The sequence below is a fragment of the Ranitomeya imitator genome, chromosome 6 (assembly GCF_032444005.1).
Source record: "Ranitomeya imitator isolate aRanImi1 chromosome 6, aRanImi1.pri, whole genome shotgun sequence".
Lineage (NCBI taxonomy): Eukaryota > Metazoa > Chordata > Amphibia > Anura > Dendrobatidae > Ranitomeya > Ranitomeya imitator.
The window spans coordinates 46,197,856-46,269,944 of NC_091287.1; the positions used below are offsets into that span (position 1 = coordinate 46,197,856).

The 72,089-nt window shown below is 43.1% G+C and overlaps 1 protein-coding gene across 3 annotated transcripts; it reads right to left on the reverse strand.

Annotated features, from left to right (window-relative positions):
* Positions 1-22,765: 22,765 nt before the first annotated feature.
* On the reverse strand, positions 22,766-55,853 carry LOC138641856 (uncharacterized). Of its 3 annotated transcripts, none has more exons than XM_069729595.1 (6): positions 55,576-55,853; positions 55,354-55,443; positions 54,497-55,046; positions 33,246-33,784; positions 31,338-31,404; positions 22,766-30,537 (listed from the first exon to the last, which is right to left on the reverse strand). In XM_069729595.1, exons 3-6 carry the CDS (start codon positions 55,038-55,040, stop codon positions 29,018-29,020), a joined length of 2,670 nt encoding a protein of 889 aa, XP_069585696.1. In that variant the 5' UTR covers positions 55,041-55,046; positions 55,354-55,443; positions 55,576-55,853; the 3' UTR covers positions 22,766-29,017. The 3 variants fall into 3 exon arrangements, with proteins under 3 accessions (XP_069585696.1, XP_069585695.1, XP_069585697.1); XM_069729594.1 differs by having other exon boundaries at positions 55,149-55,443; XM_069729596.1 differs by lacking the exon at positions 55,354-55,443.
* Between the last annotated feature and the right edge of the window lie 16,236 nt (positions 55,854-72,089).

Genomic DNA, 72,089 nt, shown 5'->3' on the forward strand with positions numbered 1-72,089 from the left:
CTACCTGAAAAAATCACTACATCAATCAGTGGGAGATAAATATTGGCCTCTGGGCTTGTGTGCCACTCCTGACTCCTGTGTGCGTCATCTCTCACTCAGTGGGCCATAGAAAGCCTTTTTTTTGTTTTATTTGTTTTCTAAATTCTCCCTGAAAAAATCATTTTATTTTATTTGGTTTCTAAATTCTTCCTGAAAAAATCATTTTATTCTATTTTTTTTTTTTTTCCTAAAGTCTCCCTGAAAAAAAAAAAAAATCAAATCAGTGGGAGATTAATATTTACATTTGTGCTTCAGTGACAGTCCTGCGTGTGTGGCATCTCTCTCATTTGTTGCCACCAACAACAGAGTGTGTAACATTGTGCCTGATTTTTGTTGTGGTCTCACTCACCTGTAAAGGGGTAGCTAAATCATACTGAAGTTATAGCTCACCGTGTAATTTGTGTGACAGCAACAAATACCGTTAGTTTGTTTACGTTTTTAAAACAATGAGGAAGTATGGTGGAAGAGGTTGTGGCCGGGGGCGTTCATTGTCAGCTGGTAATGAGGGTAGTGGTAGTGGTGGAGCATCAGCTGGTCGTGGGAAAAAAAATATTGCACCTAAGTCTGGAGCTGTGGAGCCAGGTTCGTCGTCTGGCTACACAAGGCCTCGAACGCTCCCTTTTCTGGGAGTAGGAAAACCGCTTTTAAAGCCGGAGCAGCAAGAGCAAGTTTTGGCTTATCTTGCTGACTCAGCCTCTAGCTCTTTTGCCTCCTCTCGTGAAACTGGTAAATGTCAAAGCAGCGCGTCGTTAGTGGATGTTCACGGTCAGGGACAAGTCGCTTCCTTGTCCTCTTCAGCAAAAACAACAACAGAGAAGAATGCAGCAGGCGACACAACGGGTTACTCCATGGAGCTCTTTACACATACCGTCCCTGGCTTAGAAAGTGAAGCAGTTAACAGTCCATGCCCATTACAAGTTGAATCTGACATGGAGTGCACTGATGCACAGCCACAGCCAGACTACTATGCTGGTCCTTTGACTCAGACCACAACATTGCCCTCGCAGGGTGCTGATCAAGAATCAGACCCTGATGAGACTATGTTGCCCCATCACGAACGCTATACCACCGACCGACACGGTGACACAGACGAAGTTGCACACGAGCTACAAGAAGAGGTAATAGATGACCCAGTTCTTGACCCCGATTGGCAGCCATTGGGGGAACAGGGTGCAGGCGGCAGCAGTTCTGAAGCGGAGGAGGAGGGGCCGCAGCAGGCATCAACATCGCAACAGGTTCCATCTGCCGGGCCCGTATCTTGCCCAAAACGCGTGGCAAAGCCAAAACCTGTTGGAGGACAGCGTGGCCATCCGGTTAAAGCTCAGTCTGCAATGCCTGAAAAAGTATCCGATGCTAGAAAGAGTGCAGTCTGGCATTTTTTTAAACAACATCCAATTGATCAGCTCAAAGTCATCTGTCAAAAATGTTCAACTACCTTAAGCAGAGGACAGAATCTGAAAAGTCTCAATACAAGTTGCATGCATAGACATTTAACCACCATGCATTTGCAAGCCTGGACTAACTACCAAACGTCCCTTAAGGTTGTAGCACCCTCGGCCAATGAAGCTAGTCAGCAACGCAACATCCCTTCCGGCAGTGTAGGGCCACCATTTTCCGCACCACCTGCAGTATTTGTGCAGGTTTCTTTGCCAGGCCAAAGCCGTCAGGGTCAGGGAATCACCAGTTTCGTAGTAGGAAACACTGCATCTAGGGCACCGGTTGCAAGAATACCATCTCCCACCGTCTCTCAGTCTGCCATGTCCACCGGCACCCCCGCTAGTTCCACGATCTCCAGCTCTCCAGTCCAGCTCACCCTACATGAGACTATGGTTAGAAAAAGGAAGTACTTAGCCTCGCATCCGCGTACACAGGGTTTGAACGCACACATAGCTAAACTAATCTCGTTAGAGATGATGCCCTACCGGTTAGTTGAAAGCGAAGCTTTCAAAGCCCTGATGGACTACGCTGTACCACGCTACGAGCTACCCAGTCGACACTTTTTTTCCAGAAAAGCCATCCCAGCCCTCCACCAGCATGTTAAAGAGCGCATCGTCCATGCACTCAGGCAATCTGTGAGCACAAAGGTGCATCTGACAACAGATGCATGGACCAGTAGGCATGGCCAGGGACGTTACGTGTCCATCACGGCACACTGGGTAAATGTGGTGGATGCAGGGTCCACAGGGGACAGCAAGTTTGGGACAGTTCTGCCTAGCCCACGGTCTAGGAAACAATTGGCTGTAGCCGTTCGCACCCCCTCCTCCTCCTCTTCGTCCTCCTGCAGAAGCGAGAGCTCGTCCACAGACCGCAGTCGCACAACCACTCCATCCTACTACTGGCAAACGTCAGCAGGCTGTATTGGCTATGAAGTGTTTGGGCGACAACAGACACACCGCGGAAGTTCTGTCCGAGTTCTTGCAGAAAGAAACGCAGTCGTGGCTGGGCACTGTAGATCTTGAGGCAGGCAAGGTAGTGAGTGATAACGGAAGGAATTTCATGGCTGCCATCTCCCTTTCCCAACTGAAACACATTCCTTGCCTGGCTCACACCTTAAACCTGGTGGTGCAGTGCTTCCTGAAAAGTTATCCGGGGTTATCCGACCTGCTCCTCAAAGTGCGTGGACTTTGCTCACATATCCGCCGTTCGCCCGTACACTCCAGCCGTATGCAGACCTATCAGCGTTCTTTGAACCTTCCCCAGCATCGCCTAATCATAGACGTTGCAACAAGGTGGAACTCAACACTGCACATGCTTCAGAGACTGTGTGAACAGAGGCGGGCTGTTATGTTTTTGTGGGAGGATACACATACACGGGCAGGCAGTAGGATGGCAGACATGGAGTTGTCAGGTGTGCAGTGGTCGAAGATTCAAGACATGTGTCAAGTCCTTCAGTGTTTTGAGGAATGCACACGGCTGGTTAGTGCAGACAACGCCATAATAAGCATGAGCATCCCCCTAATGCGTCTGCTGATGCAAAGTTTGACGCACATAAAGGATCAGGCGTCTGCAGCTGAGGAAGAGGAAAGCCTTGATGACAGTCAGCCATTGTCTGGCCAGGGCAGTGTACAGGACGAGGTAGCGGGCAAAGAGGAGGAGGAGGACGAGGAGGATGATGGGGATGATTATATTTTTAATGAAGAAGCTTTTCCGGGGCCACTGGAAATTGGTGGCGCGGCAAGGCCGGGTTCTGGTTTTTTGAGGGACACAAGTGACGTGGATTTGCCTGAAACTGCCCCTCAACCAAGCACAACCGCAGATTTGAGAACTGGAACTTTGGCCCACATGGCGGATTATGCCTTACGTATCCTCAAAAGGGACACACGCATAACTAAAATGATGAATGATGACGATTACTGGTTGGCCTGCCTCCTTGATCCTCGCTATAAAGGCAAATTGCAAAATATAATGCCACATGAGAACTTGGAACTAATATTAGCAACCAAACAATCAACTCTTGTTGACCGTTTGCTTCTGGCATTCCCTGCACACAGTGCCCGTGATCGTTCTCACACGAGCTGCAGGGGCCAGCAGACCAGAGGAGTTAGAGGGGCAGAAATCAGAAGTGGCGTTGGCCAGAGGGGTTTTCTGACCAGGTTGTGGAGTGATTTTGCTATGACCGCAGACAGGACAGGTACTGCAGCATCAATTCAAAGTGACAGGAGACAACATTTGTCCAGTATGGTTACAAACTATTTTTCATCCCTTATCGATGTTCTCCCTCAACCGTCATTCCCATTTGATTACTGGGCATCAAAATTAGACACCTGGCCAGAATTGGCAGAATATGCATTGCAGGAGCTTGCTTGCCCGGCAGCTAGTGTCCTATCAGAAAGAGTATTCAGTGCTGCAGGTTCAATACTAACAGAAAAAAGGACTCGTCTGGCTACCCAAAATGTAGATGATCTAACCTTCATTAAAATGAACCACAACTGGATTTCGAAATCTTTTGCCCCACCTTGCCCGGCTGACACCTAGCTTTCCTATGAAAAGGTCTTGCCTGTGTGGACTATTCTGAATGCCTTTTCCAATCTCGTAATTTTCTGCATCTGATTGTCCAGCATACGACATGTTTACACCTCACTAAATGGCCAAACTCCCCACACGGGGCCGTGGTATCGACACTTGGCGACAGCACCCGTGAGAGTGCAGTTTGTCTGAAGAGGTGGGTGAGCCCGCTTTTGGTCGACGGCACTGCCACTGGGTCCCTCCTAGTACAATAAAGTGTCTCTGGCGGTGGTGGTGCGCACCCAACGTCAGACACACCATTGTAATATGAGGGGCCCTGGGCCTGTACCGCCGGCCACAAGACAGTTTTCCCCCACCCCACCTCAAACAGTGCTCTACCACTTGCAAAATTATCTCACAGCTCCACCAATGTTTAGTCTATGCGCTGACATCCTTCAATGCCTGCCACTGACAATACCATTGTATTGACATTTTTGTTATGTTAGGCCTTCGATGCCTGTCTGTGGTCACTCCTTCCACTAGGCCTCCACTGACCACACCACTGCTGCCCGTGTACCCCTGGAACCAATTTAAAATTGCCTACAGCCATGTGTTATTATTTTAGGCCTTCGATGCCTGTCTGCGGTCCATTTTTTCAACTACTACTACACTGACCAGGGCACTGCTGCCCGTGTACCCCTGGAACCAATTTAAAATTGCCTACAGCCATGTGTTATTATTTTAGGCCTTCGATGCCTGTCTGTGGTCACTCCTTCCACTAGGCCTCCACTGACCACACCACTGCTGCCCGTGTACCCCTGGAACCAATTTAAAATTGCCTACAGCCATGTGTTATTATTTTAGGCCTTCGATGCAGGTCTGCGGTCACTCCTTCCACTAGGCCTCCACTGACCACACCACTGCTGCCCGTGTACCCCTGGAACCAATTTAAAATTGCCTACAGCCATGTGTTATTATTTTAGGCCTTCGATGCCTGTCTGTGGTCACTCCTTCCACTAGGCCTCCACTGACCACACCACTGCTGCCCGTGTACCCCTGGAACCAATTTAAAATTGCCTACAGCCATGTGTTATTATTTTAGGCCTTCGATGCCTGTCTGCGGTCACTCCTTCCACTAGGCCTCCACTGACCACACCACTGCTGCCCGTGTACCCCTGGAACCAATTTAAAATTGCCTACAGCCAGCCCAATTTTTTTATTTTAGGCCTTCGATGCCTGTCTGCGGTCCATTCTTTCAACTACTACTACACTGACCAGGGCACTGCTGCCCGTGTACCCCTGGAACCAATTTAAAATTGCCTACAGCCAGCCCAATTTTTTTATTTTAGGCCTTCGATGCCTGTCTGCGGTCCATTTTTTCAACTACTACTACACTGACCAGGGCACTGCTGCCCGTGTACCCCTGGAACCAATTTAAAATTGCCTACAGCCATGTGTTATTATTTTAGGCCTTCGATGCCTGTCTGTGGTCACTCCTTCCACTAGGCCTCCACTGACCACACCACTGCTGCCCGTGTACCCCTGTAACCAATTTAAAATTGCCTACAGCCATGTGTTATTATTTTAGGCCTTCGATGCCTGTCTGTGGTCACTCCTTCCACTAGGCCTCCACTGACCACACCACTGCTGCCCGTGTACCCCTGGAACCAATTTAAAATTGCCTACAGCCATGTGTTATTATTTTAGGCCTTCGATGCCTGTCTGCGGTCACTCCTTCCACTAGGCCTCCACTGACCACACCACTGCTGCCCGTGTACCCCTGGAACCAATTTAAAATTGCCTACAGCCAGCCCAATTTTTTTATTTTAGGCCTTCGATGCCTGTCTGCGGTCCATTCTTTCAACTACTACTACACTGACCAGGGCACTGCTGCCCGTGTACCCCTGGAACCAATTTAAAATTGCCTACAGCCAGCCCAATTTTTTTATTTTAGGCCTTCGATGCCTGTCTGCGGTCCATTCTTTCAACTACTACTACACTGACCAGGGCACTGCTGCCCGTGTACCCCTGGAACCAATTTAAAATTGCCTACAGCCATGTGTTATTATTTTAGGCCTTCGATGCCTGTCTGTGGTCACTCCTTCCACTAGGCCTCCACTGACCACACCACTGCTGCCCGTGTACCCCTGTAACCAATTTAAAATTGCCTACAGCCATGTGTTATTATTTTAGGCCTTCGATGCCTGTCTGCGGTCACTCCTTCCACTAGGCCTCCACTGACCACACCACTGCTGCCCGTGTACCCCTGGAACCAATTTAAAATTGCCTACAGCCATGTGTTATTATTTTAGGCCTTCGATGCCTGTCTGCGGTCCATTCTTTCAACTACTACTACACTGACCAGGGCACTGCTGCCCGTGTACCCCTGGAACCAATTTAAAATTGCCTACAGCCAGCCCAATTTTTTTATTTTAGGCCTTCGATGCCTGTCTGCGGTCCATTCTTTCAACTACTACTACACTGACCAGGGCACTGCTGCCCGTGTACCCCTGGAACCAATTTAAAATTGCCTACAGCCATGTGTTATTATTTTAGGCCTCCGATGCCTGTCTGTGGTCACTCCTTCCACTAGGCCTCCACTGACCACACCACTGCTGCCCGTGTACCCCTGTAACCAATTTAAAATTGCCTACAGCCATGTGTTATTATTTTAGGCCTTCGATGCCTGTCTGCGGTCACTCCTTCCACTAGGCCTCCACTGACCACACCACTGCTGCCCGTGTACCCCTGGAACCAACATCAGAAAATATAAAAATAAGTATTTTGCTTATCTGGAGAGATATCAAATGCAGACATTTTAACATTAAAAACAAACACATACAACAAAAATCTGGTACAGTACTAAAAATGGCCACCAGCTACAATAACTTTCTCCTGCAAGTACCGTATATACTCGAGTATAAGCCGAGATTTTCAGCCCAAATTTTTGGGCTGAAAGTGCCCCCCTCGGCTTATACTCGAGTCACGGTAGCGGTGGGATCGGCGGGTGAGGGGGTGAGGGCGCTGAGGCATACTTACCTAGTCCCAGCGATCCTCGCGCTGTCCCTGCCGTCCCACGGGCTTCGGCGCTGCAGTTTCTTCCTCTCTTCAGCGGTCACGTGGGACCGCTCATTACAGAAATGAATAAGCGGCTCCACCTCCCATAGGGGCGGAGCCGCTTATTCATTTCTCTAATCAGCGGTGCCGGTGACCGCTGATAGAGAAAGAAGCTGCGGCACCGAAGACAGGAGGGGACAGCGCGAGGATCGCCAGGACTAGGTGAGTATAGCATATTCACCTGTCCTCGTTCCAGCCGCCGGGCGCCGATCCATCTTCCCGGCCGGCGCCTCCATCTTCCCGGCGTCTGCGCTCTCTGACTGTTCAGGCAGAGGGCGCGATGACGCATACAGTGTGCGCGGCACCCTCTGCCTGATCAGTCAGAGCAGAGACGCCGGGAAGATGGAGGCGCCGGAACGAGACGCCGGGAGCTGCAATCAAGGGAGGTGAGTATGTGTTTTTTTTTCTTTATTGCGGCAGCGGCGGCACAAATTTATGTGGAACATCTATGGGGCACAGTGAACGGTGCAGAGCACCGTATATGGCACAGCACAGCTATGGGGCACAGTGAACGGTGCAGAGCACCGTATATGGCACAGCACAGCTATGGGGCACAGTGAACGGTGCAGAGCACCGTATATGGCACAGCACAGCTATGGGGCACAGTGAACGGTGCAGAGCACCGTATATGGCACAGCTATGGGGCACAGTGAACGGTGCAGAGCACCGTATATGGCACAGCACAGCTATGTATGGGGCACAGTGAACGGTGCAGAGCACCGTATATGGCACAGCACAGCTATGTATGGGGCACAGTGAACGGTGCAGAGCACTGTATATGGCACAGCACAGCTATGGGGCACAGTGAACGGTGCAGAGCACCGTATATGGCACAGCACAGCTATGGGGCACAGTGAACGGTGCAGAGCACCGTATATGGCACAGCTATGGGGCACAGTGAACGGTGCAGAGCACCGTATATGGCACAGCACAGCTATGGGGCACAGTGAACGGTGCAGAGCACCGTATATGGCACAGCACAGCTATGGGGCACAGTGAACGGTGCAGAGCACCGTATATGGCACAGCACAGCTATGGGGCACAGTGAACGGTGCAGAGCACCGTATATGGCACAGCTATGGGGCACAGTGAACGGTGCAGAGCACCGTATATGGCACATCTATGGGGCACAATGAACGGTGCAGAGCACTATATGGTTCACACCTATGGGGAAATATGAACGGTGCAGAGCACTATATGGCACAGCTATGGGGAAATAATGATCTATTTTTATTTTTGAAATTCACCGATAAATGCTGCATTTCCACCCTAGGCTTATACTCGAGTCAATAAGTTTTCCCAGTTTTTTGTGGCAAAATTAGGGGGGTCGGCTTATACTCGGGTCGGCTTATACTCGAGTATATACGGTAGTTAACTGAAAGGTTTTTTCAATTTTAAACACAGATATGGCATCCACCGAGTGTTGTCCTGTCGCGTCTTCTTTATATTATTGCCAAGAAGATGCAAAACAATGAAAATAATAAAATCATTATTTACCAAAAAAATAGAGTAAGTCAAAACCACATTGCAAATAAACATTCATTACAAATAAAGAAGCAGGGCGCGTCCGAGGGTGAGTATATACCTAATAAGAATATAATCACCCTCGGACGCGCCCTGCTTCTTTCCGACAGCCTTCCTTCCTAAGAATCAGCCCTTCCGTGGTGTAGAGAGAGGGTGTGTTACACTCCAAGGTGTTCTCCAGGTTGCCTTTCCTGAGCTTCGATCTTCCGGCTCTCGTTTCGTAGTTGTTGGAAACTACACTGCATTAGGCCTACAAATTGGGTATAGGGTGTAGAGAGATGGTGTGTTCCACTCCAAGGTGTTCCCCAGGTTTCCTCGCCAATGCTTCGATCTTCATGCTCTCGTTTAGTAGTTGTTGGAAACTACACTGCATTAGGCCTACAAATTGGGTATGGGGTGTAGAGAGATGGTGTGTTCCACTCCAAGGTGTTCTCCAGGTTGCCTTTCCTGAACTTCTATCTTCAGGCTCTCATTAAATTGTGGTTAAACGGAACAACTGCATTTGGCGTACTAGTTGGTTTGGGGCCTACTATCGGTGTCTGCCACTCCTTGCTGTTCTCCTGGTTTCCTGTCCTGAAATTCCGTTTTCAGGCGCTCGTTAAGTAGTTGTTAATGTTAGACTGCATTTGGCCTACTAGTTGGGTTGGGGCCTACTATCGGTGTCTGCCACTCCTTGCTGTTCTCCTCCACTGAACAAAGCTGTGCCGCCTGTTTACTACGGTTGCCAATTTTGAACTGCATTTCGACTACTTACTGATTTGGGCCTACTCTCTGTGTCAGCCTCTCATTCCAGTTGTCCTCCACTGCAATGCCCCCTGGTTATTCCTGTGTTACCAATTTTGAACTGCATTTAGCCAACTTTATTCCTTGGGCCTATATCTGTGTTTCCTCCTCATCCTGCCCATTGCCCAGCCAGTGATAGATGAGTCTGCTGGTACATTGACCCATAACGCAACATTCCCCGTGCACGCTACACAACAACATTGTGATCCTGCTGAAAGTCAGGTTGCTCTTCCCGCATACCATACCACCTTACACGGGGACAAAGAGGAAGGTGCAGATGAAAGTGCAGGTTCCTTCATCAGGTGGGGGGAGGAATACTAGTTGGCGACGTCACTGGCACAGGGCCTCTCATAGTACGCAAAAGTGTTGCTGCCGGTGGGAGGCGCCCCCGCCGTGCAAACACACCGCTGTACTTTGAGGGGCCCTGTGCCAGTGCCAATGCCAACGAGTGGGCCCCCCCTGCTTGCTCAGGTTCACAGCACTTGCAAAGTTGAAATACTTACCTTTCCCTGCTCCACTGCCGTGACGTGGTCCAGATTTCCTGGGCCCACTAATTACTTGAACCAGCCCTACCCACCACAACTTTAGCCAAATGACCCCCAATTTCAAATGCCTTCCAATTATTATAAGGTAAATTACGCTTGACAAGCTTCATTAAGAAGAATGGATGGTTTTGACATTAAAATGGGCACTCTAGGTGTTTTCCTGGCCCCCACTCACTGCCGACTATGCTCCCCCATTGACTTGCATTGGGTTTCGTGTTTCGGTCGATCCCGACTTTACGTCATAATCGGCCGATTTCACTCGACCCGACTTTTGAGATAGTCGGGTTTCGCGAAACCCGGCTCGACTCTAAAAAGGTCAAGGTCGCTCAACTCTACTCATCAGCATGATTTACAGCTATTAGCCAGCTTGATTACATGTGGGGATTCCCTAGCAACCTGGCAACCCCCACATGTACTCAGGCTGGCTAATAGCTGTAAATCATTCAGCTGCCGCGATGAAAACTAAATCTCCGAGCACTAACAAATACTCGGAGGTCACACGAGCGTGCTCAGGAAAACCCGAGCAATGAGTATACTCGCTCATCACTAAAGGCTACCAGATGTCCTAGGAGACAATACAGGTAGTTGTTTTGTTCAAAAATTTCTTGTCCCTTACAACTTCTGAATGTATCACAAATCGTGCTGTTTTCTATTTGGGTGATTTATAATTGCATTTATGATATGGAAATATACAATTCTTCAAAAAGAATTTGTTGATTTGCTTTATTGAAAAAATAACAAACACAACGCGTTTCGGCTGAGAACAGCTTTCTTCAGGTGATATATGTCTTCTCTTCGGTGTGCACAATGTGTTCAGAGGACCAGAGTGAAGATATTTTTAAATGAAATCTCCAAATAAAGATTATACAAAAGCCACAAATCGAATTTCTTCACTGCAGGTATCATTTTAAATATACCTGAGAAAAACACACGGAGTATACGTCCAAAAGTCGATCATTACATACAAGGTAAACACAGCAAGGCGAAACGCGCGTTGGAGCTTTGGTGGCGACCCCTGGGAATCTGCAGAATGGGTAAGGCCTGTGGAACCGGGATGGGCATCTAGTGTGCTATACTTTGATCCTAACCCCATTGTGGGATTGATGTTACATAGTAATGGAATACCCGGTCCATAAAATCTTTGCCATGACATGCACTACTGGCACTTTATGATGTAATATATGCAGATATCTACAAGGGCTGTCACCGTTTATTTTCAGTGTTTTCTTCAGTTTCCCTTGCTGTGTTTACCTTGTATGTAATGATCGACTTTTTCAATATTGTGTTTATGACTTTTCTATGAATAAAAACGTGTATTTATACTTTTTCAAGTTGGACGTATACTCCGTGTGTTTTTCTCAGGTATATCTAACTGTATTGCGGAGTGTCCTAATCAGTGGTATGTGAGCTCTCTAAATGGCAACTTCTCAACACATGACTAAAGGTACCTTCACACTGAACAACTTAACAACGATATCGCTAGCGATCCGTGACGTTGCAACGTCCTGGATAGCGATATCGTTGTGTTTGACACGCAGCAGCGATCTGGATCCTGCTGTGACATCGTTGGTCGGAGCAGAAAGGCCAGAACTTTAGTTCGTCGCTGGATCTACCGCAGACATCGCTGAATCGGCGTGTGTGACGCTGATTCAGCGATGTCTTCACTGGTAACAAGGGTAAACATCGGGTTACTTAGCGCAGGGCCGTAAATGTAAAAAAAATCAAACACTACATACTTACATTCCGGTGTCTGTCGCGTCCCCCGGCGTTCTGCTTCCCTGCACTGTGTCAGCGCTGGCTGGCCGTAAAGCAGAGCACAGCGGTGACGTCACCGCTCTGCTTTACGGCCGGCGCTTACACAGTGCAGGAAAGCAGAACGCCGGGGGACGCGACAGACACCGGAATGTAAGTATGTAGTGTTTGTTTTTTTTTACATTTACACTGGTAACCAGGGTAAACATCGGGTTACTAAGCGCGGCCCTGCGCTTAGTAACCCGATGTTTACCCTGGTTACCCAGGGACTTCGGCATCGTTGGTCGCTGGAGAGCTGTCTGTGTGACAGCTCTCCAGCGACCACACAGCGACGCTGCAGCGATCGGCATCGTTGTCTAGATCGCTGCAGCATCGCTAAATGTGACGGTACCTTAAGAGTATGTGTGAGAGATCGATGTTATTTTTGTCCATTGTGGGCTGTTTTTACTATAGGTATCATTTTAATCAGTATCACAGCACCAATGTGGCTATTTGTGCACTTTACTTTGCAAAATCTTTCTGACAGGTTCTCTTTAAACTGTTGATGATAAACTTTTTGGGCAGTACTAACCACATCCTCCCAGACACTGCTCAGAGAGGTGACTGTTTTCCTTCACTGTAAATCTCACATTTTAGAAGGGCCCTCAAGTTTTTAATAGGGTTTAGGTCAGGTGAGGAAGGGGCCGTGTCATTATTCTTTGAACTTTAAGGTCTTTACTGGCAGCCTTGGCTTTTTTTTAAAAACTCATGGTTTTCTTGAAAGACGCAAATGTCTTCCTGTACCGCTGTTTGAAGAAAATGTCTTCTAAAAACTAGCAGTAGGTTTGGGAGTTGATTTTGAGTCCAACTTCAGCCCAAAAAGATCCAACTAGCTTATCTTTAATAACTCTAGCACATAGCAGTGCCCAACTCCACCTTGCTGGCATCTAAGTGGAAATGGAGGTTTATGCCCATTACTGATCCAGCCACGGACCCGTCCATCTGGTCCATCAAGAGCCAATCTCATCTCCTCAGTCCATAAAACCTTTTAAAAAATCTGTCTTCAGATATTTCTTGACTCGGTCTTGATGTTTTCCCTTCTGTGCCTTGTTCAGTGGTGGTTGGGTTTCAGCCTCCTCGCCTTGGCCATGTGTCTGCGCACTGAACACCTTGTACTTCTGGCATGGAGGATAATTGTTTCCTGATCACTTCACATTTGATTCTTCTCTGATCTTTGGTAGATAATGTGCGGCATTTTTTTCTCAACATGGTTTTTGCATCCTTTGCAACAAAATTTTTGATGGTTCTGTGATCTCGCCTAAAATCTTAGCAATGCTGCGTCCCTCTGTAAGACTTGTAATCTCTTTTTTCCCATTTTGCCTGAGGAAAACAAGCTGCTAATTCTACACACCGTGATAAAGGGCGTTGCATTTTTAGGTCACACCCTCCTTACATAAATACACATCACATGATCTGCTCTATCCAATGAGCATTCACGTTTATACAGCACAGGGATGGGAAATTCCATAAAATCATGATCTGGTCAAAATACTCACTGCCTATCAGTGTATATAAGTAAGAAGTATAATCACCATGCGGTTATGGAACTGAATCCAGTAAGACCACTATTACTAATAATAACACTATACAAGAGGCACATACTACCAGTGCATCATGATCATATAATGCCACCATACTGATCAAAACAACACAAATACTGTAATATTAGGCTACTTTCACACTAGCGTTTTTTGCCAGACGTCGCAATGCGTCGTTTATGGCAAAAAACGCATCCTGCAAAGTTGTCTGCAGGATGCATTTTTGCCCCATAGATTAACATTAGCGACTCATTGCGACGCTTTGCCACACGTCGCAACCGTCGTGCGACGGTTGCGCCGTGTTGTGGCGGACCGCCGGGAGCAAAAAACGTTACATGTAACGTTTTTTGCTCCTGACGGACCGCTTTTTCCGACTGCGCATGCGCAGCCGGAACTCCACCCCCACCTCCCCGCACCTCACAATGGGGCAGCGGATGCGCCGGAGAAATGCATCCGCTGCACCCATTGTGCAGTACGTCAAATGCTAGCGTCAGAATCTCTGCCCGACGCATTGCGACGGGCCGAGGTTCAGACGCTAGTGTGAAAGTAGCCTTTCAGCCACCATATAGTGGTACCTTTTCTACATAAGAGCTCTGCAGGCCATATACGTACATCATTTATATACAGTACATATAAATCTCACAGTTGACGCTTCAGCTCAGAAGGTCCTGACAATTTCTCTCAGCCACGATTCTGCAGAATGTAAAGCACAGACATCTTTGGCTCATATCTTTTCACGCACCATCCTGACTTTTCACCATCTCTTCACTACACAAACCAAATTGTGCTATAACCATCCATACTTCTCTCAGCCAATTATAATTTCCACTCATTGCCCCCACACAATAATAATGCTCTCACTATAACTTTACAGTAATAATGAGCCCTCCTCAAAGTAAGAAATGCCGCCCCCATTATTCCTCCAGATGGTAATAATGCCAACTCTGAGCCTCCTCATAGTAATAGTGCCCTCTCAAAGTTATGATGCCCCCCGTGTGCCTCCACATTGGCATTCTGGAATTTTACTCCTCTGGTTATGCAGTTTGGTGTTACAGACCAGGCTTTCTTAGCACCAGTCACATCACCAAAAAGCACCAAAATCTCAGCTATCAAACACCACCACCATGGACATTGCGCCCTTCTTCAGATCTTCTGGGAACCGGTATTCAGGCTCAGGTGTCTGAATGCTTGTTGTATTCACCAGATCTGCAATAAACTGGCTGAACCGCAAACTGTACACTGGATCACAGGACAGGAAATATAGCCTGCAACTTAAGGGGAACCTGTCAGAAATTGTAAACCCCACCAAATCATTTATGGGACTATTTAGCCCTCGAAAAAATAAGCCAGTCATCCCCTCTACGAGCCCAAAGCACTGCTCCAACAGCTCGAAATTGTGTTTTGTAGATGTGTCTGAAAGTGCAATAAGGCATGATACTACTCTTCTATCTTCTCAGCCTAAGGCGTCCGTACAAATCGGTCCGAATGCACGGACTGATTGTGGGTTTCCCGACCTGAGCCTGACGGCCTAATAGAGATACACAAAGCTGCCATGCTCTATTCGGAGCTGCAGTCAGTCCGTGCATTAGCAGTCAGTGTTCTGACCAATTTGCATGGACATTCGAATGAGTCTTAGCCCTGTATTTCCCAGCACCCTCCCCTGGCTGATTGACAGGTCAGTTTTCAAGTACCAGAGAAAACTACCTGTCAATCATCCTGGGGAGGGTGCTGCTACATAGGGAATGCATTATGAGGCTGAAAAGCTGTAAGTGCATTGTCATACCTCAATGCTCTACAAGACACAACTTCAATAAGGGGTTTCTCACTGCTGGAGAAGAGCTTTGGGGTCATAAAATGATCGACTAGCTTATCTTTTAAAGGCCTACAGAGTCATAATAGTGGTTTGGGTAGGTAAAAGGCACATTATTGGCCACGTTCTGCATATACTATAATACTGCAGTCACTTTTGGAAATAACAGCGATACATTAACATCTTGTGTTAAAGAAGGAAACAAAGGCTCCCATCTTCTGCAGGAACATATGGTGAGTGTGGTTTTTTTTGGAGTCTGTGACTTCAGTTAATTAATCCAAATATACACATGAATTATAAACAAATCCGCTGCCATAAGCGGACGGTACACACTAAACAGCACTGGAATGCCGAGTAACACTGCTCCACTGTTGCTTTGAGTGACCAATATTCGGGGAAAGAGCTTAATATTTGTCCTAAATACGCGCGCCCTTTATTTCTATTTGTTTGGATTGTAAAGTGAACCCTTCACATCTACAAAAGCAATGTTTAGCTTTTGGATTCCTTCCCACCTTGCAGGAAGGAGGATACCATAATGTCATTACATTTGTTTATATTACAAGTTTGCATTCCAGTAACCAGCTCCACAGCGCCAGTAAATCCATGCAACTCACAATGGGGATTTCAGATCCATTTCCTTTCCTGCTTTTGGGTTTCTCAATGGAAATGTGTTCTTCTGCATATTGGGGCTGTAAAGAGTGTTTGCAATGGCAAGGTCTAGCATAATCAATTTTATTCTAATATTATAGGTGACAAATGCATCAGGGGCGCAGCTATGGGAAATTGACCGGACGTGTTAAAAGGAGGGACAACAAGCAAATATTTAGATACAAGGCTAGGGCAGTAAACTGAATCGTTGCCCTGGGTGTTGAAAACCTTGCGCCCAAGGACTTAACTTTTATGCAAAAAAATAATAATGTCATAGTAAACAAAAAAAATCATATTCAACCATGTAAAGAAAAGTCATAAATATATTTCAAAGTCTACAAACAATATGTGTTCTAACTAGAAATGAGCGGAACGATTTGATTACTGTGCAATAATTCCTACTTCTGGATGTGGTTTGCTTCTACACTTCCATTTTGCGGCCCGTTTTGCAGGTCAGTTCGGGCAAAATATATTACATTATAACTACAGATGAGAGGATATTCTGGACTCCGGTTCAGCATCCAGGTTACCTTTAGTTAAGTCCAAGTGGGTGTCATCAGGTGGCAACTTATAGAGGGAGAAGAAGTACAAGCCCCTAGCGAAAACACCCATTTGGACTTATCTAAAGTCAACTCAAGAGATGCAAAATACTTTGATTTGCTAATATTTCTGCAACAAAGAGGAGACATTTAAAAAAATATATCTATATACAGTATATTATTACACACTGCAGCCACTATTAAATTATGTGTCCACCTCAAGGAACTCACAGTACAAGTATTATTAGAATAATTTATTTCGCCATAAAGACTCTGTGTTTTATAAAATGTCATTTAGCTTTTATTAGTTTAAAAATACAATAAATAACAGGACTAGAACTACCACCACCAAACCAGAAACACAACAAAGGGGCAGTGCCTCACCCTATTAAGCCACTATCATATCCCTGCCTTGTTGCAGAGGTTGGCACCCTATAATTGTGCAAATGGCAGCCCTGCTCAATGACGGCTGGCCCTTCTGGCCCTAGTAGGCTCTGTTCTTTGGAAAGAAAAATCCAAAGAATAACAAATTGTCAGTATGCCTGAAAAGTAACACTTCTGTCTCAACATGAAAAAAGTGCCAAGTGCATTTCAATATGCCAATCCCATGTACCCTATGAGTACTGGGACAGAAATCAAATGAAGAGAACCAGTGTTCACATCCAACCAACATCCGTCCTTCCAAGACAAGGAATATTTGCCAGTAAAAAGTTGTAGTCAACACATAATAGGTCTATGAACATTTACTTTTGTAACACCTATTATCAAAACCATTCTAATTCATTTGATAGTTAAAGCTTATTACCAAAACACTCTACGCGTTTACCCTTTTTTTAAAAGGTTTATCAGGAGTAATGAAAATGGTAATGACCATAGACAAGATAGTAGAGACTACTTAACTGATAGTTGTCCCCATTATATGATTTGTATTAATAACTTATAATAAGGTCCAGAAACTGTGGTCTCAAGAGTGCCCTACACTCGCAGCTTAGGCAGAGCCGGACTGGCCATCTGGCAATTCTGGCAAATGCCAGAAGGGCCTGTCTGGATGTGGGCTGCCTTTTCTGCTACGTTTGGTAACAGAATTGGTGTTCTCAAGACACCCATACTGTTAACAATTGTGACGGAGCAGAAAGTCATTTACCCCAGCAGGTCACAAGTATCATTAGAACTAATGGTCTTGTAGTAAATCTTGCTTTCATCCATCCAGGGAAATATTAGTACTATATCCTCATCTGGTGCTTGGAGACGAAGACAACATGGGCCTGTGTGATTGCAAATGCCAGGGCTGAATTTCAGTCACTGTCTGTACCTGAGCTTAGGTATGTAATCAGCATACACTCCTAGCAAGGGTCGTGATGCCCAAACCGGCCACTGGTCTCCTGACCTGAACTCAACAGCCTCGTAGGCAAGTAGGTATTCAGACCTTTTTCTGAATTCCGCCTAAAGACACAGTTACTTCACTTTTTCTCAGTTTCTATAGCGATGGAACAAGTTCACTAATTCCTTTCTGATCAATCAGCACAATCCCTTTGTGGAGCTTTTCCTGTTCATAGTTAAGCAATGTACTTTGTGTTTAAGCGCAAGTCCTAAAGACTGGCTGAAGATTATTTCCTGCTGAGGAACTTTTATCTAGTGCTGAAATATAATAATCGGCTTTTCTCTATCACAATGTAAGAAAAAAAAAACAACTTTTATCACCAACTCAAAGCTTTTTCTCATCCTTAACCAAAAGATTACCAATTGCGTGTTTGTTCCTTATAATTGAGGCCCATTATTACAGAGAACCTCTAATTGCAGATACTATCGGAGGTGGCATCTGACAGTGTGTTATCCTTTACCGTGACTCACCCGAATGTCATTCTAGCATGGATTAGGAAAATCTTTGGTATGTTGCTAGACTCTGAGTTTGCGCAGTAATAATGGCTTTTAGATAAATATCTCTAATTTAAGCTTTATTGGAAAATTAAACTTTTATAGGTACCAAGGTAGCACATGCCATTGGGTCAGAGACCAATTGCCAAACTAACCGCCACATTGCGTTACAGAAGTAGCGTGTCATCCCCACAGCCCTCAAGCATCACCAGAGCAAGAAGCGGCATTTGGTAATGCCCATTCACTATACAGGGGGGTCTGGATTGGCATCCCGCTTCTTCCCGAGTTGTCAGAAACAATTGTTCATCAGGTGAAATGATCTTTGGTGCAGCACAAAAAATCATCCTGTGACAGCTACGGCAGCCTATGCACACTGAGCGGTCTAGTATAGATCACTCAGAGTAAATCGTTTGCTTTGATCTGCCTGTGTAAACAGCTATGTAAAAGACTGGACTGCAGATCGGTAAAAGTTTACCTATCGGTTTTCGGATAATTTAGCCAGTCGGTCTACCTAAATGGAGCTAAACTGACCTTTGAACATGTTTTTTTCATGTTTGGCAGGCACTTTAATTGGTGGGGATCCAGATTCTGAGGCCACCAATAAACTATCATTATACCCCCTGAAACTGTGTACAGTTCACAAGACAAAAGAACGCAGCATAGTATGGATTCAATAGAAAGCATATGCTATCTAGCCAATGCTTTCTATACAATGTGTACCCAGACCTCAGACAGGAGCTGTGTCGCTCCTATCTGATGATAACTAAAGTGCCTAAAAAAAATGTTCAAAGTTCAGTTACTCTTTAATATGGGTAATACATCCATGTACGTCTGTATATGTTTCGCTTATACTATAAAAAGGATCTATTGTTTTTCCAACTATGTTTTGCGTAATTTAGAGAGTGGAGACCCCTCTGTGACATTCATAAGTCTTACTAGAGATTGTCGTCGTTAGGTAGCCATTTTATTATTAAATTAATGTTTCACTTACATCAAGAAATCATCTAGTAGGAAAAACAAACCAGTGTAGACACATCGACAGCTACATTTCGTAATACAAAGTCCTATTTCATCTCCCCATTAGACTTTGTCTGTGAAACATCAAGAAAAATATTCTCCTGGCAACAAATATTTAGAGCAAAACAGACGAGTTTATTGTATTTGGCAGCGAATACGTAACAGATTTGCATCAAGCAAACAGTCTGTTCAGCATATGCCGCAGTCTGAAGCCTGAGTTATGTCTTCAATTATGTCCTAAAAAGCTGTTGGACCTATTATAAAGACAAAAAGGCAGCAGGAAAATGATCCTGACACGTCGATGATCTCAGTGCTTATAAATAATCATTACAGACAATCATTGTGAATGTGACAGTGATTCCCATAACTTCACCTTCCTATCATATGTATTCGATTACAAAACTGCTAGCAGACACGAAAGTCTGCAGCATTTTCGAGGCACGTGTGTAATATACTATATACATATATATACTGTGTTATATACTATATAATATATAAATGGCCCTGGCTGCACATATTACTGACACATGGTAACCACCTTATGATCGATGGGGAAGGGTCTAAGACTCTACAAATTCTGAGAATAAAGCATCATCTCTGTGTTTTTCCTGCACAACAGCAGTGGCCACTTAAGGTTATGTGCACATGTCATCTTTCTCAGGTGGATCCGCTCCGTAACGCACCTAAAAAAGTGCTGAATAAACACTAAAAAGAATGATACAAAAATATTTGGATACTGACACAAATTGTGGCATTTTAGAGGTTTATTAAAACAATTAAAAGGTATATGTTCAATATTAGCATAAAGTGTCGACTCTTAGCTTTAATTTGAAGGTACTCACATCCTCATTGGATTAAGGGTTTGGGAATTACAGCTCTAATACATAGCTGCCTCTTTTTAAAGGGACCTTAAGTAATTGGACAATTATCTCCAAAACGATTTAAAGAGCTGTGAGGGCTATTCCCTCATTAATCCATCATCAGTTAATCAGGTAAAAGGCTGATTCCAGGTGTGACATTTGCATTTGGAAGATCTTGCTGTCAATCCACAACATGTTCTCAAGAGCTTTGCAGATAATTAGACATTTATCTCCAAAGCTCTTTAATAAGCTGCATGAACTATTATCTCATTAATCCATCATCAGTTAAGCAGGTAAAAGGTCTGGAGTAGTGATGAGCAAGTGTACTCATTGCTCGGGTTTTCCCGAGCACGCTCGGGTGGTCTCCGAGTATTTGTAACTGCTCAGAGATTTAGTTTTCATCGCGGCAGCTGAATAATTTACAGCTACTAGCGAGCTTGATTACATGTGGGGATTCCCAAGCAACCAGGCAACCCGCACATGTACTCAGGCTGGGTAGTAGCTTTAAATCATTCATCTGCCGCGATGAAAACTAAATCTCCGAGCACTAACAAATACTTAGAGATCACCAGAGCGTGCTCGGGAAAACCCAAGCAACAAGTACACTCGCTCATCACTAGTCTGGAGCTGATTCCAGGTGTGGTATTTGCATTTGGAAGCTATTGCTGTGAATCCACAATATGTGCTCAAGAAGGGAGCTCTTTAAATGTTGGGAGGTAAGCCCCAAAGTTGGATACTACCAGTATTACCCCAGCATTAGAAAATAGTTCTCCTAAGTCTTTTTAGCAGAAACTCTCTAAAAATCAAGTTCAACAACCATTATTTTTAAATGGATAGTTTCGGCTCTAAAAACAGCTGAAAAAACTCTTAAGTGTATGTGCGCGCACCATCTTTTTCAGGTGGGTGAACTCGCTGGGTCTTCCAAGAATTATACACGTTGAGGAACATTGGACTTTTTTGCCCTGAAGTGTCTTTTTTATGTTAGTGTTTCCTGAGCCCTTGTTTGTCATTTTGACCTTTTTTTTAAAAAAAATATTTTTCAATTGTTTTTGGGTTGTCTTTTGTACTTGTGTATTTTATTGTTTTTGGGTTGTCTTTTGTACTTGCGTATTTTACAACCTTTCTTTCTCCCCATTCAATAATGAAGAAACCAAAGCAGTTTCTGAAGCAAAAACTTGGGTAAAAGCTCAAGAAGAAGCCTGAGCTCCTTCCGGGTATCTTTCGATCCTTGCCTTGTAAAGCATGGTGCATTTTCAAAGCGGAAATGCTGAAGAATGGTCTGCTCGTTTATTTTAGCCACTTAGTGTCTTTTAAAATCTAAAGTGGTTGAAATACACTAAAAAGACTGATTGTATGAGCAAGTCGTTTTTTACATAGAAATGCATATGTTTCAGAGTGGACCCGGTCGAAAAAACACATGAAATGAAAGAAAAGCTGTTTAATGAATGATCGCTGCATCTTATGGTATTTTTCATTCTTGGACTTTACATATGGTTTAAATGGTTTTGTGTTTTTTGACTCTAAACATTTGTTATGCTTCACTGCACTTACCTGGTTTGAATCTGTAAATTCTCTCTGGAGAGTCTGGTATTCTGGATAAGTACGTGCGGAAACAATGAATATCAGATGTGATTACCCGTCCTTTTCACTCAACAGGTTGCATTTGTTTTGACGCAATGTGATTTTCCCCTTTAATAAATTACTGAGAGCCGGCATCATGCTGGGATCGCTATTTAATAAAGAATATAAGCAATATGACAAAGTCATTTATGATAGGACAGCCTGAAGCGCAGGAACAGCAGCCAGATGGTAACTACCAATATCAATTATCAACTTCATGTTTTCCTATTACGGTCGATTGCAAAAAAATAAACCCAAAAATGAAATCCTGCTAAATTACAACATAATTGTTGACAAATCTGAAGGAAATGAGATTACTAAGAAAATAACTTTCAACGTGTTGCTATGTGTTCAGTATGCATCTGAGCTAACTACCGTAGAATTTTCCAAAATAATGATGTAACATATGATGACAACTCGTCGCCTTAAATTATTATATAGACCGATTAGACCTAATGAAGCTGGTGTACTTTAAAATCCTTATCAGAACGACTGCATAATCCTTTGTGAAAGTTTAACTCAACCATTCGCCTAGCTAGTTTGATTGACAGCTCCTCAGTGTCCCTCCTCCCTGCTGCTGTTGAGATCTCACACTGCTCAGTACAAGCTGTCACTCAGGCAGGGTGGACGGAAACAGAATACCCTTGGACTCAAGAGCCCTCTCAGTCTATAGCTGGCCTTATTCTAATATTAGGGTTGTACAGCCATTCTGACATGGATTTTCACAGTAAGTACATCAGCTTCGTCAGGTCTAAGATCTATCTAATTATTATTATCATTTATTTATATAGGTCCATTAATTCCTTGGTGCAGCACATGAGAAAGGGGTTACGTACAGAGTAATACTACATCGAATAATGTATGGCGATTGTACTTTGGAATCTTGTGACAGATCCGCTCTATAGGTTACAACCTTCATTTCCACTTTGCTGGTTCCAGTACTAGGTGTTATTGGCGCCGTAACTGGGAGCTTATGTGAGAAGCGCAGCAATAAAGAAGCACAGTGTGAACAGATGTCAAAAAGGCATGTCGGGAACTATAGTCTGCTGCTCACATGGGCTGCTGCTGACTCTTGCTGTATGAGACGGAACAACGATGTTGCAGAAAAAAGTAATACAAAAATAATTGTACACTTTATTTTGGTTTTAAAAGTAAATGATTACATTACAAATATTAATTAATTAGAAAATATGAATCATGTTATATCCCCTTTAAATAAAGAACAGAGGCATCTTTTAGAAAGTAATAACTGGAAACAGAAGTAGTCCGTAGAGGGCCAGAGAACTTTTTGTTGTTTCTGTCATTTCGCTGTTTTTGTCTAACCTTATTCTTTTATATGAAAAAAAAAACGAAAAGGAAAAGCCTAACTAGAAATAAAAATGAATAAGTGAACAAAAGAGTATTATTGATCATCTTTAATTCTTTAAATTGAAACACTCCAGCCTTCTGTGTCCATCACTTTTTTTCCTTGGGTTTGGGAGTGATGGACAGTTGAGATTTTAGAGAAAGATAAGGATCCAGATGCTTTAGATTTGTCATGGGTTACATTACTAGGTTCTCCCTATCTACAGGTGCATCTCACAAAATTAGAATATCATCAAAACGTTAATTTATTTCAGTTCTTCAATACAAAAAGTGAAACTCATATATTATATAGAGTCGTTACAAACAAAGGGATCTATTTCTTGTGTTTATTTCTGTTAATGTTGACGATTATGGCTTACAGCCAATGAAAACTTAAAAGTCATTATCTTAGTAAATTAGAATACTTTATAACACCAGCTTGAAAAAATGATTTTAACATCCAAAATGCTGGCCTATACTGAAATGTATGTTCAGTAAATGCACTCAATACTTGGTCGGGGCTCCTTTTGCATCAATTACTGCATCAATGCGGGGTGGCATGGAGGCGATCAGCCTGTGGCACTGCTGAGGGGTTATGGAAGCCCAGGTTGCTTTGATAGCAGCCTTCAGCTCGTCCGCATTGTTGGGTCTGGTCTCTCATCTTCCTCTTGACAGATTTTCTATGGGGTTAAGGTCAGGCCAGTTTGCTGCCAATCAAGCCCAGTGATACTGTTGTTTTTACACCAGGTTTTGGTATTTTTGGCCCTGTGGACAGGTGCCAAGTCCTGCTGGAGAATGAAATTTCCATCTCCAAAAAGCTTGTCGGCAGAGGGAAGCATGAAGTGCTCTAATATTTCATGGTAGACGGCTGCGCTGACTTCGGTCTTGATAAAACACAGTGGACCTACACCAGCAGATGACATGGCTCCCCAAAGCATCACTGATTGTTTTTTCTAAACTAAAACCTCAGTATTCAGGTTAAATTGCCATTTTGGCACTTTACAATAAATCAGTGAGTTTTGGGTTGAAGTTTGGGCACTCCATTTCTAAAAGGTTCGCCATCACTGTTCTAGCCCATTATTTCAATAAAATGGCTCTGGAGTCAGCACGTGTGCATGTCACAATATCTGGCACCATTTTATTGAAGAGACTGAATATGTGAATACGCAGACACAGTGTCTTAAAAAAATGGCGTTAAATTAAAAATGTAATAACAAAAATGCTTGCCACTTGGGGAAAAAACGGGTTCAAAAGCTAGTTATACTATACTGAGGACTATCTGGTGCATTATGCTATATGGAGGCTATTTAGAGGGCCATGATAAAGTGTGGGGATTACAGTGAGGGGGCCATCATACAGTGTTGGAGATAATGTGGGGTCTTTGTACATTATGGGGGCCATCATACAGTGTTGGAGCAATTAAACAGTTTGGGGGCTACTAAGGGGTCAGTATACTATGTAGGTGGTCCTATACAGTGAGGGGGCATTATACTGTGTATAAGAGAGCATCATACTGTGCATAGGGGAGCTGTACTGGGGCGAGACTCGGGACATTATTGAATGTAAAGTGGGCACTTATTGCTATAGGGGAACTCAGGTTATTGTGACTGTCAAAGGGGCACACAGGGCATTATTACATTCTAGGAGGCAAAATGTGGGCACTGTTTTTAGGCACTTTTCACATGGCATTACTATACAGTATTATACTGTAGAGGGTTGTTTTACCATTTAGAGGGTACATAGAAGGTGCAGTAATAAGGAGACATTCGGCAACAGCGGCTCAGTATGGGATATCAGTAGGATGAGGAGTTTGTGCAGGTTGGCAATGGATGAGGACTGTGCAGGAAATGTGATAAATCAAATGTGGTGGATTGTCGCTGTGACAGTGGTTTGCGCACTATGCCGCTCCTTTAAAGCAATAAAAGTTAGGACTCACTGAGAGGTTTGCCGTGATGTGGCAGTGGGCTTTAAACAGTCTGATCAGAATGTTAAACTTAGAACCTCATGTTCAGTTATATATATCTTTGCCTGGCAGCATTAGATCGATGTATGATTTTTTGGAGGTGCGGTTCATGCTCGTTTTTCAGAGAAGTGAAATGTGTCTTTGTTGTATTCTCTGCAGACGAATCCTGGCTGGAGAAGTTGTTGTGTTGGTCTGGGCCAGATGGAAAAGACAGGAAAAGTGAACGACTGCACCAGAAAGAATATCAGCTGTAAGTCATTTTCTGTAACTGTATTGTAATCTATTACATGTTCTGCAGGACTGGTATCTACCACTATATGGTCAGCATATGGCAGTAATATTGAACGTTGGTCTTTGTATAGAGATTATTTTCAGTACCGTATTTTTCAGACTATAAGACGCACCGGACCATGAGTCGCACCCCAAATTTTCAGAAGGAAAATAGGGAAAGAAAATTAATGTGTCAAATGGGGGTCTGTCTTACAGCTGGAATTCAGCTTACTGAGGGGGATCGGCAGCGCTGGTGGAGCGTGGTCACAGGGGGTGTTCGGTGGTCTGGCGATATGACTTCCATCCCAGGCTGGTGTAGCTGGTGCAGCTGGTGCGGCAGGTGCGCAGGTTCGGTGGTGGAGCTCTGTGGTGCGGGGGGCTCTGCCGGTATTTGGTGAAAGCTCGGAGACCCCTGTATATCAATTGCTGTGATGCGGTGGCCTTTGGGAAAATGTCCGCCGGGGGAGGCGCATGCTCAGATTGAGATCTTGACAACTCGGGCCTCCAGGCTTTTACAAAATGCCAGCAGAGCCCCCCGCACCACAGAGCACCTCTGCCGAAGTTGCCGCACCAGACTGGGAAGGGAGTGTGATCATTGCCCTGCAGCGTCGGACCGGGAACGCCACAGAATTGCCACACTCCTGCTGCCGCCACAGTATTTGTAAGTATATTCCAACTATAAGACGCACCCCCATTTTCCTTCAAAAATTTTTGAGGGAAAAGAGCGTCTTATAGTCTGAAAAATATGTTAATTGCCCGGTCATCTATTGATGTTCTTCTACATCCACTATTAGGGTGCACCACCATAGTTGTAATCAGGGTTACCTGCTTAGGGGCCCACTCGGAAGTTTTGCCCTCCCTGAACCAAAACCCTAGCTACGCCTCTGCTCTAACTCATCTGATTTTGCTGACTAATCCTGACCATGACCTGTCTGTCTGTCCTAAGAAAAAACTTTTTAGACTAAAAACAAAGGAGGCTCCCTGAGGTCCCGGCATCCCCACCTAAAAAAATAATAAAAGACACAAAATACTTTGTACTTTGTAGAAATAAGATTTAATTACGAATCTGTACGGTAAACTGAGCAATTTATTAAAATAATTTTAAATATATAATTCCTGATATAAAAAAAGATGTCATTGTAAATGATACAAGTATTATACATTCTAGGCACCAGTATTATTCACTGCACAACTAGAGCTATTAAACTACTTTTTAATCTGTCTAAAATTCTTTTAAAAAAATCATACAAAAGACTCGATTTAAAGTGATCGTCTCATCTTGTACAATCTGAAACCCTTGCAAGCCCTCACGCAACGACCATACAATAAATCATATCATAGGGCATTCTGCAGGGGTGTGCAAACCGCGTCAAGTTCCACATTGCACTGGTTGTGCCCTTAGGTTTCCACTACGCATGAGTAGCACGTACTTTCATTAGTTCTATGTGGCGCACCATAATAAGTATCCTACATGATTTCCTATGTCATCCCTGCTAGAAGTATAGGAGAAAATCCCATATGCACCTGTTTATAGGTTCATACACATGGGTGTCATTTTTCCATCACCATTGACTTCCATGGGGAAAATCAGCATACAGTACCTGCGCTATCCACTGGAGCATTGCATAATTATGTTTTAGGCATATTTTGTCTCCGTACAACTTGGACTTGGCACCAAGCAATAATATGAGTGCACATGAGTCCTAAATCTATAGACTCCTCCAATGAAAATAATGCATTAAAACAGTTCTTTTTTTATAAAATATAAATATATGTAAGAATTAACAAAAATAGACACATGAATGGTGGAACCATTTGGTGCCAGCAAAACAGGCCTGATTCCCCGTAATATACTTCTCTTACAAAAGTTCTTTGTCATTTCTTATGTTTTCGATGCATATTTTAAACATATAATACATTATTGCCTACTAATGTTGTGTCATTCTTCTAACACTTAATATTTACAAAAAACACATTTTATAATAGTTTGCTTCATTTTTAGCATAAAACATGTATTCTATTACTCAAAAAATCTATATTGAATTTTTACAGAGATTTCCCATGATGTGCTGTTTAATTATATTAATTTAGGCAATACATGAACCATATGATATTTACTTCTGGACTGGGCCTTTAATGAAATAGGTGGAAAAAGTATTGTAGAACTTGTTCACTTTTATGGTATTTATAGGGTTCCTGCATCATTGTTAGGGCCTGTCAGTCAAAGTGCTCTACATGGGAATACTCAGCTTCATTCATCCAAAGTGGTTGACAATGGTTACAGCTTTCTACAAAAGTAAGTAGTTCTCTTGAAGGGAGTCTGTTAGCACAAAATGCAAAAGTACAGGTTCTGGGTGTTCCTTTGGGCGGCCAAAAAGTTCATTGCACCTTCCCATCTACTTTTCACCTCCTCTTCCTTGATTGACATTTCTGGCTTTACAGGAGAGAAAAAAAAGGGCAGATATAGAAGAGAATCAAGTGAATGAGATGGCCAAGCCAAGGATTTATCTACCACCTGTGCTTTGTTCGAACAGTTATTTTCTGCTGATTCCTTTTAAAAGAAACCTGTCACCAGGTTTGGCCGATATGAGATACGGCCACCATTTTTCAGGCCTGATCTATAGCATTCTATAACTCTGTATATCTGCCCCCAACCTGACCTGAAAGAGAAGAAAAATAACGTTTATTATACTCACCTGGGGAGCAATCCGGTTCAAGTGGTGTCGATGTTCTTGGTCCGGCCCCTCCCTTCTTTTTGCAATGCAGTGCTCCTTCTTGCTTCTTATGAATCACGTGTCCCTATGTCATCCGCACAGTCTCCACGACATCGAGCTCCTGCACAGGCATACTTCTTTGCCCTGACTAGGCCAGAGTAAAGTACTGCAGTGCGCATGCGCCAGGGATCTTTGACATTTCCCGGCACCTGCGCAGTGCAGTACTTTGCTCTGCCATCAACAGGGCAGAGAAGTATGCCTGAACAGGAGAGTGATGCCAAGGAAACTGTGTGGATGACATAGGGACGCATTATCCACACGAAGCAAGGAGTACGGCATCGCAAGTAGATGGGAGGTGCCGGACAAGAAGCAGCGACACCCCTCAGACCGGACTGCCCTGCATGTGAGTATAATAAAAGCTTTTTTTCTTCTCTTTCAGGTCGGGTTGGGCATATATATACAGAGTTACGAAATGCTGTATATCAGGTCCGAAAGGTGGTGGTGACCTTAACTTATATCGGCCAAACCTGGTGACAGGTTCACTTTAAGGCCCTTTTACAAAGGTCATAACCTGTCAACTAAATATTCACAAGAACATTCTTTGCTAATCATTGCTACTTGTGAAAATGGCAGGAATCAGCCAATAAATGAGTGAACACACTTTTGTCAACCAGCCACATCTTTTATATGGGCTTAAGAATTATTGGTCTTGGGCGGTACTTCTCATAAATACAGGGGATACCCTGCCGAGAATATACAAACTGTATGGGAACAGTAATAGCAATAATCGTTCTTCCTCATGCAGTTGCAAATGTAGATGATTTCCAAGTGAAAATTGAAGTAGCAATGATCAACAATCTATATGATAAATTGGCGCTCGGTATGAACAGACTATAATCCTCAATGTCAACTTCCTACCCAGTTTTCAAAATGTCAAGTCACCTCCACTCCATCTGCTTAGGTTGCAAATAGTAAGTACAAACTGTGGAAACTGAAGCTCAAGACGCATGGCCTGACTTTTTGGCTTTATCCAATGATATAGAGTCAGCCTAATGTGTACCATCCGATGGCTGCTCTATGATGAAACCCATAGGATAGACAAATTAGTCCCTTTGTCATGAGCGATCTGATTGATTCGACCACGAACACAGTCAAGTGAAACTGATAACATTGTACCATTTTCAACATGAAATGAAGACCGTAGAGTCACGCTAGTCCATTGACTTCCTTCTGGCATCTGCCCACCAATTTGCTGGGCGACCACAGTTGGTTGCACTTGGTCATTCACCCATGTACTAATTGTCACTTTTACAACGTTGCAGGAATGGATCAATTTCAGGTTGAAAGACACACTGACACCTCCCCTTTGGGTAAACTTGAAATATTTGTAGGCAAACTGACCAGTTGAAATAAGCTGAATTATCTTGTCATTGGCCATATCCAGGCTAAAACTCAAGACCTTATTTCTCACTGCTCCTGTTGGTAATCCAGAACTAGATACTGAGGCTGTGATAGCAGTGGAAATTGCAGTCGGAATCCAGAGAAGACTTAACATGCTAATTCCAGAGTTTTCACCAAAATATCTAACATTGCATTGAGCCGGTGATAGAACCTCAAAGTTTATTACGTCTCCGGAGTTAACTTTGGCCACTCCAGATCCCGAAATGGACGTGTCTCGGTAGTTGACTCCAGACTTAAAAACTTGAATTAATTCAGAGTTTGTGCCATTTCTATTGATGTAAAAAATCAGATTAAACCCTTCACGCACACAAGTCGGACCCATGGAATATAAGGCTTGTTGAAAGACAAATTTGACTACGCCAGACTCCGTTAACTTAATACTTCTTCCATCGTGAGATAGACTGACCATGTATGGATCAGATACAGAAATAATCTTGAAGGTGGGCCGATAGTTTGTTTGGTAATGCATTGCGGTGGACATCTGAGCACTCATGGCCACCGCTCCAGTATCATGAGACAGCCAAATCAAACTAAGTGGAGTGTTCAGGTCATAAACATGTAAGTCTTTACTCTGGTTACAGAACTGGTTGGGGCTTTTTAGAACCACAGACATAGTTTGGCTTGGCTCAACTTCTGCTGCACAACTTACACTCGTGCTCTGGAAGTATTTTCCTTCTGGCTGTTCTATTCTTGAACCACTTATCTCATAACCTTCTTCGCTGTTGTTAAGCTTTAATGACAGCTGAAGGAAATTCCTGCAGTTATGTTTCACTGCAAAATTCAGATCCACCCATAACAAGCCGTGTTGTTTGAAGACCACTTGATTTTCTTCAGGAGATAAGATTTCGCAATGCATCTTCTCTTTGATCTTTAAGGGGAGTCCTGGGTAGATCTGTGAGACAGGTGGTTTAGGCGTCGGCAGAGAAAGGCTAGCCGACCATGATTCCGATAATTTGCTTTCACTGATAACTGTGCAAACTGTATCACTATCCGCAGTACATGAAAAGGTAACAACGCCTTCTTCACACTCAGAGCAGGCTTGACACTCTTGAAGCTCCTTATTAAAGAAGTATTGGTCTCCACAAATCCCTAAAGCTGCATCTTTTTCAGCAACCCCAAGACACCGGAAGCCACCTAGTAAAATAATAGCAACAAAACATGTTTAATAGTGACAAGCTACTAAGACTTGTCCTAGTATAAAGCAACTTACAGGGGTTGTCCAGTCTTGGACTACAAGTCTGTAGTCACTCTATGTAACTGCAGACTTGTGAATCCTCACATCACATGCAATGCACGCTGTGAGGATTCTCCAGTGCCGGTACTGGGGGGTCGTGTGACTGCAATTATGCAATTTGCATATTTCTGGCTAAGTTCTGACTACACTGTGTCTATGACTGCAGTCTTGTTACCTAATACTGGACAACCCCTTTATATAGGTTCCCTTTTAGGATACTTAATGTACGCTGATAGTATCATTTGATTATAAATAATTCAGTAGTAAATTTGAAGACACAGAAAATACCATCCAAGTCACCATTTTTCACCGTTCACAACCTCTTCTGTCACCATAAAATAGAATCAAGGGGTGTGAAGCTGCAGGAACGCTAGCACAGTGTGTCTGTGAGGCTGCAGGAGAGGGGGAGGATCTACAGGGGGAGAAACCTGATTTGCTCAGTACACACAATACTTCCCAGAAAGGACCCACCTACTCAGCAAGCATGACAATCAATAATGTAAATGGATAGAGAAATGCATAGGGACAAACAGAAAAAACTAAATTATTTCTGCTATACTTAGGGAGGGGACATTCCTGGCTAAATATAATATACATTAATAGATGCATGAATCATTAAATTAATACATTACATATATATTTTTAACCTAAAATGATTTTGCATATCCCACCCTCCATTAGGATTGAGTAAAAGCAGTACCTGGAGTGTTTAAACACTTAATCCTCTCACCACAGATACTTGGTGAATCCATGCACTCATCTCTGTCCTAAACAAAAATGCAATAAAATAAAGTTATTGCCATGTAATATGATGTTAGGTACATTGTGCTCTGGTTTTGTTTTTTGGTTATACAATGGTGAAGATTAACACAGAGCTACCAAGTTCATGACAAGTAATACTCCAATAATCCTTTAAGGGGCTTTCTTTAGAGCATTGCCTCTACTTTTAATTGTCAATGAGCCTATATTCATCTCCAGTACTGGTGTTGCTCATCTACATTCACTAATGTGTCACACAACGATCTAAGGGCATCAGCATCCTAGAAGTCATCATATGACAGCTGCAGCCAATCAGCGGACACTGACCGGTTACATTCCATCCATGGCAGCTTCTTACATTCAGACGGAATGTGAAGGCTTCAGTCGATTAGTGGTGGCATGATGTGCCTTAAGATGCTGATCCTTCAAAACAGCTGGCACACTAGCATTTACAAAGGAATAGCTCCAGTCCAGGACCTAAGTATAGAATTATTTTCTTTTCTCATTGCTTGTCATGAATTTGATGAGCGGGCATCACTTTGTCGGCACTGAGCAAAAACGTCATGAAAAGTCACAAAACTCCCAAATATTTTGCGACGCCTTGTGTTGCCTAAAAGGTTTGCAAATTGTCAAAGCTTTTCATGCCAGTTCCACGTCACCATCCTGTGATTACCCAGAAGTCAGTAGTAACGGTCACAAGCTCTCAGTATAAGTCTATAAGAGCCAGAACGAGGCTCTCATAGATTCACATTGAAAAATGACTTCTGGCTAGCTCCTGCAAACCCTGGAGTGATCCGGCAGGTCTCAAACTGCTGGAGAACGACTGGAGCAGTGATGATAGACAGCTGCTGGAAAGGGTGAGAGTTGGTACAGGGATCTTACATTAGTAGCACCACTCTAGTACTGCAATAAACAATTATCTATGAGCATGCATATATGTCTGGGCTAGATAAACATGTTATATCCATAGAATAAATCATTTTATGGACTATTCATATACTGTTGGCCAAGTCATTAGAAACTTACTAGTGACCATCAACTCTACATATTGAACGCCATAATCTCACAATCCTTGCCCCAGAAAAATTAGCATAACGGGACCAAAATAAGACATTTTCATTAGTTTTTCAACACTCGGGGTGTTAACAATCTGTAAAATATTGGACAGCGCATAAAAATAGGGCACTTTTTGGAGAGTCCAAAAAAAATCTCATGCCCTTGACTTTTTCTAAGGTAAAAACTTTTATGATTGCAATTATAATCATTTTTCTTACATCAAAGTACATGATAGCATATGAGCTACGAAACATACACTCCTCTACATTGAGTTTGTAACATCAATTTGGAAAAGTCATGGATTTATGAAAACCCCAGGCTCAATAGCTATGCTAATTGTATACAAATGATGAACAACATTTGAAAATGAACATGAAACATTTTTAAAATATCTCAACTCATTCAGTATGGAGTACGAGCACTACGCACAAAAATTCCCGCACTTACAGCTTTGGCTGCTATCAATGAGTTTAATAATGATTGTCTGAGGGATGTTCTCCCACACCGAATGGACTTGGTAAAATCATCAAAAGCCACTGCTGGCAGATCCCTTTTCTATTCCCGACCAATGACTTTCCAAATGTGCTCAAGGGAAGACAAGTCCAGAGATGAAACCCAATTTTGGAACCATGAGTGTCACTCTCCATCAACAAATACCAGTTAACACCACTGACTCTCGAATCACAGACTCTTGGACCTCTGATTATGCCCTGGTGGATGCTACAGTTAATGCTGAAATGCAAGGTTTTTAATTTAATGATTGTTCTTGTAACATAATAACATTTTTACTTACTTGACAAATGCGATCAATATTTTCAGAACACTCAGATAGTTGGAAAAATCCTGCAGGACACAAGGTACATTTTTCACATAGAGGAGGTGTTTTTTGAAAGTTGCAAAACTCATCACTCTCGCAGATGCCACATTCGGGTAGAGGCTCCTCGACATCAATCACTTTAGCATCCACATCCATCTTATGTACAGAGTATGTTTTCTGAAGATGATTCTGAACCTGGTTTTGCAACCCTTGGAGATGTGCTTCAAAATACTGCTGTATGTCCTCCTGGAGACTCTGGAAGGACATCTGCTTTACGGTGTCAAACAGGATACTGTACTGGATTTTGACCATGTCCATTTGCTCATACATTCTCCTCTGTTGCTCTATAATTTCTCGTTGCTGGTTAACCAGTAAGTTCTGCTGTTCAGATAGTTTCTGCTGTAAATCCGTTATGGTCTTTTGTTGGATTTTCAACGACTCCACAAACTTTTCCTGGCCTTTGGCCAATTGCAACTGAAGAATAAGAGCATCTTCTGATGGAACTTCATTTTCTCCTAAAATATGAAATTTTGTCAGAATTTTGAAGTAATAACTTTAGTCCTACACGTTACAAGTACAAAACGTGATTCGCAATCGTGCAAGATTTTTTTCGAATTTATACCAGCTTTAAAGGCAATCAAAAACCACGATTAAAGGTGTTCAACAAACAACGATTCTGACATTTTGTTTTCATTTTTTTATCTTACCGTTTACTGTAAGGGAATAAATAAGATATTAGATCCATACAGTTAAGCATCTCGCAATTGTGTTGCTGGTTGGTTATGGAAATCCGAAGGGATGCCTCTCCACTAGTGATGAGCGAGCGCGTTCACCACTGCTCAACACTTAATTGAACATTGAGGTGCTCGGGCATGCTTGTTACTTGATCGAGTATCGCGGATGTTTGAGTGGCATGCTCAAGACAGCCAATAAACATGCAAGGATTGCCCGCGATACATGGTAATACTCTAGCCATGTGGGCAACTGGCATTACTGTGATTGGCCGGTCGCATCGTGTCATCGATTCTTATAGCAGACTCGGGGATGCAATGCTCAACACATTCTCCTCTGGAAGCAGTTCAGGGAGAGTTGTTATAGACGGGAGAGCTTAGATTAATGTCCACCCCCGTAATTAATATAAAGTTGTGTCCTTTAGTGCTTTTTCGGTGGCACTAAAGGGTGTTTTTAACCTTTTAAACCTATTAAATAACCTATTTGATAACAAGCCATTGTAAGGCAGACAGCTGGGGGCTGTGTGACCTGGTAAGAGCGGTGATGTCAGTAACATTGCTGACGCCATCACCACTCTCGCCAGGTCTCGATGAGCGCAGCCTGACTAGGAGTGGCCTTTGAAGCTTCATTCTCAGAAGGAGGCTTTATAGGTTGTACTACAGATTCGGTGGATGTCAAGGGAACGACAAACTACGTCAGAGTTGCAGGGTTAATAAATTGGCAAACGAGGGACTGTCTCTTGTCTATATTGATTTAATTCTCCCTTGTTATGTCTTTCAGCTTGCCTGTTGCCAGTCGTGCAACCAGTATCTCTCTCGGAATACTGGAGTGACGTACCGCAGTTTTATCGGGCATTGATATCATGCTGATGTAGTGCAATTAGTTTGGCCAGAATCATAGCCTATGATCGTATAGATGTATTGCGATGCCATAATATAAACAAATCAGATAAATTATAGTCTCTGGCTGTACTGCTCTGTTATCTCCTTTATACTCCTCGTGCCTTCACAGTCCAAGGTTAGCAATGTTATTCGATTCCAGATAAATAAAACTCGAAACGATAACAGATTAATTAGAGTTAGATAGAATCAAACCGAACGTAATTGCACATTTAATAGGGTTTATATTTAAAAATGAGCATAAACCCTGACGCAGTTTTGGCATATAATTAGATGTATAGTTGGATGAATAGCAAGGAAAGCTATATGAGGTTCAATTTTAACCCTAGTAGGAGTTATATGGCAAATTATCCAATAATTATATAGAGTATTTTTCAGTCACTCTAAAAATTGTATTATATCATAGTTGGAGTTGACACAAAATCAGGTGGTGAAAATTCTAGAATACTAAAGGTGTTTAACATCAGTACTCAGATCATAGTATAGATTGGTAATTTATAGGAATCGGGACATATCATTATAAACATGGCATAATGTACAGTATGGCAATAGATTAAAGGTGGATTTGTCAAAAAAATAAATATTACTAACAGGATATTACTTTAAGATTATTAAAAAGCAGGCTATAATTGGGTATAGATAAAATAAATTCATACCTTAAACCCAAATTATATACAAATTATATACTTATTTAATATATATTAATATACTATATATAAGCATTTTTCCAAGGAAAGAATGACCTAAGATAAAAATCTAATAAATACTATGAATAGAAAAAGAAATACCCAAATACTAAACTGTTACATAGCGAGCGACCTAAAAAAAAAAGCACCATACGAGAAACCCTGGTTCAGACCATCTGGACTCATGGTACCTAAACGATATATCCATTTAGCTTCTCCTCTCAAAAGGAGTTTATGGGTGCTTCTTTGGATGCCCCAGAATTGTATTTCCAGAGGGTCTGAACTGTGATGGAATCTCATACGTCATGAAATTGGGGCATCATACTGATTCCGAATTGACCCAATATGCTGTAACACTCGTCTCCTGAAGTGTCGACTAGTTTTACCCACATAAATACGACCACGTGGACATTTTCCTGCATACATAACACCGGAGGTAGTACAATTTTGTAAATTCTTTGATAGCATATAACCAAAAAATGTCTTCATAAATAGGTATGGTGATCCCTTCTACTTAGAGACATGAAACCAGTAGCGATAGGAACAAATGATCAAAATATAAAGAAAAAAATAACACATTTTTATTATTGTATTAAAAATATGATACAAAAATAAATATATAGATATACAAACAAACAATAAGAGATATGGTGACAAAAAGCTAGTGGGCAAGAGCACTAGACATGATCAATTTGAATATAGCCTGTTACAGTGATAAATATTACGTGACATTGCTAGTTAAGAGTGGACAGTGTCACTCTCTATAGCAGGAAGATCATTGTATGGAAACCCTAAGTGCAACGATGTCCAAGTAAAGGCCCCGTCACACATAGCGAGATCGCTAGCGAGATCGCTGCTGAGTCACAAGTTTTGTTACGCAACAGCGATCTGAGTAGCGATCTCGCTATGTGTGACACGTAGCAGCGAGCAGGCCCCTGCTGTGAGATCGCTGGTCGTGTCGGAATGGCCTGGGCCATTTTTTGATCGTTGAGGTCCCGCTGACATCGCTGAATCGGCGTGTGTGACGCCGATTCAGCGATGTCTTCGCTGGTAACCAGGGTAAACATCGGGTTACTAAGCGCAGGGCCGCGCTTAGTAACCCGATGTTTACCCTGGTTACCATCGTTAAAGTAAAAAAAACAAACGCTACATACTTACCTACCGCTGTCTGTCCCCGGCGCTCTGCTTCTCTGCTCTGGCTGTGAGCGGCGGGCAGCCGGAAAGCAGAGCACAGCGGTGACGTCACCGCTCTGCTTTCCGGCCGCTGTGCTTACAGCCAGAGCAGAGAAGCAGAGCGCCGGGGACAGACAGCGGTAGGTAAGTATGTAGCGTTTGTTTTTTTCACTTTAACGATGGTAACCAGGGTAAACATCGGGTTACTAAGCGCGGCCCTGCGCTTAGTAACCCGATGTTTACCCTGGTTACCCGGGGACTTCGGCATCGTTGAAGACAGTTTCAACGATGCCGAAGTCTTTCCCCTGATCGTTGGTCGCTGGAGAGCTGTCTGTGTGACAGCTCTCCAGCGACCAAACAGCGACGCTGCAGCGATCCGGATCGTTGTCGGTATCGCTGTAGCGTCGCGAAAGTGTGACGGTACCTTAAGGAGTGGATACAGAGAATAGTAGATCAGATCAATACCAGTGGTGACACCATATAAAAATGCACCATGTGGAAATGCAGCAATGTAGGCATATACCATTAAGTTACAATGAGTAGATACTACCGTACCTATAGCCATGTTGCAGGGTATGAGTGTGCTCCAGCCCGCACCTCTGCGCGCGTTTCAATGCCTCTGCAACTTCGGCGATAGTATATGTTTTCTTGCTCCTTAACCCATGAAATTTTTTAATAGTTGAAATGAAATCATATGCTTTACAATATCCACATTTAAATGAACTTATTGTTTTATTTTGAAGCCAAGTGGTATTAGGTCTACTATCTTGTGCATAGTGAATTGAAACTCACATATTTCTAAGATTGGGTTCCCTTCTAAATGAAATTGTTGGGTACTGAGGAAATACTTCTCAGGTATTTATCTACTTGTAGGAAATACCAATTCTTGGCCATGATTTTCTTGGTCTCAAAGGCTCCTTTATCAAAAGTCCCAATACATTAAATAAGATGTTCATTTTTTCTCTGTTGATATGGTCTTTGGTCTTGCAGCAAATTATTTCTTTGTGTATGCATCACTCGATGGAAAGCTTTTTTCAGGGTTTTACGAACATTCTGTCAAAAAAAACTCGTCTCTAAAGCAATTCCGTCTTGCTCATAGATACTGCCCAGTTGGAATCCCATTTTTCAAGGGGGCTGGAGGGTAACTGTCCCAACGTAGGAGATGTTACAGAACCCCCCAGCACCAAGAATGTTATGCAGTATATGTATGTATAATAGTTTCCATGTGAAATGCATCAGTCCACAGGCTGCGTCCCTGGACAAGATATTCTCTTTCTGACCTCCCCCCACCTTTGTAATTCCCACAGTAAATAGCGGCAGGCTCCGGCCCCCTGCGGCTATTGTAACGTATGTCTGGCCAGCTGTTTTCCTATTGGCCTGTCCTGTGTATCTGTGTTATATATTCTGTGTGCTGAAAATAAAGTGGGTTCTTTTAGACTGGAAATACCTGGAGTAGCAGTCAGCTTTTATATGCTCCCATGTAATCAAGAAATCCTAGCCAGCGTCCTTCATTCAGAATCCAGCAAAAGCAGAATGGACCTCCTGAAACACGGGGGGTGCTGAAAGAGGTACTACAGCACAGTAGACCCCGCTACAGGAGACAATTAGTCGAGGTATCTTTTTCGAATGTTTTGGTATGGATGTTTTCTGAATCGTGCATCTAAATTGTCAAATGAAGGAAATTAAATTGTTTGGTGTTTATCTCATGATTAAATTTGAGACCGATTTTGTAGATATTAAGAATGTAGACAAAATCCAAAATGTGGATTCACACCCTTCCCAAAAAATTAAAACATCATCTATATAACGTGCCCAAAATAAAATGTGATGGGTGAAAAATGATAAGTCTTTGTTAAACACAGACTGGTCCTGCCACCAGCCCAGGAATAAATTTGCATATGATGGGGCACCGACCGTCCCCATAGCAGTACCCCACAGCTGGTGGAAGAGGTTACCATTAAATAGAAAAAAAATTGTGCTCCAAAATAAACATAAGAAAGGTTAGTACAAATTGATTATGCTTACGGCGATGTGAACCGCGTGCTTGCAGAGCATGCTCTACAGCCTGTACTCCTAAATCGTGTTAAATGCTGCTGTAAAACATTTCAGGGGGACTATATGTTTTCAATTAAGTGCCCTTCTCTGCCTAATAATGATGGCACCCAGGGGTTCCATCTCATGACAAATAGAAGCAATTGCTTATTCAACATACAAAATGCAAGCAGATTAGGGGTTTATTCTATTTTAATCATTCACCTCTTATACACTTATTAATGAGAAATGCCACACACTGCTGCAGCACATGCTGCTGATCCTGAGCATTCATTATTGCCTGTAACATTGTGCACACTGCAATCTGTTAGGCTGCCAATTTTGATGGGTTGGGACAACAGTCTAATGTGCATGGGGGTGCAAGCCAAATAATGGTTGGGTAAGATGTTGATCACGCATGTCCAATTTCAGACTTCCAGTTGTATAGTTCTCTTGGAGATAAGCTGTCTCGCAACATGTTAGTTGACGGCTTTCTCATAGAGAACACAGGAGCGATTGGCCAAACAAGTGGTTCTGTGTACGGGTGAGTCTTCTGAAATCGCTGTCAGCCAAATGATTGCTAATCTAATATGTAGTGCCAGCTTAAAGCCGCACATATGCACTAAACGGCTAACAGTCATCTCAGTGTCACTGTCGCAAGCACACCAGCACTCATTTGGTCAAGCAATCCTGAGTTCTCTATGACAAAGCCACTGACTGACGAGTTGACGAGCGGCTTATCTGAGGAAGAGCATTGCAATCGGCAATCCAAAATCGGTCATGCCTGATCCACATCTCTCCCGACCGTCATTTGGCTGGTGCCCCTATACACATTAGACCATCAGACGTACCTAGTGATGTTGGCGGGTTCAGCAGACTTAGGTCTAATGTGTATGCGAGCCTTAAGGGTGTAAATACCATAAAGAAGATGCAGTTTACTATCCTTTTTAACCTTTCTGCTATTGCTATCCCTTCTTCCTTTGGAGTTTATGTCCCCCTTTATTAAGCATCTTTGGGCCCCTCATGACATAGGTCCAGTTAAAACCAAGATGCCAACAACAAAGAGAAAGATAATGGACAAAAGCTTTTACAAAAGGATTACAGGAGGATGGGATGGCCCCTTGGTCAGTCATGCAGACAGTGAGCCACCATTGAGATCTCAAGTTTTGGGAAAGTTAATTTCCTAATTCATTTTCCAGTGTATGTACAGTTTAATTTTGAGCTCCCTAAAATGTAATCCTAGCATTAAGTGGCCATTTAATTGAAAGCTAAATAGATGGAAAACATCTGTGTGCCCTGCGGCAATGCAGAACAGACATATCTCACATTGAATCAGTGGCAGGCCAGACTCTGATGATTAGGAACAGTGCTATGATACCTTGGATCACAGACAAATACCTCAAATGTTTTGCTCATTTCCAAACAGTGAGAAACAAGCATTGTTGTGCCATCACAAAAACTTGTAATTTCATGGATAGCATTTCTCCTCAAATACTTGTTAGTTTTTTCATGATACTCATTATATTGCTGATGTCACTCTATCTGGTGGCCCCAAAACAGTTCCATTGAGCGACACAAGTTATGCCCAAGAATTGATTCAAATGAAAGCAAAAATAAGATGAAAATTAAAAGGGTTCTCAAAAATTAATGACGATAAAAATAAGATCAGTGGGTGTCCAATTCTCACCAGCCACAACAATCAGCCATTGACGTCACCGCTGTGCTCTGCTTTACGGCCGGCGCTGACAGTCAGTGCAGGGAAGCTGACGCCGGGGGACGTGACAGACATCGGAATGAGAGTATGTACTGTTTTTTTTTTTTACTTTTACAATGGTAACCAGGGTAAATATCAGGTTACTAAGCGCGGCCCTGCGCTTAGTAACCCGATATTTACCCTGGTTACAAGTGAACACATCGCTGGATCGGCGTCACACACGCCGATCCAGCGATGACAGCGGGTGATCAGCGACCAAAAAAAAGGTCCTGATCATTCCCCAGCGACCAACGATCTCCCAGCAGGGGCCTGATCGTTGGTCGCTGTCACACATAACGAGATCATTAGCGGGATCGTTGCTACGTCAAAAAAAGCGTTGCATCGATAACGTTAACAAAATCGTTATGTGTGAAGGTACCTTTACCGCCTGCTCTCAGTGGCTCATACACATTTGCTGCAAGCAGATACAGACACTTAAAAGTTTCTGTATATTGTTTACAGAATATAAATAACAATTTGTGAAATCTCTCCCAGTGAAAAAGTTTTCTTGCTCCCCATATGAACAAAATGATAACTATAGGGGCTGAGTCTGCAGTCCTTGTAACATCCTTATGTATATTAGGGGCTGATGATCATTGATCCAACTGCAAACATTAATTTATTGATCAGATTTTTCATGACGACAAGAAAGTATCGCTTGTTGGCAGAAAATCCTCTTGTGTACATAGGGGCTATTCTGACAACAATAATTTAATCTGTACAAGCGCAGAACAAACAATCATCTGAACGATCATTTTGGTAAAAAAAAATGTAGCTAATGGTGATATCCACATAGAAATAACCAGGTGAAAATTAACTAGCTATATTATGAAACAGCTCTGTATTCAGTTATCCCTGTACTGTGACATCACTGAGTTTACTATAATAGTACTGTGACATCACTGAGTTTACTATAATAGTACTGTGACATCACTGAGTTTACTATAATAGTACTGTGACATCACTGAGTTTACTATAATAGTACTGTGACATCACTGAGTTTACTATAATAGTGCTGTTAAATCGCAGTACTTGTCTTTGTTCTGTGACATCACTGTGTATTATCTAGGTATTAGGTACGGTGACATCATTGTGTTAATTATTTCTGTACTGTGACACAACTCTTTATTATCTGGGTACAAAGACATCATTGTGTATATAATCTTTGAACTGTGACATCACTGTGTATTATCCCTGTATTGTGACATCACTGTGTTTCTTATTCCGGCACTGTGATATCACTGTGTTTATTATCTATATACTGTGACATCACTCTTCATTATCTCTGTACTGACATCACTGTTTGCATTATCTCTGTATTGTGACATTAATGTGTTTACTATAACAGTACTGTGACATCACTGTGTTTACTATAACAGTACTGTGACATCACTGTGTTTACTATAACAGTACTGTGACATCATTGTGTATACTATAACAGTACTGTGATATCACTGTTTACTATAACAGTACTGTGACATCACTGTGTATACTATAACAGTACTGTGACCTCACTGTGTTTACTATAACAGTACTGTGACATCACTGTGTTTACTATAACAGTACTGTGACATCACTGTGTTTACTATAACAGTACTGTGACATCACTGTGTTTACTATAACAGTACTGTGACATCACTGTGTTTACTATAACAGTACTGTGACTTCACTGTGTTTACTATAACAGTACTGTGACATCACTGTGTTTACTATAACAGTACTGTGACATCACTGTGTTTACTATAACAGTACTGTGACATCACTGTGTTTACTATAACAGTACTGTGACATCACTGTGTTTACTATAACAGTACTGTGACATCACTGTGTTTACTATAACAGTACTGTGACTTCACTGTGTTTACTATAACAGTACTGTGACATCACTGTGTTTACTATAACAGTACTGTGACATCACTGTGTTTACTATAACAGTACTGTGACATCACTATGTTTACTATAACAGTACTGTGACATCACTGTGTTTACTATAACAGTACTGTGACTTCACTGTGTTTACTATAACAGTACTGTGACATCACTGTGTTTACTATAACAGTACTGTGACATCATTGTGTATACTATAACAGTACTGTGACATCACTGTGTTTACTATAACAGTACTGTGATATCACTGTTTACTATAACAGTACTGTGACATCACTGTGTTTACTATAACAGTACTGTGACATCACTGTGTTTACTATAACAGTACTGTGACATCACTGTGTTTACTATAACAGTACTGTGACCTCACTGTGTTTACTATAACAGTACTGTGACATCACTGTGGATACTATAACAGTACTGTGACATCACTGTGTTTACTATAACAGTACTGTGACATCATTGTGTATACTATAACAGTACTGTGACATCACTGTGTTTACTATAACAGTACTGTGATATCACTGTTTACTATAACAGTACTGTGACATCACTGTGTTTACTATAACAGTACTGTGACATCACTGTGTTTACTATAACAGTACTGTGACATCACTGTGTTTACTATAACAGTACTGTGACATCACTGTGTTTACTATAACAGTACTGTGACCTCACTGTGTTTACTATAACAGTACTGTGACATCACTGTGGATACTATAACAGTACTGTGACTTCACTGTGTATACTACAACAGTACTGTGACCTCACTGTGTTTACTATAACAGTACTGTGACATCACTGTGTTTACTATAACAGTACTGTGTACCTCACTGTGTTTACTATAACAGTACTGTGACATCACTGTGTTTACTATAACAGTACTGTGTACCTCACTGTGTTTACTATAACAGTACTGTGACATCACTGTGTTTACTATAACAGTACTGTGTACCTCACTGTGTTTACTATAACAGTACTGTGACATCACTGTGTTTACTATAACAGTACTGTGTACCTCACTGTGTTTACTATAACAGTACTGTGACATCACTGTGTTTACTATAACAGTACTGTGACATCACTGTGTTTACTATAACAGTACTGTGACTTCACTGTGTTTACTATAACAGTACTGTGACTTCACTGTGTATACTACAACAGTACTGTGACATCACTGTGTTTACTATAACAGTACTGTGACATCACTGTGTTTACTATAACAGTACTGTGATATCACTGTGGATACTATAACAGTACTGTGACATCACTGTGGATACTATAACAGTACTGTGACATCACTGTGTTTACTATAACAGTACTGTGATATCACTGTGGATAATATAACAGTACTGTGACATCACTGTGTTTACTATAACAGTACTGTGACATCATTGTGTATACTATAACAGTACTGTGATATCACTGTGTTTACTATAACAGTACTGTGACATCACTGTTTTTACTATAACAGTACTGTGACATCACTGTGTATACTATAACAGTACTGTGATATCACTGTTTACTATACCAGTACTGTGACATCACTGTGTTTACTATAACAGTACTGTGACATCATTGTATATACTATAATAGTACTGTGACATCACTGTGTATACTATAACAGTACTGTGACATCACTGTGTTTACTATAACAGTACTGTGACATCACTGTGTTTACTATAACAGTACTGTGACATCACTGTGTATACTATAACAGTACTGTGACATCACTGTGTATACTATAACAGTACTGTGACATCACTGTGTTTACTATAACAGTACTGTGACATCACTGTGTTTACTATAACAGTACTGTGATATCACTGTGTTTACTATAACAGTACTGTGACATCACTGAGTTTACTATAACAGTACTGTGACATCACTGTGTTTACTATAACAGTACTGTGACATCACTGTGTATACTATAACAGTACTGTGACATCACTGTGTTTACTATAACAGTACTGTGACATCACTGTGTTTACTATAACAGTACTGTGATATCACTGTGGATACTATAACAGTACTGTGACATCACTGTGTTTACTATAACAGTACTGTGATATCACTGTGTATACTATTGTTAGGACTGGCGGAACGCATCAAGAAAGGTGATATAGATGCGTTCGCAGTTCGGGGTCCACCGTGCAGGTGAAAACCTGCTGCTAGTAAATCCAGACTATATGGCGGTACACTAAAGTATATACACGTGGGTTCAACCTCACCCAGCGTGAAGGGAGCAATCCTGTTGCGTCACAGGATCGCGGTACCGCACCTAAAGCGCGAGCGAGTAGTCAGCGTACTTAACCCCAACTGGGATTGAAGTCCGATTAGACCCTCGCTGGCACTACACCACAACTGGGTGTGTAAGGAAACTAAGTATAGATATATAAATGCACAGGAGTGCGAGCAATGCCGCACTGACGGACGCCACCAACCACACTGGCTTGGGTATGGAAAGCGCAAGGCAAGCGCACGGCGCCGTACAGGCGGACACAGCAAGAGGACGCTGTAATGTGTGAATCGTGCTGTAGGATAAGTCGGGCGCTAGATAGCAAACATACACCTTCCGCGAACAGACATTCAATAGGGAGGGTTATTTAAAGAGCGACTTTCACTCACAACATACACACATATAACATTATGAGACAATACTAGCGCATGGCCGTGCGGTCATGCGCAGTTTATATAGTTGCAGCACAGGAAGTGGCTACAGCACTTTTGCCCTTCCAAGACCTGCCAAGAGGACCAATGGAATGTGCTGCAGAGCCTGAGCACATGACCCTCGATCTCCAACGGGAGATCTTACCCTGGGCATGCTCAGTACGTGCAGACAAGGACTTAGTCCCAGAGAAGTCCGCTCGCTGCTGACCAGCACTGACTTTAATGGCAGAGACTGGAGAAGCAGCAGCAACTCTTCGCACAGAGTCAGACTGAGCGAGACGCTGGGATCGACGTCCCTGCTGAGCAGACTCCACTGCGGCTGGAGGAGAATGGGAGACCGCAGCGGAGACGGATCGAGATTCCCCCTGTGCAGCAGAGGAAACTCGACTCCTAACATTACCCCCCCCCCCTCCTAGGGCCCCCCCCTCCTTGGGCCTCGCTACGTTCGAAGGCAGCAATGAGCTGCGGAGCCCAAATGTGCTCAACAGGCTCCCAGGACCTGTCCTCGGGGCCATAACCCTTCCAGTCTACCAAATAAAATTTTTTACCACGCACCACCTTGCACCCCAAAATAGCGTTCACCTCATAATCGTCCGTAGACGAACCCGATGTCCCAGCAGATGACTCGGAAAACCGGGACATATACACGGTTTCAAGAGGGACACATGAAAGGTGTCGGTGATACCCAGGCGTGGCGGAAGGGCCAAACGATAGACCACAGGATTAACCTGCTCGAGGACCTTGAATGGGCCCAAGTAGCGAGGAGCAAATTTAGTGGACTCAACTCGCAGCCTGATGTTACGGGCGGAGAGCCACACCAAGTCGCCAGGAGCAAAGGTCGGAGCGGGGCGCCGATGAGCATCGGCGGTGGACCTCATTCTCTCCTTAGAGGCCCGAATGGCATCCTGAGTGCGGTCCCAAATATCCCGTGCCTCCACAGCCCAGTCTGCCACCCTGGAGTCGGCGGAAGACACGGGCATAGGCACAGGTACCCGTGGTTGCTGACCATAGTTGAGGAGGAATGGGGTTTGTCCAGTGGAGTCGGCTACGGCGTTGTTCAGTGCAAACTCTGCCCATGATAGCAAGGATGCCCAGTCATCCTGCCTGGCTGAAACAAAATGTTGCAGGTATGTGACCAAGGTCTGGTTGGCCCTCTCTACCAACCCATTCGTCTCGGGATGATAAGCGGAAGAGAGATTCAACTCAATACTGAGAAGACGACAGAGCTCTCTCCAGAACCGAGACGCAAACTGGGGACCCCGGTCACTGACAATTTTGTCTGGCATACCATGCAGGCGGAAGATATGTCTAATGAACAACGCTGCCAAGGCCCGTGCAGAAGGTAACCGCGGCAGCGGCACCAAATGCACCATTTTTGAGAAATGATCGGTGATGACCCAAATGATGGTACAGCCGCGAGACTTGGGCAAACCCACAACAAAGTCCATCCCGACCATCTCCCAGGGCCTATCTGCCACCGGCAAGGGATAGAACAAAACAGCTGGCCTTTGACGCGGAGATTTATTTTTGGCGCAGGAGACACACGCCAGAACATAATCCCTGACATCCCGGACCATATGCGGCCACCAGTACGTCCTCGCCAGTAGCTCAGATGTCCTCTTTGTCCCAAAGTGTCCACCCACCCTGGACGAATGAGCCCAAGAGAGAACCTCCGGTCGCAAATTAATGGGCACAAAAGTCTTGTCCGGAGGCACAGACTCTAGCGAAACCGGCGCCAAGGTTCTCAGGCTCTCGGAAGGGACAATAAGCCGAGGCTCCTCTTCCTCCTCCTCAGTTGACATAAGGGAGCGAGAGAGAGCGTCAGCACGGATATTCTTCTCCCCGGCGAGATAATGAAGGGAAAAGTGGAACCGGGAGAAGAACAGGGACCATCTGGCCTGGCGAGAATTTAGCCGCTGGGCTGTCTGCAAATAGACCAAATTTTTGTGGTCCGTATAAACTTGGAAGGGAAACCGCGCACCTTCCAGAAGGTGTCTCCACTCTGAAAAGGCCAACTTCATTGCTAGCAACTCCCTGTCCCCGATGGAGTAGTTCCTCTCCGCTGGCGTGAAGGTCTTGGAGAAGAAGAAGCATGGATGCTTCCGACCTTGAGCATCCTTTTGGTAGAGGACTGCTCCAGCACCAACGGACGAGGCATCCACCTCCATTAGGAATGGCTTATCCACATCGGGACGATGTAAGATGGGAGCGCTAGCAAAGTGGGACTTAATAGAAGTGAAGGCCTTGGAGACCTCTTCCGACCACAATTTGGGATTCGCTCCCTTCTTGGTGAGGGCTACCAAGGGAGCTACCAGAGTTGAGAAGTGGGGAATGAACTGGCGGTAATAGTTTATGAACCCCATAAAGCGCTGCACCGCTTTAAGAGAATGGGGCTCTTGCCAGTCCATCACAGCCTGTAGTTTGGCAGGATCCATAGCCAATCCCTGGGCGGAGATGATATAGCCCAGGAAAGGTAAGGACTCCTGCTCAAACACACACTTCTCCAACTTTGCATAAAGAGAGTTTGCCCGTAGGAGGTCGAAGACTCTGCCAACATCTCTCCGGTGGGAGTCAATATCTGGAGAAAAGATGAGAATATCATCCAGATAGACTACAACCGAGGTGGAAAGCATATCCCGGAAGATGTCGTTGACAAAGTCTTGGAAAACGGCAGGTGCATTACAGAGCCCGAAGGGCATCACCAGATACTCATAGTGCCCATCTCTGGTGTTAAATGCCGTTTTCCACTCGTCCCCCTCACGGATGCGAATCAGGTTGTAAGCACCCCGCAGATCTAGTTTAGTAAACACTCTAGCTCCCCGAAGCCTATCGAAAAGCTCAGATATCAACGGCAAAGGGTACTTGTTCTTAACTGTGATAGCATTAAGACCCCTGTAGTCTATGCATGGACGTAGATCTCCATTCTTCTTCTGCACAAAAAAGAACCCTGCCCCAGCAGGTGACACTGACTTCCTGATGAACCCTCTTGCCAGATTCTCTTGTATGTACTGAGACATTGCCTCCGTTTCCGGGAGAGATAATGGATAGACTCGACCCCGGGGAGGCTCAGCACCAGGCAAGAGATCAATAGGACAGTCATAGGGGCGATGGGGCGGAAGAGTCTCCGCTGCCTTTTTGGAGAACACGTCTGCATAAGACCAATATTGCTTGGTGAGAGAGGAGAGATCTGCGGGTACCTCTGTAGTAGTAACCTGAACGCACTCTCGATGACACCTGTTCTCACAAGATTCACCCCATCCCAGAATTCTGCCTGAGGACCACTCGATGTGAGGAGAGTGGTACCGTAACCAAGGTATCCCCAACAGGACCTCATCAATCCCCTCAGGAATGATGAGCAGAGATATAATCTCCTGATGGGATGGTGATATGGACAGAGTAAAAGGGATAGTTTGATGTGTAATCTGTGTGGGCAGTGTCGACCCATTCACCACTCGTACCGTTACTGGTTGAGATAGCATGACCAGAGGAATTGCGTAACGTTGGGCGAAGGCTGAAGACATAAAATTGCCCTCCGCCCCAGAATCCACGCAGAGTTCAACCGAGTGAGAGGATGAGCCCAATGTTATTGTCCCCTTAAAGGACAATTTGGAGGCAAACGTCGCCGTGTCTAGTGCACCTCCACCAACTACCACTAGACGCTGACGTTTCCTCGACCGTTTACTATAACAGTACTGTGTCATCACTGTGTTTACTATAACAGTACTGTGACATCACTGTGTTTACTATAACAGTACTGTGACATCACTGTGTTTACTATAACAGTACTGTGACATCACTGTGTTTACTATAACAGTACTGTGACATCATTGTGTATACTATAACAGTACTGTGACATCACTGTGTTTACTATAACAGTACTGTGACATCACTGTGTTTACTATAACAGTACTGTGACATCACTGTGTTTACTATAACAGTACTGTGATATCACTGTGTATACTATAACAGTACTGTGACATCACTGTGTTTACTATAACAGTACTGTGACATCACTGTGTATACTATAACAGTACTGTGACATCACTGTGTATACTATAACAGTACTGTGACATCACTGAGTTTACTATAACAGTGCTGTGACATCACTGTGTTTACTATAACAGTACTGTGACATCACTGTGTTTACTATAACAGTACTGTGACCTCACTGTGTTTACTATAACAGTACTGTGACATCACTGTGTATACTATAACAGTGCTGTGACATCACTGTGTTTACTATAACAGTACTGTGACATCACTGTGTTTACTATAACAGTACTGTGTCATCACTGTGTTTACTATAAGTCATCACTGTGTTTACTATAACAGTACTGTGACATCACTGTGTATACTATAACAGTACTGTGACATCACTGTGTTTACTATAACAGTACTGTGACATCACTGTGTTTACTATAACAGTACTGTGACATCACTGTGTTTACTATAACAGTACTGTGACATCACTGAGTTTACTATAACAGTACTGTGACATCACTGTGTTTACTATAACAGTGCTGTGACATCACTGTGTTTACTATAACAGTACTGTGACATCACTGTGTTTACTATAACAGTACTGTGACATCACTGTGTATACTATAACAGTACTGTGACATCACTGTGTTTACTATAACAGTACTGTGACATCACTGTGTATACTATAACAGTACTGTGACATCACTGTGTTTACTATAACAGTACTGTGACATCACTGTGTATACTATAACAGTACTGTGACATCACTGTGTTTACTATAACAGTACTGTGACATCACTGTGTTTACTATAACAGTACTGTGACATCACTGTGTTTACTATAACAGTACTGTGACATCACTGTGTTTACTATAACAGTACTGTGACATCACTGTGTTTACTATAACAGTACTGTGACATCACTGTGTTTACTATAACAGTACTGTGACATCACTGTGTTTACTATAACAGTACTGTGACATCACTGTGTATACTATAACAGTACTGTGACCTCACTGTGTTTACTATAACAGTACGGTGACATCACTGTGTTTACTATAACAGTACTGTGACATCACTGTGTATACTATAACAGTACTGTGACCTCACTGTGTTTACTATAACAGTACTGTGACATCACTGTGTTTACTATAACAGTACTGTGATATCACTTTGCTTATTATCCCTGTACTCACATCACTTTTTATTATCCCTGTACTGTGACATCACTGTGTTCAATATCCCTCTACTGTGACATCACTGTGTTTACTATCTCTGTACTGTGACATCACTGTGTTCATTATCCCTCTACTGTGACATCACTGTGTTTACTATCTCTGTACTGTGACATCACTGTGTTCATTATCCCTCCACTGTGACATCACTGTGTTTACTATCTCTGTACTGTGATATCACTGTGTTTACTATAACAGTGCCCAATATTCCTTTTTCTAGGTTATTTTCAAACTCTCATAGAAGCGAATATGGTTCCATTTCTCCATTCACAGTGAGCAATACAGATTTATTTCAGATAGGTGCAGGTTACAGAGATGGGATACCCCTTTAAGATTACTAGTCATTTCTGTAACTACATGTGTTTTTTAGAATTTGATCATTTAAAATTGTTGTCGTATGCACAATGTTTTCTGCAATCTACTTTTGATGAGATTTTTGCTGAGATAATATCATATAGACACAAATAGTTTGTGCTTTATATATATAACTCTATTTGTGCCGCCTAGTCCTATTTAGTGCCGGCCGGTCGCTGTTGCAGTGGATAATTAAACAATCACTCAGCACATCAAATGGAGAGCAGCCCCGGGAAAGCAACCCGATACTGGGAACCATAATGCTGCCTTTCAGCAAATGTTACTTCCAGTTGCATAGTGCCCGGACACATAACTCAGGATAATGCAGAACAGAGCAAGATGCATGGACCCCAATACTAATGAAGTCTCATAAAGAAGTAGCTGTAGAGCGAGAAACCAGACAAAACAAACAGAAAGAGGAAAGTCCTTCAATATCTTTTGAAACTGGGGTCTGAGATGGAGTTTTGTGAGAGGGGAGATATAAATAAAGACATTAGCTGGTATGGTCTACTGCCAGCAGTTTCTTCATCCCAACTGTAAGACTAGTGGTGACATCACAACACCCTGTATAGTGACATCACAACGCCCTGTATGGTGACATCACAACACCCTGTATGGTGACATCACAACACCCTGTATGGTGACATCACAACACCCTGTATGGTGACATCACAACACCCTGTGTGGTGACATCACAACACCCTGTGTGGTGACATCACAACACCCTGTGTGGTGACATCACAACACCCTGTGTGGTGACATCACAACACCCTGTGTGGTGACATCACAACACCCTGTATGGTGACATCACAACACCCTGTGTGGTGACATCACAACACCCTGTATGGTGACATCACAACACCCTGTGTGGTGACATCACAACACCCTGTATAGTGACATCACAACACCCTGTATGGTGACATCACAACACCCTGTATGGTGACATCACAACACCCTGTATGGTGGCATCACAACACCCTGTATGGTGGCATCACAACACCCTGTACGGTGACATCACAACACCCTGTACGGTGACATCACAACACCCTGTATGGTGACATCACAACACCCTGTACGGTGACATCACAACACCCTGTATGGTGACATCACAACACCCTGTATAGTGACATCACAACACCCTGTATGGTGACATCACAACACCCTGTACAGTGACATCACAACACCCTGTACGGTGACATCACAACACCCTGTACAGTGACATCACAACACCCTGTATGGTGACATCACAACACCCTGTATGGTGACATCACAACACCCTGTACAGTGACATCACAACACCCTGTACGGTGACATCACAACACCCTGTATAGTGACATCACAACATTCTGTATGGTGACATCACAGCACCGTGTATGGTGACATCACAACACCCTGTATGGTGACATCACAACACCCTGTATGGTGGCATCACAACACCCTGTATGGTGACATCACAACACCCTATATGGTGACATCACAACACCCTGTATGGTGACATCACAACACCCTGTATGGTGACATCACAACACCCTGTATGGTGACATCACAGCACCGTGTATGGTGACATCACAACACCCTGTATGGTGACATCACAACACCCTGTATGGTGACATCACAACACCCTGTATGGTGACATCACAACACCCTGTATGGTGACATCACAACACCCTGTACGGTGGCATCACAACACCCTGTATGGTGACATCACAACACCCTCTATGGTGGCATCACAGCACCGTGTATGGTGACATCACAACACCCAGTATGGTGACATCACAACACCCTGTATGGTGGCATCACAACACCCTGTATGGTGACATCACAACACCCTGCATGGTGACATCACAAGACACAAGATGTTGTCCAAAGTAGAGGTTTTTTTAATAGTTTGAAGTCACTTAAAATAAGAAAAACATACTAGCTCTTCTGCACACTCTGCTCTGGAGGTCAGCACCAGCTCCGGAAACAATGCTTGCTCCATTGGGAAGTCACATGACCGCTGCAGTCAATGATTGTCTGCAGCGGTCAGGTAACTAGAAGAGGACGTCATCAGATGCTTCTCTTTTAGGCACCCGACTAGTTAATTAGAAATGCTACCAATGTATTTTATAAATCGGCCCACAAAACAACAAGTCTTGTGAAAAATAAAAACAAGATTTGTTTGGTCCCCAACCACTAATTATTGTGTTATTGGCCTAGTCAAGTACTAGTTTGTACCAAGGCTCTTAGGATCACTACTGAGAACATGATACACGGACCATGAAATACTAGAAACTTCATGAAAATTTTCAGAACTTTATAACCCTAAGAATTGTCTACCCAAATAGTAGATAAGTGGCCGGCAGTAGGCTCTATTAATCGCCATTGCCCTGTTTTAAACATATTAATAGAGCTAAAACATTTAATCACTTCCTCCCTCAGGATCTGTCATCCAGTTTCCTTTTATGAATCAATAATCTGAAAAAATACTGACAGCTCCACAGCAGAAAATGCCCTGAGTATGTGAAGATCTCCACATACGTCTGCAGGCCTGGACCTGCTTCAGTTGGTTCCAGATGATCCAGCAGATAGCCTCTAGCATGGAAAGCCTGCAATGGCAGCAAAATATCTGCAAACAGCCATGAACGTGCTTCAGATATATATCTCTGTAACTACTTTGTAATTAGTGCAAAACAAACTATGTGCTATAGGTTCATTTAATTTTCCAAGACACAAGCCTACCTGAACTCCAGGACCCCAATGGCTATGGTTGATTTTTACACATGTTAGTGGTTACCTTTAGTTAAAAGTAACGTACACTAATTTTCAGTGTGCAATTTTCATTCCATCATTCATTTTCAGACTTCCTGATATGAAATTTTCTGCTTTCTGTTAGTTTCAGATTTTTCCTTTCTGAGAGTGTCTCTCCCAGTAATACATGTTGGAGGTGAGATCTCTGGGTATTCAGGGTGCTGCTGTCTTCATTAGGTCAGCTAAGCTTCTATCCTGTAGATAAATCCCTTTTCATGTATTTCCTGCTTATCTATAGTTTTTTTCTGCCCTCCCTGAGACAGTAGATACTTTCTTTACTATCCACACTGTAGAGATCAGTTCACAACACTATCCTCTTAGGTTCAATTCAGACTTATGTGTAACAGTACACAGACCAAAATGGCTGGACCGATCACAGGTCTCCCGACTCAAACTAACAGTCTCATACATGGCCGTGAGGATGTTACCTAGTTTGAGTGAAAAGAAACCCCCCGTGACCTCTTTCACTAAAACTTTTTTACTGTAATTTTTTTGTAAAAAAATAAAATCCATCATGAATTTCAAGTTTAAAGATGAACTTTCATCTTCTCTCAAAAGTAACAAAGAGAAGTTGCTGATGTGCTGCAGAGCAGAGTGGACGCATTAAAAGATTTGAACACAAGTGGGCACTATAAGAAAAGTACTTATCTGAATAACTCATCACAGGGAAAGCAATATGTATCTAGGTTTAGAGACAATCACAGACCCATGCATAGTTTCAGCCTACAATTATACCCCTTAACATATGCATGTTATCAAAAATTTGTTTGACTGCAAGATCAGACTACATGTAATTTGTTTGTAGTCTGTAACCATGGAAACACATAGGTCTGCTTAGGAGCTGTAGGCTCAAACGGTGGGATATTTCAATCAGATTATTGGCGCAATTTAAAAAAAATGGCTGCAGTAGTGGACAGGTAAAGGTCCTATCCAAAATTGACTTTAGAAAAGTTTGAAACACGAAGAAGCTAGAATTGAATTATCTTAGTGATCTCATCAAATCAAAATATATTGCTCTGAGTATGTTTCAACCTTACCTGGTTTTATGTCGCAGGTGAGTTGAACTCCCAGTGGAGCGCCACCTAGCTCGGCGTTTGAGAATTGAAGATCTGGCACCTCCCCAATAAAATGAGCTGCCCGGTCTGACATCCGCACCAAACCCTGTTGACCGTCGACAGGTGGGCAGCCTTCCCCAGTACAGGGAACTCTGCTTCGAGATTTCAGCCGGATCCTCAGGGGCAGTTTACATTCAATTCCTTTGCAATCTCTGGTGACGTTACTGTGTGTTCCACTCCAACCGTCAGGACTGCTGGAGAGGTCAACTCTTGTAGATGCTGGTGTCTGCTGGTTCATTCTCACAGGCTGGTAAAGGATATCAGCGCCAGCTGTCTGCTGGTAGGAGTGTGAAGTTCTGCTTACTCTAGTTGGGCACCTGGCACCAACACATGGCTTTGACTGTTCATTGTCCATGGGACTGGTAGTGCAGGACTGACCCCCAGGACATCTCTCAGCTGGAACTCCGTAGCATACAGGCAGAAATAGCAGGCAACTCATCCACGTGAAGGACCACCGACTCAGCATGGTTATCTGCAAAAACAAAAGAGCAAAAAATACAAGAAGAAGTACAAAATATCATCAAAAGAACCCATCCACAACACAAACTGATAAACATAATACTAGAGAAATTACATTTCTCAGCATCCTATGAACATATCTTGCTCCTCAGACCTCGCCATCTACTTGTTCTCCACCACATCCAAAATGCATTCATTCAAGTAAAACATCTTTTATGTAGAAAAAGTCCATCATGTGTTTCCCATTGTAGCATCTTGCTTTCGAATATTTTTCTTTAGCGGAGACGAATCTTAAAAGAGATGTTTTATGACTGGAATACCTTGGGAAGACTTGTAGAGTCAAGTCCCTTGAGCTGCTACCTCCAATTAAAGACTTATCATCAGTTCAGAGCTATCCAAAGTGGTGACCTCTGCAAAAAGAAAAAAAACCTACAAGCCGGGGAATGTAATGTGCAACATTCCTCAGATTTCATTAGCTTAGAATTTCTTCGAGACCACCCATTAACCCTCCACTCACTGGCGTTAGGGGTCCATCAACCTACCTTAATATTAAATTCCGCTGCTTCTCGTACATCTATAAATAGTTTGATAATGTGCTATGAATACGGATCCATCAATCCTGCAGATTCTCCTTCGCCTAATGGAATATATCCATGGTATGCCCCATGCTGTCACATTGAGAAAGAGGTAAAGAATAAGGTTAAGTGTTTGCGACTGGAATAAATGTAAATCCCAGTTTTCGCCTAATTATGGTAGCCAAGGGCAGGAATGCTTTTCATTGTGTAGCTCAGTCAATCTCCTCTTTCAGACTGGAGCTGCTAAAACTTTTTTTTTTTTCTTCCTCCTCGGAGGTTTAGCTATAGTCAAGATGTTTAAGAGTTATTGGATTTCAAGAGCGCTTCCTGCATTTTTTGCAAGGGTTAGATAATTTACTTACCAAAACAAAACAGAAGCCAAGAATAGGTTTATCGAAAACTCGGTTTACTTACGTATAAATAGAAACATAAGGAGGAACTTATCAACATCTTGGCTTCTTCTCCAGAGGTCTAGGAGAATTGTTTTCTTTGTTTTTGCTGGGTCGTAATAAAGAATCTATAAAGATTTTCATGCCAAGACATCCGTGGATGATTTTTACAGCGTTGATTTAATTGACCAGATATCATACGAACGGCTCTAATTTGGATGAGAACCTCAGTCATTTGTAAAAGTTCTTATGGGTCGTATGTTGGTGTATAGGTGTCACTAAAGAAATTTTTCATCCGGAGAGGAACAGTTTAGCAAACAAACTTTTCCCTATACTTTGGTCTAAAATAGTGTTCTTCAAACTTCGGCTTAAGTGTCACATAAATCTCACGTCTCCCGCATTTGGTTCTCCAGGTGGTGGAGGCCCTATGTGGTGGACTATTGTACCCTAGAGGCACTAGAGATGTCATAATATTAATGTAAGGTGAGACTAGGGTCAAATACATATCACTGACAGGAGGGTAGAAGCCATATGACTGTCATATCTCAAATGGGCTTGTTCAATATTAATACCATATGTGACAGACATTTTACACGGTGATACCTACCGCAAACATTGAAACAAGGGGTCATACGAGCACAGCTATGCACAGCTCTTTTTTGGTAGATGAGATTTGCTGACAATTTATATGTTCTTGAAAATGTCTATGTGCTTGACTTTAACCTTGAGAGAGAGTAGATCTCAGCTGAGCACTTCTGAGACTTTGTTCCATTGATTGATGGGGGTCTTCTGCACTCCAAACCACCCTTGTCTCCCACCAATTAATATTTTTTAAATGATAACTATACTTTGAATATCACAACATGTCAATAGTGAAAAAGATTATATAACATATGAGCAAGCCATATGATACTAACTAACTGGTAAGAGCCTTAGCACTCGGACCCTCACACCATCATAACTTCACTAGGTGACAAGTTTTTTCACACAGCACCTAAGGCCCCTATACACATTAGATGAAAGTTGTCAGAACCCGAAGATTTTGGAAACACAGACCTACAGTCTGATATGTATAGGGTCCTCCTAATTTTTTCCTGACAGATGATGTTGGAGAATAGAGGAATCAGGAAATTGGAATTACAGTATCTGATTATTTTGATTTTAGGAGTGATAAGCCACTGCCAGAGCTGTTTGGCAGTGGCTTTATCCTCTTTTCCCATTGAATACACACGAGCCTTCAGCCAGTCTCACATGTGAATGAAGGGTCAGGAAAGATACGAATGTTTGGCTGACAGAATTTTTATGGGCATACCCAACTTTAACATTACCTAGCATATTTGAAAGACACAAGTGAACTAGAAAAAGTTAAGAAGTCCACCACTTTAGGGGACAAACAATATATGACATTTTGTCATGTTGTGCAGAAAAAAAATGAAAATTGAAAGTCAGTAGTTACATGATCTCCTAGGCATATAGTCAGGTCATACTAGTACAGTACATGGTATGTGGGTTGATTTGCTGTTTTATAAGAATTATTCGCAGATTGGTATAACATTTCTATGTGGGGATAACAAAAGGTCTCGGATATGTGAATTTAGCTTGATTAAATGGTATGTCCCCATTGGACATCTCCTTTCTGTTAGAAGGGTCCTCCAAAATAATCTGATCAAAGGGCATCATCAGATTGTTGTGACCCACAGTGATCAGCTACAATCTGCAGGAAGACCTGGCTATGACTGCTCTACTCTCTAGCGCCTCCACTGGTGAAGTGAACAAGTGCAAATATGCCATTCTTGAAATCCATTGACATGATGTGTTTGCTAAAGAGAGGGATGCTCTTTTTGGCCTTTTATAGGTATTCTCAAGTTTAAAAGTTATCACATACTCGTGAGATAGGGGATAACTTCCCAATCGGTGGGAATCTGAATGCTGGGTTCCAATCACCGGCGCTCTTAAAAGCACTGTGTGAATGGATTGGTGGTCAGTCATGTGCATTGTCGCTCCATTTATTCTTATGGGAGTATCGAAGATCAGTTAAACGCTTTTTCGACTATATCCAGCGGTCTTATTAAGATTGAACGGAGAGGTAGTGTTCATGATTGACCTCTCCTCTTTATACACTGTGCTCTTCAGAGCTCCGGTTAATGGGATCAGTGGAGGTCCTAGCGGTTGGGCCCTTAAAAATTGGGAAGTAATCCTCTATCCTGTAATTAGCATCTAACTTTCAAATTCGAGAATACTTCTTTAATAAGGTATTTAAAACTTGTTTTTCTAAACCAGACAATCCTTTCAAGCAAGTCACCTTCAGACGCACTTACAGCGGCCTCCTGAGTTTTCTTGAATTTAGTGCCTTCAAAAACTTTTTACACTTTACAGACAAAATCAACAGAACATTAAGCAAAGTTCACTAATCTTACTGAAGAAAAGAAACCTGGGGTTCTCAGTCAGCGGTCAGATTCTTTTGTCTAAAGGTACTGTCACACTAGACGATATCGCTAGCGATCCGTGACGTTGCAGCGTCCTCGCTAGCGATATCGTCCAGTGTGACAGGCAGCAACGATCAGGCCCCTGCTGTGCTGTCGCTGGTCGGGGAAGAAAGTCCAGAACTTTATTTGGTCGCTGGACTCCCCGCAGACATCGCTGAATCGGCGTGTGTGACACCGATTCAGCGAGGTCTTCGCTGGTAACCAGGGTAAACATCGGGTAACTAAGCGCAGGGCCGCGCTTAGTAACCCGATGTTTATCCTGGTTACCATCCTAAAAGTAAAAAAAAACAAACACTACATACTTACCTACAGCCGTCTGTCCTCCAGCGCTGTGCTCTGCACTCCTCCTGTACTGGCTGTGAGCGTCGGTCAGCCGGAAAGCAGAGCGGTGACGTCACCGCTCTGCTTTCCGCCCGCTGTGCTCACACAGACAGTACAGGAGGAGTGCAGAGCACAGCGCTGGAGGACAGACGGCTGTAGGTAAGTATGTAGTGTTTGGTTTTTTTTACTTTTAGGATGGTAACCAGGATAAACATCGGGTTACTAAGCGCGGCCCTGCGCTTAGTTACCCGATGTTTACCCTGGTTACCGGCATCGTTGGTCGCTGGAGAGCGGTCTGTGTGACAGCTCTCCAGCGACCAAACAGCGACGCTGCAGCGATCCGGATCGTTGTCGGTATCGCTGCAGCGTCGCTAAGTGTGACGGTACCTTAATGCTATTGAATTCAGATAAGTTACATCCAAAAGAGTTTAATGGTCAGGAGAGCAGAGTTCAAGTGGCTAGGACACTGCCCTTCAGGGTGCACTCCTCTTACCATCTGTTGTCTGATTCACGTGAAAGAAATGTTTCAAGTATCAAAGCCGATAATGTCTGTAAAGCGCTGTGGAATTAATGGTGCTATATATGTGAGTAAAAGAAATAATAAATAAAATCCACTTTAAATAATAAGAATATTAAAATATTTAAGCAGCCCTCCTGGTATCTTGTTGTGGCAGTAAGAAAATGTAGTGATGATAGTCATGGACCATTAATCGTGAAAAGCACAAATGGATTAGCAGATGGGGATGAAAGAGAAATGTTACGGGAGCTCACTCATCTTAGACAAGCACATCTGTAATCTACCGGGAAAGTTTCTACTTGTGGAGAGCACCAAGTTGGCTAAGGAAATGAATAGACCATGCAATGCTCCCCTGGCCACTTGAATATGCAAGCAACCTATTCAGAGAGTAAGAGGACAGGAACACTAGTGTCACATATTATAAGTAGCAATTGTATAAATCTTTATCTACCCTTCAAAGTGCCTTACCATGTGACTTAAGCCAAGAAGTCAAACCAGAAATTCCAGTTGCAGACACATGTTTTGGGATCTTCACCTCTCATCAGTGCATAGCAAAATAATACATTGAATGGTTTATTAGTTTCCCTGCATCAACATCATAGTGCTCTCAGAAGGAGATACTTTACCATTTAGCAAATCTGCCAGAGGCCTCTCATCGTGTCAAATCAGTTCTTCTGCTTTGCAGTTGGAGCGCCCCCAGACGCAGGGCCGCGGGTTACTTGGTACCGGTCCTCTCTGTCTCGGTTCTAGGGTTGTCACGGTGGCTGGACCCAGTCCGTGACCCTGCTAAGGGGTGTCCAATAAAAGGGGTGGTGAAAGTCGGCTAAGGTTTCGTGACGCCACCTGTGGTATTCGGTCAGGGTGACCGACGCTGCTTGGGGTCCACTGGGGTGATGGAATGGCAGCTGGATGGTATAACTTCCCACAGGTGAAGTATGTCCCCAGGGCTTCCCAGTAAGGTGGATGGTGATGGTGTGAGGTGCAGGCAATAACGAGGACACAAGATTGCAGTCTCTTTACCTCTTTACTGAAGACTTCAGGATCCTCAGTCCAGAGCACGTTCAACCGGGCTATCAGAGACCGGCCGGTCCGAAGGCACATCCAGAGTTTCCCTCGCAGATGGAAATCGTTGCCTACCAATAGCGCCTGTGTGTTGTAGTCCTACCCTGCTGAGCATTCGGAATAGTCCTCACAACTGCTGTTCTCGTTCGTTCGTTGTGATGGCAGCTAGATGGTATACCTTCCCACAAGTGAAGTATATCCCCAGGGCTTCCCAGTAAGGTAGATGGCGATGGTGTGTGGCGCAGTCAATAACGAGGACACAGGGTTGCAGTCTCTTTACCTTTTACTGAAGGCTTCGGGATCCTCAATCCAGAGCACTGCTAACAGGGCTGTCTGAGACCGGCCGGTCCGAAGGCACATCCAGAGTTCCCTTTGCAGGTGGAAATCGTTGCCTACCACTAGCGCCTGTGTGTTGTAGTTCTTCCCTGCTGAGCATTCGGGATAGTCCTCACAACTTCTGTTCTCGTTCTCTTTCTCTCTCCGTCCCCCAAGTTTATCTCGATAGGATGCACCCGTTTGACGGAAAGGCTCGGAGCTATTCTCTGCGTGCCTACGTGCCTCAGTAAGAAGTTGCCGTTCTCGGGGCACGACTCCTACTGGATCTCCTTTGTGCTTGATCTCGTTTCTAACTGTCCACAATATCCTTCTCTTCTTGTCCTTTCTTAGGATACCACCGCAAGGTAGTGCAGGCACGGTTCCGTTGCTTTCTAATCGTTCTGCTAGGTCCCTGTCAGGAACCCACCCCTGACAGGTCCTCCCTGGACTCTCCCCAGGCTGCGTTCTGATCTAACTTCCTATCCGACCCCTAGTTTTACCAGTGTGAAGAGTGGCCTAATACATAGTGCCTTTTGCTCCCCCTAGTGGCCGGAGTGTGAAGTGTAATGTGTGCTTGTGATACCTGGTCAAGTGAAGTCCTTTAGTACAATCAGACATAACATCACCCTCCTTAGTGGCAGAGCGACATTACTGCAATGACCAGGTCTCTGGGGCGCTGCACACTGATGAGGGGTAAACAAACTGGCACATGTGTCTGCAAATGGAGTTTTTGGTTCAGCTTCATATACTGAGTGGCAATGCTCTTAAAAGGGTCAATTTTGAGTTTTAGGATTGCCCCTTCTAATCTAAATGAGGGTACTAGAGTTCCCATCCTCTTCCTCTCTCAAGAAGCTATTCACTTAAAGAGGCACATTGCTGAAAATTTTTATTAGTTAAACCTGTTTAAATGTATATGCATTGTAAGTGTAGTAATATACTCATGGATCACCATCTTCAACAGTTTCCAGGGGAGCCCTGGTCCTCTTCTTACTCACATGACTGCTATTCCAACTTCTCAGCTCACCCTGGGGTTTATGTGTGGGTCGGAAGTCAGTACTACAGGGTAATACTTTTTAGCCCCATTCTGATGTTCTATAGACTTACAAAGTGTAAGCAACTTCTGGCCCACAAATAAAGCCGAGCATGAGCCACGAAGTTGGAATAGAAGTCACATGACCCAAAAGAAGACTAGAGTGGTGATGAAAACCAGGGAAGATGGTGATGGGTGAGTAAATGAATGTTCCTATTCTACAATATATACACATTTGAGAAGGTTTAGCAAGAAACGTTTATGAGTTACATATGGGTGTCTGCAAACAAAATGTATTAGTTAAAGGGGCTTCCTGGGAAAACAAGTTATCACCTATCCACCTGTTAACAGGTTCATGGATGCAACAGTGCAGACAATCAGGAGACAGTGGTACTTCACAAACAGCTATTTATTTGGCTAACACAAGTATCTCTATATATAAGTAGGCGTGGTGTTATGGGTAACAGCAAACAATAACAGTATAATGATGCAACAAAGCAGAATATTTATACAACATTTTATACATTATATATACCATATATATATATATATATATATATATATATATGTATATATATATATATATTTATTTATATATATATACAGTGGGGCAAAAAAGTATTTAGTCAGTCAGCAATAGTGCAAGTTCCACCACTTAAAAAGATGAGAGGCGTCTGTAATTTACATCATAGGTAGACCTCAACTATGGGAGACAAACTGAGAAAAAAAAATCCAGAAAATCACATTGTCTGTTTTTTTAACATTTTATTTGCATATTATGGTGGAAAATAAGTATTTGGTCAGAAACAAACAATCAAGATTTCTGGCTCTCACAGACCTGTAACTTCTTCTTTAAGAGTCTCCTCTTTCCTCCACTCATTACCTGTACTAATGGCACATGTTTAAACTTGTTATCAGTATAAAAAGACACCTGTGCACACCTTCAAACAGTCTGACTCCAAACTCCACTATGGTGAAGACCAAACAGCTGTCAAAGGACACCAGAAACAAAATTGTAGCCCTGCACCAGGCTGGGAAGAATGAATCTGCAATAGCCAACCAGCTTGGAGTGAAGAAATCAACAGTGGGAGCAATAATTAGAAAATGGAAGACATACAAGACCACTGATAATCTCCCTCGATCTGGGGCTCCACGCAAAATCCCACCCCGTGGGGTCAGAATGATCACAAGAACGGTGAGCAAAAATCCCAGAACCACGCGGGGGGACCTAGTGAATGAACTGCAGAGAGTTGGGACCAATGTAACAAGGCCTACCATAAGTAACACACTATGCCACCATGGACTCAGATCCTGCAGTGTCAGACGTGTCCCACTGCTTAAGCCAGTACATGTCCGGGCCCGTCTGAAGTTTGCTAGAGAGCATTTGGATGATCCAGAGGAGTTTTGGGAGAATGTCCTATGGTCTGATGAAACCAAACTGAAACTGTTTGGTAGAAACACAACTTGTCATGTTTGGAGGAAAAAGAATACTGAGTTGCATCCATCAAACACCATACCTACTGTAAAGCATGGTGGTGGAAACATCATGCTTTGGGGCGGTTTCTCTGCAAAGGGGCCAGGACGACTGATCCGGGTATATGAAAGAATGAATGGGGCCATGTATCGTGAGATTTTGAGTGCAAACCTCCATCCATCAGCAAGGGCATTGAAGATGAAACGTGGCTGGGTCTTTCAACATGACAATGATCCAAAGCACACCACCAGGGCAACGAAGGAGTGGCTTCGTAAGAAGCATTTCAAGGTCCTGGAGTGGCCTAGCCAGTCTCCAGATCTCAACCCTATAGAAAACCTTTGGAGGGAGTTGAAAGTCCGTGTTGCCAAGCGAAAAGCCAAAAACATCACTGCTCTAGAGGAGATCTGCATGGAGGAATGGGCCAACATACCAACAACAGTGTGTGGCAACCTTGTGAAGACTTACAGAAAACGTTTGACCTCTGTCATTGCCAACAAAGGATATATTACAAAGTATTGAGATGAAATTTTGTTTCTGACCAAATACTTATTTTCCACCATAATATGCAAATAAAATGTTAAAAAAACAGAAAATGTGATTTTCTGGATTTTTTTTTCTCAGTTTGTCTCCCATAGTTGAGGTCTACCTATGATGTAAATTACAGACGCCTCTCATGTTTTTAAGTGGTGGAACTAGCACTATTGCTGACTGACTAAATACTTTTTTGCCCCACTGTATATATATACACTGTTCTCTATGTCTTGCAGTTAATGGACTGGTTATCAGTAATGTCGCCCCAGACTAATGGCCGTCACTTTCACCACTGAGACCGTCACCGTGGTCTCTGCTCTAAGAGGCTCAAAACATCACACAGGCCCTAACAGGGGTCATCAATATTTCCGCTAGGCCACAAGTCCCAGATTGGTGATATTGTTATACCGTATGCTCGTTACACTGACCGTCTTCGTTCCCTGAAACACAGTCCTGGGCCCACACTCTCAGTTCACATGAACGGCTCTTTCCACAGTTTGGTCGTCTCTCTCAGCCATGACTCGGCTCACTAATTTGGATCTCTCAGCCCTGGTCTCTGGTTACCCGGATCTCATCACTCGATCCTTCTCCTGAAGTTGGGTACTCAGTCCTTCACTCGCGGCTGGTTACTTGTAATGGCGGCTGTAAGCCAACTCTACTGCACCGCACGTCCGTCATGTTACAGGTGCAGGCGCCGATTCCTCCCCTTAGTTTCCTTCCCAGGCTTTATATAATTAGTAACTGCGCCAGATCAGTCCCTTGACATGGTATCTCCTCTAATCTTCTTCCCCAGGGGATGTGTGTTCCACTCTTCAGTTCCTAACATTTCTCTATTCCTATCATCTTTGATCAGCAGGTGGTGGATTGCTCGCAGACCCTCAGCTTAGACATTGTTGTGTGTGTCTCTTCACTACTTCATCCACTTACACATCTGTCACAAATGGGGTTCTTCAATCCTTATTAGTGTAAGGTACTAGTAGGAACGCGGGATGCAGTGACAATCAGGAGACAGAGCAAGAGTTATCTGGTTCATATATATAAATGTCTCAACAGTAAATACTCCATGCAGGGAGTAAGGGGGTGTAAACATACAGGCCATCAATGTGTATATAGCAATAAAGTAATTGCAATGGGTGAAATTATGGGTTAACTTATCAGTCTCTGGTTCCTGGACGATGGTGGCTAGAAAATCCCACGATGGCTCCGTAGGTGGTGCTTGACGTCTCTGAGCCGGTCCTGGAGAAAAGTGAAGCACTGTCTCTGTACTGTGGCGAAGTATCTTGGTCTTCTTATGCGTGGTTTTGTGACTCTGGAACGAGGTGAAAAACGAGGAAAAATTTGCTGCACAACGAAAAAAGTACAAAGTCCCAAAGTGGAGGCCGCATTCTCACCGCTGTGAACGGCATGCAATGTTGGATCAGCGTTGCAAAGAGAGTCAGCAGATATACGATGCACCGATCAGTTAATGTTGTCAGTGTCAGGGAATATCGGGGAGTCAGTCTCAAGAGAGGCACAGTCTGTATGTGCGAGGAGGGTACGCTGCAAAGCGGGCCTGTCAATTGGCGTCGGCCTAGGGAAAGGGAGTCTTCCTTCTCCTGTAGCATATGCTGGGTCCCCATCAAAAGCCCCATTTCCGCGTGCGCAGTCCCTTTTATATCACACCCGCCCCCAGCAATCAGGTGCTAAGGTCAGAAAGTGCTTTCCCCAGCAACAATGGTGACAGTCCCGACAGTTCCGATCCAGACACGCAAGAGAGACTACTCTTCTGGTCCATCTTCCTACATTAGAATGGAGTGACAAGTTGGATGCTCGACCGCTGCTCCATTCATTCTCTGGCTGCTGGAAAAAACTGAGAACTATGATAGACATCCCCATAGGGGATTAATAGAGTGCTGGTTGCACTGCTGCTCCATTTTGACAAAAGTTCCCCGTTCTGCTGATCGATGCAGGTCCCAGCTGTGGTACCACCATCAATCAATAAGTTATCACCTATCATATGGACACCCACTGTAATTTTACCTTTAGTGGCTCTGCAGGGAAAATGAACCTTTATTACAAGGTTTCCCTGCAAATTAAACTTGGGGGTCCTACCAGTGGAACAACTTATTATTGGTTTATTGTCAAGTGAGCTTTGAAAAAAATTGGGATCCTTCAAAGCAGAGAAAACGCTAATAACCTAATTTACATAATAGGAGCACAAATGCTGCGGAAAATCTGAAACATCAAAATCTCCCCAATTACTCATTGTTTGAGTGTAGACTTAAAGCATGGTCTCATACAGAACTTTCTTATATGCAGACTAAGTTTGGAACCCAAACCACATAAAAATATATAAGAAAAAAGATTTTGTAGTGATAAAACCTATTTCAAGTTTGGCAAGTCATATTTTGTGGGCAAAGTTTGCTTTACATTTACTCCAGACTTCTTTTTCGACCCAGATGACTTCTGGTTTAATTCTTCTAAAAGTAATTTTTGAATCTTATTTTAGGTGTCGTTTTCTTTTTTATTTCTGACAACACTTTTTATGCCAACAGTCAGAACATTCATAAGCAATTAACTAAAATGGCTTTCAGGTTTCATTAGGAACTAATTTCCATATATAAGGCAATCTAGAGTCTTTTTAATCTGGCATAGCGTGGCAATGGCAGAAGAAAACGGATGCCGAAACAATCTGAAAATCTGTTGGTGTGCCAGAATGTCCTGCCTTCATCATTTTCGGATCCATCTATGGACACCGGACTGGTGCACAAAGCCACAAATTTGGCATTAGTGTTGGACACGAGCACAAAACAAGTGACCGAGCACAACTGATTTATGGAAAGAGAATGTCAAACAACGCATGTTTATTACAAGTGGAGAAGCTTTCCGAGATATATATACTGTATATATACACACATGGTCAAAATTGTTGGTACCCCTCGTTTAATGACAGAAAAAAAACCACAATGGGGTCACAGAAATAACTTGAATCTGACAAAAGTAATAATAACTTAAAAATCTATGAAAATGAACAAATGAAAGTCAGACATTGCTTTTCAACCATGCTTCCACAGAATTAAAAAATAAAAATAAAACTCATGAAATAGGCCTGGACAGAAATGATGGTACCCTTAGCTTAATATTCTGTTGCACAACATTTTGAGGCAATCAATCGTTTTTTGTAACTGTCAATGAAACGTCTGCACCTCTCGACAAGTATTTTGGCCCACTCCTTAAGAGCAAACTGCTCCAGTTGTCTCGGGTTTGAACGTTGCCTTATCCAGACGGCATGTTTCACCTCTTTCCAAAGATGCTCAATAGGATTTAGGTCAGGGCTCATAGGAGGCCTCTTCAGAATAGTCCAATGTCAGATTCAAGTTATTTCTGTGGCCATTGTGGGTTTTTCAGTCATTAAATGATGGGTACCAACAATTTTGACCCCGTGTGTGTATAAATTGGGTGTTGTCTACGATCGGGTTTTAACTACAGTGGGGGAAAAAGTATTTAGTCAGCCACCAATTGTGCAAGTTCTCCCTCTTAAGAAGGTTAGAGGGGCCTGTAATTGACATCATAGGTAGACCACAGCTATGAGAGACAAAAATGAGAAAACAAATCCAGAAAATCACCTTATGGTATTTTTTCCATGTGTCGTATCAGCTGTGGAGAAACTAGAGCAAAATCCACAAATGCAAAAACCGCTACAGATAGCAATGTAGAAATGCTAAATATTCATTGCCAAGGGTTAAATTATTGGCGCCATCAGAAGTATAAATTGGCATTGAAATTTAATTTTAAAAAAAGCACTTGTTAGTCTCTCTTCACCATGATATCATGGCTTCTATGTTTCGAACAGTGAATGTCATCATTTCCTCATTTTTAGTGAAAAAAGATCATTGAATGCTCTGAGGCTAATACTGAAGAAATAGTGTGAACAGTTAGCAAGCGCCTTAGAAATGTAAGTTAGTGACCAGCCATTATCCTGAAAATAAAAGTCACAAGGTATCCAGGAATGAATCACTGCTATGATGCTACTCTCTATTAATGAATAATTTGCCTACAATTTTATGCTTCTTATTTCAACGCGGAACCTTATTTTATGGTTATTTGCTTTCGAAAAATAAGCGGATATTCATGACAAATTGAAAAAGTCTCTGATGAGTATGACGTAACATAATAGACTCGTATGGCTGCTTACAACAGTTGCTACCCAGATGTTCCTCTGATCACTGTCCACGTTGGTTCGGATTGTTATCGAATAACTCAGAACGTACCTAGCTTACAAGGAATGAAACGTCTTACAGCACAGCCATGAAATGGTAATTTTAGTCTTTTAGTAAGGATGTGTTTATATTTTCTAAGCTTGTTTAAAGGCCAGACAATATAACAAAAAGTGCTCCTCAATGAAAATAACTGTTTGTTGCCACAAAACACCTACATAACCCAAGGGATACTCAACACATGAATATTTGCCTAAAATATAAAATATAGATTAAATGTAGAAGCCATATGTATAAAAAAAAGTAAGGATATTAAACGGATTTTCTTCTCAATAAAGAAGTCCAACATCTATCCATATGATGAAGCGTTCATTGCAAAAGACAGTGATTTGGCAAGTACAATGAACTTGAAGATAACCTGTCAGCAGGGTTTTGCTAAGTAAACTACAGGAACTGTCATGTTGGTGCTGTTATACTGATTGAAATGATACCTGGGGTGAAGAAATCCGTCTTGTGGTTCTTGTGTAATCAGTGTTAGAAGTTTTCAGTTAATGAGATGCTCGTGCTCTGGGGCTGGACTGTAGGCAGAGTCTTATCTTCCTGCTCTAAGCCAGTGAAACTAAGGAAGCCATTCCTTCCCTCTCTCTCTCTCCTCCCTAACTCTCTCTCTCTCCCTCTTAACACTCGTTCCCCCTCTCTCTACCCCCTCCCTCTCTCCCCCTAAGTCTCTCTCTCCCCCACTTCCCTCTCTCTCTCCCCCTAACTCTCTCTCTCTCCCTCTTAACTCTCTTTCCCCCTCTCTACCCCCTCCCTCTCTCCCCCTAACTCTCTCTCTCTCCCCCACTTCCCTCTCTCTCTCTCTCCCCCTAACTCTCTCTCCCTCTTAACTCTCTTTCCCCCCTCTCTCTCTACCCCCTCCCTCTCTCCCCCTAACTCTCTCCCCCCACTTCCCTCTCTCTCTCTCCCCCTAACTCTCTCTCTCTCCCTCTTAACTCTCTTTCCCCCCTCTCTCTACCCCCTCCCTCTCTCCCCCTAACTCTCTCTCTCTCCCCCACTTCCCTCTCTCTCTCTCCCCCTAACTTTCTCTCTCCCTCTTAACTCTCTTTCCCCCCTCTCTCTCTACCCCCTCCCTCTCTCCCCCTAACTCTCTCCCCCCACTTCCCTCTCTCTTTCTCCCCCTAACTCTCTCTCCCTCTTAACTCTCTCCCCCCCTCTCTCTTCCCCCTCCCTCTCTTCCCCTAACTCTCTCTCTCCCACTTCCCTCCCTCTCTCTCCCTCCTTCCCTCTCCCCTCCAACTCTCTCTCCCCCCTAACTCTCTCTCTCCCCACTTCCCTCCCTCTCTGCCTCCTTCCTTCTCACTCCCCCCTCCCTCTCTGCCTCCTTCCTTCTCACTCCCCCCTCCCCCTCGCTCTCTATCCCCCTCCCTCCTTCTCGCTCTCCTTACCCTGAACACTTCAGCAGAAAGTCTGTGTTCGAGGTTCAGGCCTAAACAGTGTCTGTCCGGTACATTTCTGTTCGGGTTCGCCCATCTCTACTCAAGACCTCACATGGACACATTACCACGATAACAGAAATCTTTGTCTGCCATTAACCTTATGGGTAGTAGTGGAGAATATGCCACAATATAATGAGTAGCAGTAAAGAATATAGAGCAACATAGCACTACCATCTTATTAGAGATTTCAGGGTCATCTTTAATACTTCATTAAACTTCATAAGCAAAGTCTATGGGCAGGTGGCCCATTTCTAAATGAAGAAATCAGTTGTATTCCTACTCACAATACCTTACAAAGAATAGTAAAAGAGCTGGTGTAGTGACGAGAGGTAACATAATTGCTGGTGCGATACAAAGAGAGAGATGAGTAAATGAAATACTGATAAAATTAACTGTTACTTTGACATCTACATGATCATTGCTACAAAGAAGGAGGAAATTGTGCAGAACAACATGAGATGGCAAGACATCAAAACAACATGACATCTGAGAGCCAGTTCCAGTCTGTTCATTTAAAGTGTCTAAGGCTATGTGCACATGTTGCGGATTTGCCTCTGGAATTTTTTGTGCGGATTCTCCATCTCTTGGCAGAAAACGCAGGTGCGGATTTGATGCCTTTTTTATGCGGATTTTGTGAGGATTTACTGCAGATTTACTGCGGATTTCATGCGTTTTTTACCCCTGCAGATTTTTATAATGAAATGGGCACAAAAACGCTGCAGATCTGCACAAAAGTAGTGACATGCTCCTTCTTTTAATCCTTTTAATTCTTTAACAAAAAAGTGTGAAGCAACTGAAATTATGTCTTATATTCTAGGTTCTTCAAAGTAGCCACCTTTTGCTTTGATGACTGCTTTGCACACTCTTGGCATTCTCTTGATGAGCTTCAAGAGGTAGTCACCGGAAAGGGTTTTCACTTCACAGGTGTGTCCTGTCAGGTTTAATAAGTGGGATTTCTTGCCTTACAAATGGGGTTGGGACCATCAGTTGTGTTGAGCAGAAGTCTGGTGGATAAACAGCTGATAGTCCTACTGAATAGACTGTTAGAATTTGTATTATGGCAAGAAAAAAGCAGCTAAGTAAAGAAAAACGAGTGGCCATCATTACTTTAAGAAATGAAGGTCAGTCAGTCTGAAAAATTGGGCAAACGTTGAAAGTGTCCCCAAGTGCAGTGGCAAAAACCATCAAGCGCTACAAAAGAAACTGGCTCATATGAGGACCGCCCCAGGAAAGGAAGACCAAGAGTCACCTCTGCTTCTGAGGATAAGTTTATCCGAGTCACCATCCTCAGAAATCGCAGGTTAACAGCAGCTCAGATTAGAGACCAGGTCAATGCCACACAGAGTTCTAGCAGCAGACACATCTCTACAACAACTGTTAAGAGCAGACTTTGTGCAGCAGGCCTTCATGGTAAAATAGCTGCTAGGAAACCACTGCTAAGGACAGACAACAAGCAGAAGAGACTTGTTTGGGCTAAAGAACACAAGGAATGGATATTAGGCTAGTTTCACACTAGCGTTTTGAGGAGCTGTGGATGGCAGCGGACTTCCTCCGTGAAGTTCCGCCCTCGGCTGCACCTCAGCCGCTAGCTCCGCCTACTTCTGCATGTGGCCTGCGTACCTATCTTTAACGATGCGGAGAAAAAAAATTGCTACCAGCTGCATCCTACGCTGGTTGCCGCATCGTCAAAACGAAGCATGCGGAAGCATCCGCATACAGCCACATGACCTGCGTACCTAATGTTAACCCCTTCACCCCCGGAGCTTTTTCATTTTCGTTTTTTGCTCACATCCTTCCAAGAGCCATAACTTTTTTATTTTTCAGTCAATATGGCCATGTGAGGGCTTATTTTTTGCGGGACGAGATGTACTTTTGAACGATATCATTGATTTTACCATGCCATGTAACAGAACACGGGAAAAAAATTGTGATGAAATTGCAAAAAAAGTGCAATCTCACACTTGTTTTTTGTTTGGCTTTTTTGCTAGGTTCACTAAATGCTAAAACTAACCTGCCATTATGATTCTCCAGGTCAGTACGAGTTCATAGACACCAAATATGTCTAGGTTATTTTTTATCTAAGTGGTGAAAAAATATTCCAAATTTCGCTAAAAAAAAAAAAAAAATGTGCGATTTTCCGATACCCGTAGCATCTCCACTTTTCGTGATCTGGGGTCAGGTGAGGGCTTATTTTTTGCGTGCCGAGCTGGCGTTTTTAATGATACCATTTTGGTGTAGATACGTTATTTTGATCGCCCGTTATTGCATTTTAATGCAATGTCGCGGCGACCAAAAAAACGTAATTTTGGCGTTTTGATTTTTTTTCTCGCTACGTCATTTAGTGGTCAGGTTAATCCTTTGTTTTTGTTGATAGATCGGGCGATTCTGAACGCGGCGATACCAAATATGTGTATGTTTGATTTTTTTTAATTGTTTTATTTTGATTGGGGCGAAAGGGGGGTGATTTGAACTTTTATATATTTTTTATTTTTTTTATATTTTTAATCACTTTTGGCATGCTTCAATAGCCTCCATGGGAGGCTAGAAGCATGCATAACTCGATTGGCTCTGCTACATAGAGGTGAAGTACAGATCAACTCTATGTAGCAGAAATGCAGGGTTGCTTTGAACGCCGACCACAGGGTGGCGCTCAAAGCAATCGGC

Excerpts from the sequence above, each read along its gene's own strand:
- LOC138641856 (XM_069729594.1), bottom strand. Across the intron at positions 33,785-54,496 it reads CACCTGCGACATAAAACCAG|GAGAAAATGAAGTTCCATCA; the intron begins GTAAGGTTGAAA and ends TTCATATTTTAG. Across the intron at positions 31,405-33,245 it reads ATATTGATCGCATTTGTCAA|GACAGAGATGAGTGCATGGA; the intron begins GTAAGTAAAAAT and ends ATTTTTGTTTAG.